The 55,083-nt window shown below is 42.0% G+C and overlaps 3 protein-coding genes across 9 annotated transcripts in view; 2 read left to right on the top strand and 1 right to left on the bottom strand.

The window, feature by feature from the left end:
- ARMCX2 (armadillo repeat containing X-linked 2) overlaps positions 1-2,241 on the top strand; it is a 4,433-nt gene extending 2,192 nt beyond the window's left edge. Inside the window, exon 3 of the mRNA XM_055563686.1 lies at positions 1-2,241. This exon is cut by the window's left edge and continues 105 nt beyond it. Coding sequence (XP_055419661.1) covers positions 13-1,842 — 1,830 coding nt within the window. The 5' untranslated portion in view covers positions 1-12 and the 3' untranslated portion in view covers positions 1,843-2,241.
- Positions 2,242-18,249: 16,008 nt separating this feature from the next.
- ARMCX3 (armadillo repeat containing X-linked 3) lies at positions 18,250-26,711 on the bottom strand. 3 transcript variants are annotated; one of them, XM_055564315.1, is made up of 5 exons: positions 26,572-26,711; positions 25,962-26,041; positions 25,608-25,668; positions 25,263-25,333; positions 18,250-25,003 (listed from the first exon to the last, which is right to left on the bottom strand). In XM_055564315.1, exon 5 carries the CDS (start codon positions 24,850-24,852, stop codon positions 23,713-23,715), a length of 1,140 nt encoding a protein of 379 aa, XP_055420290.1. In that variant the 5' UTR covers positions 24,853-25,003; positions 25,263-25,333; positions 25,608-25,668; positions 25,962-26,041; positions 26,572-26,711; the 3' UTR covers positions 18,250-23,712. The 3 variants fall into 3 exon arrangements, with proteins under 3 accessions (XP_055420290.1, XP_055420289.1, XP_055420291.1); XM_055564314.1 differs by lacking the exon at positions 25,263-25,333; XM_055564316.1 differs by lacking the exons at positions 25,263-25,333; positions 26,572-26,711 and adding an exon at positions 26,417-26,562.
- Positions 26,712-31,620: 4,909 nt separating this feature from the next.
- ARMCX6 (armadillo repeat containing X-linked 6) lies at positions 31,621-34,587 on the top strand. 5 transcript variants are annotated; one of them, XM_055563756.1, is made up of 4 exons: positions 31,621-31,797; positions 32,120-32,210; positions 32,559-32,643; positions 32,923-34,587. In XM_055563756.1, exon 4 carries the CDS (start codon positions 33,085-33,087, stop codon positions 33,988-33,990), a length of 906 nt encoding a protein of 301 aa, XP_055419731.1. In that variant the 5' UTR covers positions 31,621-31,797; positions 32,120-32,210; positions 32,559-32,643; positions 32,923-33,084; the 3' UTR covers positions 33,991-34,587. The 5 variants fall into 5 exon arrangements, with proteins under 5 accessions (XP_055419731.1, XP_055419734.1, XP_055419730.1 ...); XM_055563759.1 differs by having other exon boundaries at positions 32,559-32,635; XM_055563755.1 differs by having other exon boundaries at positions 32,120-32,198.
- Positions 34,588-55,083: the final 20,496 nt, after the last annotated feature.

A 55,083-nucleotide genomic window follows, 5' to 3' on the forward strand; every position in this document is an offset into this window, starting at 1 on the left:
TCCAGCTGCATCATGAGCCGTGTTCGGGATGCTGGCTGCGTAGCTGCTGGGATAGTCATCGGGGCCAGTGCCTGGTACTGTGTCTACAAATATGCCAGGGGAAGAAACCATATGATGAAGAAGAGACTGGCTAAACCCAAGACCAGGGCTGTGGCTGAGACTGGAGCCAGGGCTAGAGCTGGACTAAGGGCTGGATTCACAATTGACCTTGGGCCAGGATTCAGTCCTCCAGCCCCAGTCCGCACTGGGGCAGAGAAAAGGGCTCAGGATGAATCCTCTGCTCTGGACACTGCTGGAGTTGAAGCAGTGGTCCCAGCTGCATCCAGTGCCGAGACCCAGAGTGGGGCAGGAAATAAGGGCCAGGAGACAGAAGGGGCTTGGGTGGGGCTTAAAGCTGAATCAGTCGCCACAGTGGCTTTTGCAGTGGCACCACCTCTCTGGGAGGCAAAGGCTCCCTCAGCTGCGAAGGCTCCCGCAATGGTTGGGGCTCCTAAATTAGCAGAAGCCCCTGGCGCAGCAGAGGCTCCCAGGGCACCAGTGGTGCCTCATGTGGTGCCAGTTCCTACTGAGGCATCACAACCTACAGAGCCAGTGGAGGCTTCCATACCAGCAATGCCTACTGGGGCAGCAGCGACTTTAGGGGTAGCAGCACCTTCTGGGACTGCAGAGGCTCCTGGGCCTTCAGGGTCCTCTAGAACAGCAGCAGCCACTAAGAAAGCAACCCCCGGGGCTCATACTGGGGCTATACCTAAGGCCGGGTCAGCTACTGGAGCTGTACCCAAAGGTGGAGCTAAGGGTGTAACCAGGTCCCGGACTGGAGGCAAGGGCAAAGGCAAAAAAAATAAGGTTGAAGTAGATGAACTGGGGCTGGGCTTCCGGCCCGGAGATGGGGCTGCAGCAGCCGCGGCAGCGTCTGCTAATGGGGGCCAGGCTTTCCTGGCAGAGGTTCCTGATTCTGAGGAAGGAGAGTCTGGATGGACAGACACAGAATCGGAATCAGACTCTGAGCCTGAGACCCAGCAGAAAGGGAAAGGGAGGAGACCTGTTCCCATGCAGAAGCGCCCCTTTCCTTATGAAATTGATGAGATTCTGGGTGTCCGAGATCTCAGGAAAGTCCTTGCTTTGCTTCAGAAGTCGGATGATCCTTTCATCCAACAGGTAGCTTTGCTCACTCTGAGCAATAATGCCAATTATTCATGCAACCAAGACACAATTCGCAAGTTGGGAGGCCTCCCAATTATTGCCAACATGATCAACAAAACTGACCCTCACATTAAGGAAAAAGCCTTAATGGCCATGAATAACCTGAGTGAGAATTATGAAAATCAGGGCCGGCTTCAGGTATACATGAATAAAGTGATGGATGACATCATGGCCTCTAACCTGAACTCAGCAGTACAGGTAGTTGGATTAAAATTTTTAACAAACATGACTATTACTAATGACTACCAGCACCTGCTTGTCAATTCTATTGCAAACTTTTTCCGTTTGTTATCTCAGGGAGGTGGAAAAATCAAGGTTGAGATTTTGAAAATACTTTCGAATTTTGCTGAAAATCCAGATATGTTAAAAAAACTACTCAGTACCCAAGTGCCATCATCATTTAGTTCCCTCTACAATTCTTATGTGGAATCAGAAATTCTTATTAATGCCCTGACTCTATTTGAGATCATCTATGACAATCTCAGGGCAGAAGTATTCAACTACAGAGAATTCAATAAAGGCTCCCTTTTTTACTTATGTACTGCATCTGGAGTGTGCGTTAAGAAAATTCGAGCCTTAGCAGATCACCATGACCTCTTGGTGAAAGTGAAAGTTATAAAACTAGTGGACAAATTCTGATTGTCTATGTGCTCTTGAAAACTTGAAGAAATGTCTGGTTTTGCAGTCTGGGAGCAATGAAAATTGAAAGTTACTGCTTTTTCACCCTCTCATATAGTAAAGGGATCCTTTCAGCTGCCAGTTTTGAATAATGTATCAATCAGAGTGATGTTATCTGCAACTATCTCCAGTTTTAAGCTGAACCATTTTATGAATACCAAATAAATAGTCCTCTTGTCCTGAAAACACATTTGTGACTTTAATCGTGCTGCTTGAATAGAAATATTTTTACTGATTCCTCTCTCTGAATTGATAGTGAAACTGTCCATCATGAATAGCCTATACTTCTATCATCTGTTTCGACTTGAATTTATTCACCAAAGACTTCATTTGTGTATCATTAATAAAATTGTATGTTTCAATCGATTAAAAGAATGGTTTTCTTGCTTGAATATAAAATCTAGCTGGAATTTTTCATAATTTCTTTCGGATGTTTAAAACATCTCTTAAATTAGCATTAGGGGTATCAAATTTTTTTTAAGTTATGATGCCAAACACTACATAGATGAACTAAATGCATTTTTTATCCAAACTTACATATAAAACAAACATTTTTCTTTAATGGAATCAATTATAAAAAATAAAATCTAGCTGGAGAGGTGAGGTACACAAATACAAAAAGATTACTAACAGTACTTGGGCATATGCTTATTGTCAAATATATGCTATCTGTTTAAACAAAGCAGAGGTTGCTAGGAAGCTTCAAGAAGGAAGGGCACACTTAAGGTGGGCCCCGAAGGGCAGCATGAGAAAACATAGAAGGGCATTCCAGGAGGGGAAAGGACTTGAAGACATGCAATTTGTTCCAGTGACAGGAAATTAACCAGTTTGCCTGGAATGGAAACTGGGAAGAGAAGTGATGAGAGACTAAGGTGGAAATATAGGGTGTGAAAAGTTTGGGGAAGATCCTGAACTGCAAGCTGGAATATTGAAATATTATCCTGTCATTTTCTGGGAATTACTGGACATTTTTGGCAAAAGAAAAGGTAATGGGGCAATGTGCAAAATGGGCTGGAGCGGGGATGGCATTAGGTGTGGAGACATTTGTTAAGAAGTTATGATAAACCAGGGGGCTTCCCAGGTGGTGCTAATGGTAAAGAACCTGCCTGCCAATGCAGGAGACATAAGAGATACAGGTTTGATCCCTGGGTTGGGAAGATCTCCTGGAAGAAGGCATGGCAACCCGCTCCAGTATTCTTGCCAGGAGCATCCAATGGACAGAGGAACCTGGCAGGCTATGGTCCATAGGGTTGCACAGAGTTGGATGCTACTGAAGTGACTCAGCATGCATGCATGATGACAAACCATCATCTTCATAAGATGATGAAGAGTGAAATAGGGTGGTGACTATTGGAAATGTTAGGAAACGATAAAGAGGTGCTTTTCAAAAAATTACCAAAATCTTCTGTCTTGTCTCTAGGTTGACAGAAAGGATTGTATGATCTCGTGCGGGCTCTGACAAAGAAAGCCCTCTTCCTTGGGCAATTCTGGCAACCAAGTAATGTCAGAATGAGTTACCATTTCTTTCTTTCTTTGGTTTGTTTGTTTGAGTTAACCATTTATAATGATGTGAAAGAGAAGTGTGACAAAAAGAATGACTCTTTGTGCAAAGAGTGATTTCCCCACTCCTCTCAAGTTAGAGGTTTAGGTCCATCTTCTTTTAGAAGAGAGGAAGTGGTTGAGGCCTTTATGGGAACTCCACCCCCACCCCTGAGTTCACTTAAGAGCAGGAGGATCTTCCTTCCTCTACTCCCTGGCCCAATGAAGCTATGAAAGAAGAAAATGGGAGAAGTCTCACAGATTTTTCCAAACCCAGCCTGCTTTCCTGACACCTCTCATGAAATCTTCATTTTGGAGCAAGTGTATGGTAGGCTGTGGCAGAAATAGAGATAGGGACTCCTGGGAGGGGGAGCACATAGAAAATGGACAGGTTGGCATATATATTGGTACAACTTACCTAGAGGCAATTTGGTAGTCTATATAAGAAGCTCTAAAGATGTACCTGCCTTTCAGTGGAGCACTGTACTTGTAGGATTTTTTTTCCCTAGAGAAATAAATAATTGTATGCAGAGGAATATCAATTATATGCAGTTGACCAATGTTTCTAAGAAAAAATAGAACCAACTTAAATGGCTAACACCATGGGATTGACTAAACAATAGGTATGTCCACATATAAAATATTATGCAAGAGTATGTCCACACAGTAAAATATGATACAACTATTATTAAAAACTGCAATGTACTTTTATATTATTGGCATGAAAAGATATTCACGATATGTAAGTCTGTGGCATCAGTCGAAAAAGTCAGTGAAGATTCTTTTAGTTCAGTTCAGTTCAGTCGCTCAGCTATATCTGACTCTTTGCAACCCTGTGGACTGCAGCATGCCAGGCCTCCCTGTCCATCACCAATTCCCCAAGCTTGCTCAAACTCATGTCCATTGAGTCGGTGATGCCATCCAACCATCTCATCCTCTGTTGTCCCCCTCTCCTCCTGCCTTCAATCTTTCCCAGCATCAGGGTCTTTTCCAAGAAGTCAGTTCTTTGCATCAGGTGGCCAAAGTATAGGAGTTTCAGCTTCAGCATCAGTCCTACCAATGAATATTCAGGATTTATTTCCTTTAGGATGGACTGGTTGGATCTCCTTGCAGTCCAAGGGACTCTCAAGAGTCTCCTCCAACACCACAGTTCAAAAGCATCAATTCTTTGGCACTCAGCTTTCTTTATAGTCCAACCCACATCCATATATGACTACTGGAAAAACCATAGACTTAACTAGACGGACCTTTGTTGGCATAGTGTCTCTGCTTTTTAATATGCTGTCTAGGTTGTCATAACTTTTCTTTCAAGGAGCAAGGGTCTTATAATTTCATGGCTGCAGTCACCATCTGCAGTGATTTTGGAGCCCAAGAAAGTAAAGTCTGTCACTGTTCCCATTATTTCCCCATCTATTTGCCATGAAATGATGGGACCAGATGCCATGATCTTAGTTTTCTGAATGTTGATGTTTATTATGTCATCACAATGTATTTTTACACAGAATTGGAATCATTGTACATCAGCGGTTCTTAATGTGTAGTTCACAGACCACTACAGGTCCCTGAAACTGTAAGATCAAAATTATTTTCAAAACAAAGCAATGGTGGGTTAAATTTCTGGTGCCTCAGCATAGATCAAGGCAGTGTCCCAAAACTGTACTAGTAGTGATCAATTTCTCTGTAGCCACACACTCAACAAATTCTTGTAATCTAGTTTCATTTTAATGGAGCCCTATAATAAAATTATATTTTTAATTAAATCTTGATGCTTGAGTGCATATCTTTTAAAAATTCTGTGTAATCGAAGGATGCAAAAAGCTCTTCTGCTGCATAGCTTAATACAATGGTTGTCTCAAAGGAAAATGTTTACATAATCATTTGAATTGTGCCTGAATTAGCTGCTTTTGATGTGGAACACCATTTTCACTTGAAAGGATGACTGGCAGAAAGACTGTGCTTTTTCAGACTTGGATACTGGGTAGACATTTTCTTGAAAATGAATGAAGTGAAACTTCAAGGAAAACAGTTGATAGTGTTTGCCACCAACAATAAAATTTGAACTTTCAAGCAAAATTAGAATTTTGGAAAGCTTGTATCCACAGCCATAGGCTTGACAGCTCATAATACTTAAGGACTTTTTGAAGAGATCAGTAGTGATAACAATGAATATGGAAGCCTTTTTTCTTTTTCTCCTTTTAGGAGAGAAATGATGGAGGACACTTGGTCTAATGTGTGTCTTACTCATTTTTACTGTGACCATTGTAACCCATATGACATCAAACCTGTGGTCGTGTAATAAAGAATATCATTGCTCTGGTAATGACATGATCTTGGGTGAGGCTAGATTCCAGATTGTTAGAACCCTTAATAAGGAGAATCTGAAAAGTTGTCAGTCCTGGAATAGTAATGTTTTCTTCTGGATGAAGTAGAGATGGTATCTGAGCTTATATACTGAAGATGGATGTATTAATGTCTCTTGGCTTGATCCCAGCTATGAGGGTAATCCAAGCAGCTTCCTTTGCTCTGATTAACAGTGGAAATTTCCACTGCCTTCAGATGGAACCTATTCCCATGCAGAGACATGTAGACTGGACTTATGAATGAGCTAAGAATCACACAATAGGCAAATATTTCATTTCCTAAAGTCTGAGTTTTTGTGTCTTAGGTCAGATGAGAATGATCAACAGCACAGTCCAGGTGGTGCTGAGACTTAAAAAGGTAGTTCTTTGGAAAGATTTAACCTGGTAAAATTATGACAGTAGGCACCAGGAACTGAGCAGCAGCTACATAGTGTTCTATTACTGCTGCTGCTGCTGCTAAGTCACTTCAGTCGTGTCCAACCCTGTGCGACCCCATAGACGGCAGCCCACGAGGCTCCCCTGTCCCTGGGATTCTCCAGGCAAGAACACTGGAGTGGGTTGCCATTTCCTTCTCCAATGCAGTACAATTGTTGAAACACTGTTAGACATTCTGTCATACTATAGTTTTTACCTTTTACAGTGTGTGTCCAGGGCATCGTTGAAGTGGAGGCAATTCTCACAACCAAATTTGCATTGAAAAGTCTTACCTTCCTTGCTTTAACTTACTGGTCTGGGAAATCAATTGGATCAATAAGTTTTCATGGTCTTTTTTATTATTTTTAAAGAATATGAACTTGACAAATGTAAGAATTGAGAATACAGGGCTGTCATTTTAGTGGTAGAGCACAAGGATGAAGTGATACAAACTCCTGCTCTTGGAATCCCTGAGGTGCACTTGTTTTCATCATTTATCAGGCCAGGTATTCAATTTTTCCATTACTTGTAAGATATATCACAGCATCTTTCCTTAAATTCATTTCTTGTGCTTAACAAAAGTCTACAGACAAAGAGTAAGAACAGAAGTGGGTTAGTAAGCAATAGAGCCTCAAGAAAACATGAGTTATATGGGCTGAGGTGGGCAAAAGGCAAATAAGGATTTGTTCCACAACCTGGCATTGAAAACTAATAGCCTACAATTAACTGAGAGTCCTTTCCCTCTGACAATACATTCTAGGTGACAATAACCATGGAGAAGAGGATTTGAGTGGGATCAGATGTTTGTTTCTAAAATCAATGAGCAAATTCCAGTGAAAACAATGAGTAGACTAAATTGTGGAATACCTAATTAAATGCAAAAGATAAAATAGAGCAATTACAAAACCCTACTGCATGAATTTTTCTTCACTTAAAGCTGTCAGACAGACAACTTGAAGAATGAGTTAGAAATTGGCCTTTTTCTTTACTTAATTTTATATCAGTTGAATGTACCATTTATCATATTTCTTTAGTAAAATGGGGGAAACTGGTAGTTTGAGTAGGTTATCTGGGAAATTCTGAGCCTTTCTGGGCCTTTTAAAAATAGTTAGCTCTGTGCCCTACTTATAAGGAAAATAAATAGCAATTTGTCTCATGCCTTCACTGAGACTCATACTTTCAAATATGAAAACACCCTAGGTCTGAGGATGAAACTGCATTATCAGAACAAAAAAGAAAAGAATTGTAGATTTTATAGATTTTGAGTATGTCCAAGAAGTTTATGTCAGTCCAAATTAATCACAGTTGGGACTCTCACCTATTCTTAATATAATTTAATAACTCTAGACTGAAGTTAGATATGAATGATAAAATTGGAAGAGTGACCACTAAAATAATAGATAGTGTAAAATGTCTAATGCATCAAAGGGAAAAATGCACTAAAGCTGATTTAATCCAAAGAAGATGAAAAATGAGAAAAGTGAAGCCTCAAAAGAGCAAAAAAAAGAGAGATAGAGAAAGCACGTAGTTCACATGTATTAATAAAAATAATAGGTAAAAATGGGCTAAACTTACTAGCTTAAAGATTTTGTCTGATTTTTAGAAACCCAATATACATGATAAAGAATAAGCATGCAGAAACTTTGAAAGTAAAAGTTAGAAAAATATACCATGTAAACACTAACCAAAAGGAAATTAATAGCCAAATTAATTTATAATACAAAATAGGTTTTAAGACAGAGGCATTATTAAAGATAAAAAAATACATGAATGGTTAAACAAGCCATGATACATCCGTACCATGGAATACTACTTGGCTATAAAAGGAATGAACTATTATTAATACACACAACAACTTGAGTGGATCTCAAGAGCATTATACTGAGTGGAAGGCGGGGAGCCAATCTTAAAAAAAACCTCACATACTGTGTGATTCAATTTATATAACATTCTTGAAATAAAAAAAAACAATAGAAATGGAGAATAGGGAGTAAGGGATGGTGAGGGGGAGTGCGTGTGTGACTAGAAAGAAAATACAAAGGAGATCTTTGTGGTGACAGAATAGTTTCAAATCTTGGTTGCAATAGTGAGAGAAAATGGCATAGAACGATACGTAAACATTGTACTAGTGTCAGTTTTCTAATTTTGATATCACATTGGGGAAAACTATGAAGAAAACAGAAGAATTCTCTGTATTATCCTTAAAACTTCCTGTAAATCTATAATTGTTTCAAAATATAAGGTTAAAATTACAAAGTTAATACGGGATAAGAGAATATCTCTGTGACAGAGAATTGGATCAGTTCAGTCGCTCAGTCGTGTCCAACTCTTTGCGACCCCATGGACTGCAGCACACCAGGCCTCCCTGTCCATCACCAACTCCCGGAGCTTGCTCAAACTCAGGTCCATCAAGTCAGTGATGCCATCCAACCATCTCATCCTCTGTTGTTCCCTTCTTCTCCCACCTTCAATCTTTCCCAGCATTGGGGTCTTTTCCAAGGAGTCAGTTCTTCGCATCAGGTGGCCAAAGTATTGGAGTTTCACCTTCAGCTGAAATAGATAATAATTTCTTAAACAAAACCTCAGAAATACATACCAGAAGGCAAAAAATTTTTAATGTTTAATTTTAAATATTTAAATATTACATAAATATTACAAATATACATATTTATGTAATATTTAAATATTTATGTAATATTTTATTACATAAAAATAAGAATTTCTATTTGATAAAGGGCACCATGAACAAAGTTAAAAGATGACAGAAAATAAGATATTTGCAATATCTTAAACTAACAAAGGATTAATATCTAGCGTATGCAAAGTACTCTGGTACCAAAAGAAAAAGACAGGAACACACCATTGTAAATTGGCAAAATACATGAAAAGTATACCTAGAGAGGGCTTCCCCGGTGGCTCAGGAGTAAAAAACGCACCTGCCAATGAAGGAGACATAAGAGACACAGGTTCTATCCCTGGGTTGGGAAGATCCCCTGGAGTAGGGCATGGCAACCCAGTGCATTATTCTTGCCTGGAGAATCCCATGGACAGAGGATCCTGGCAGGCTACTGTCCATAGGGTTGCAAAGAGTAGTACATGACTAAAGTGACTTAGCACACACATATACATACCTAGAGAAGAGGAAAACCAAAATGCTTAAAAATACATGAAGAGATGTTCAAACTCATCATTAATCAGATAATTGTTCATTAAAATACAATTATAAATACAGGTTTTCCCCCAGTCTTCCAAAGTAGGGTGTTTTGTAAACAGAAATGGTCTAAAGTATAGAAATAATCACCTTAGGACACATCTTGCTAACGGATGCACAAAATAAGTGCGATAAAACACAGATGCTCACAGATACATTTCAAAGTTTCGGGAGATGCTGAGTGTAGTTTCGGGAGAAAGAGTTTGATGTTCTGGGTGCACGCTGTCTCTACAATGGTTTGCTGCAAACCAAACCCTGAATTGCTGTTTTCACTTTTCTCCATTTTTTCATAAAAGCAAAATCCTCTTCATATTTCTTCCTGTTAGCACAAAGAGGTACTAACATAAATCTTTTGTAAAAGTGAACTTTCAAAAAGCAGAGGATGCATGTACATTTACACCTATTTGGCTAGCAATTCAAAAGCTAGGACATGCCAATTGTTAGTGAGGGTGCAAGGGTAATAGGAACTCTTACACATACAGGCAGCTAATTAGATTTTAGACTGTATCTGCTATTCCAAAAAGTAATCTGACAGTATTTAATCAAATTAACTACACACATGCCCTGTGTGTGTGTGTGTGTGTGTGTGTGTGTGTGTGTGTGTTAGTCATTCAGTCGTCTCTGACTCTTGTGACCCCATGGACTGTCACCTGACAGGCTCCTCTGTCCATGGAATTCTCCAGGCAAAATACTGGAGTGGGTAGTCTTTCCCTTCTCCAGGGGATCTTCCTGACTCAAAGACTGAACCTGGATCTCCTGCATTGCAGGCAGATTCTTTACCATCAGAGCCACCAGGGAAGCCCACACATACTCCCTATGGCCTAACAATTCCATTTTTATATTCCAGAACACTTCTTACACAGGTCCATAAGGGGACATACAAGAGGACAATCATGTCAGTGTTTGAGGTAGTAAGGAGTTGGAAGCAGTCTAGAATCTATTTCTAGGAAAATGAAGTAAATTAGAGTGGATGAACACTTTAGTACATTAAGCAAAAGCTGGAAACTACAGAATAAATGTACCCAGAATAACTTGTAACATTTTAAAAAATACTGCTGAGTGGGGGAAAAAAAAACAGAATAAGAACCACAGCACTGTGTCTTTATTAAATTAAAAATCATTCATACAAAATAATGTAATTTCTAAAAGAACTCAAATAAATAAGAATGTACACATCAAACAGGACAGTTGCCTGTTGGGAGGAAGATGGAAGTGAGGAATAGAGATGAAAGAAACAAAGTAGTAAATGAATGAAGAAGAAAAGAGGAAAATATTTTTATTAGACCAATGCAAATGGTGTGATATGAAGGAAGGAATTTGATTAGTATAATCTTCATTATCTGAAGTCAGAAAAGGAAGGGAAGAAATCCATCAATGTCATAGTAGCATAAAAGGTTAAAACTGTTATAACAGAAGACTCAAAAACATAGACAGTATGATTTTAAAAGCAAGAATAAGTATTTCTCTCTCACAAAAGAGTCTCAAGTTAATGTTTCAGGTCAGCAGGGAGGTTTTACGGCACATTTATTAGCTGTTGGATGAGAAAGGAGAGAACAAAGATGAAGCATGGAGACATCTTGTATGAAAAAATCTGGAAGTGACTTACATCACTTCTGCCACAATTCATTGGCCCAGAATCAGACTTACGGCTGCATTCAATCAAAATGGATGCTTATCAGGACTTCCCTGGTGGTCTAGTAGTTAAGAATCCACCTTCTAATACAGGGGACATGGGTTTGATCCTTGGTGGGGAAAGTAAGATCTCACGTGTCCAAAGGACAAATAAGCCCGCACTCTACAGCTAAAGAAGCCCACACACCATAACGAAGACCCAGCATGGCCCAAAAAGATATTTCCAACTTAAGAGGGAGGCCTCACTTCATGCAAGTGCCTTAGTCCAATGAAGTTTTATAATTGTATTATTTTTCCATGTAAGAAGAGTTATAAATGTGCTTAAACTATTTGATAAGTTTTCAGACTGAATCCTTCTAAAAAGTGAAATTCAACTCTGGGCAAAGGGAAGAGCTGTGAGGCCCAGGCACCCGAGAGTGTAAGAGTTGCAAAGATGGTCTGATTTTCCCTGTCCCATCAGGATGGGCATAAGGTGCTGTCTCTCAACCCCTTCCCAAATTCCACAGCCTCTCATTCTTTGCACCTGACTCTGTTGCTCACCTCAAAAATAACCATGAACAGGTGACCAAAGTGGTAACCTGAGTAAATGCCTTTGGCCCCTTCCATCCCGCTCCCAAATTTCCACAGAGATAACTCAGCCTCAATATAGATGGCAGCACTCTTCCCACCAATGGAAACAGAATGGGATCCCTCTCTCTTAGACCCCTACAACTCAGGGTTTCCATGTAGCCTAGAGAACTGACACAAACCCACTTTTTCTTTCCCTGAGTAGAAGCTCCCCCTTGGCCATTCTACTACCTCCCATGTAGCCTGAGGAGTGCAGTCTGGGAGGCCTCTCATTCCCAAACTCCTGGGAACCCAGGAGGAGTCTACCTTGCAACAAGGTTACTGCTTGTCATTCCACCTCCTCCCTGGTCACCCTTCAGCCAGGTTTAGGCCAATGTTCAAGGAACTCTCACCCACTGACCACACACTGATATACCTAGACCAGATGTTCTCTTAGCCAAATCTAGAAATACCTAAAGTATATGTAAAGTTCTTTTTAGGAATGAAAGGAGGGTGTATGTGGATTTTTCAGGAGAAATTGGCTATAATTACCAACACATTTTTAATAAGAAGTGTGACCCTCAAATAATTACTGGCCCAGAAGATCTATGTTTATATTTTTTCTAAATGGGATAATCTTTATTTTCTTTTAATAATGAAATTAATACAACCATTGTAAAAATATTCAAACAATGCAGAAATGTATTCATTTATCCATTTATTAAGTCTTCATTGAGTGCATATGCAAGGTACTAAGAATACAATGGTGAAAAAAACAAACTAAATCTTTGCATTCATGAAGCTCATGGACTAGTGGAAGATACACATTAATCAAGTAATCACACAAGTACATGTATAATTTTAATTCTGTGTAAGTGCAAAGAAAGAATGGGACACTGGTATATAAGAATATGTAGCAGAAGATCAAACCCCTCTGACGGAGTAGAAAGGGGACAGAAAAAATTCCCCCAGGAAGTAAAATTTGAGCTAAAATAAGGAAAAGTGTAGTTAACTAGGCAAAGAAGACAATATAAACGTCTTGCAATCTTATTGCTACAGAATGCCATTCTAATACACTGTGGTGTATCCTTCCAGCTTGTTTACTATCCATATACAAATATGCATGCACATGTATATATATATGTGTGTGTGTGTATTTATGTGTAACCATAATAAATCTCAGTCCACAACTTCAAGTGTGTAAGACAATCAACTTTTATTTTTCATAGCAACACTCAGTTTTTGTTCTGTCTTCTCATTCCATGGGGGTGACTGAAACAGTATCAGTTTTCTCCATGGTGTGTCTAAATTTAAAGATGCTTATAAGAGTGCCTTAGAGTCCTTGGAAGGAAGGAGCCCACGTGATTCTAGTATTGTTCTACATAATTCACCAATTTCATTCCCTCCTTGTGGCCTCTTCCGACATGATGGCTCTCCATTTGCTTCTGTTTTCCTTGAATAATCAAGACTTTTTCTTCTGCTTCCCTATCATTGCCATTCCAGGATACAGAAAGCTTGTTAAGACTCTATACTATGTGACTGGAAGAAATATAAAATACGTTCCCCCAAGATGTCTCTTAAGAGGCACCACATAAATCATCTACACAATTCAATCCAACAAAACTATCTGAGGAACTTCCAGTTAACAGCAGACTGAACTGACTCAGCACTGATCCCTTCCATTGACAACTCACAGAAATGATAGAACACGTACTCCCCTCTAAAAGTAGTAATATAGTCAACCTGGTAATCATGAAATAATCAACCTCATGATCATGAAATGGAAATCCCCAAGAAACAAAGAAGGGACTAAAAACAGTGAGCAAGAGATAAAGACAAACAGAGATAAAGACAAAAGATGGATATTGGCTTTAAGCGCTGGGGAACAGGGTTTTAATCCCACACAGTAACAGGAGGCAACACCTCTAGACACTGGAAGATGGGAAGCTGGTACCAAGCTCCTATCGAAATCCAGATCCCATAGAAGTACAACTGGAAGTTGTACTAAGAAGTACCTAATATGATGACTAGAAAACCTTTTCTCACAACAAAGATATATAACAAGAAAACATGTCTTTTATGTGAGGTTATGGGTGGATAAAGAGACCCATGGGAGTTATCAGACTCCAGGACAGCTCCACCCAAATATGTAGGGTTGAAATCACAGTTCCTATATGTTAGCAATCCCAAAGGACAAAAACATAAAAATTAATCTGGAACTGGTTAAATGTATGTGGCCTGAGCAGAGGCAAACTCAAAAGCAAGAAGATAACTACAACGTTCAAAGATAGATCTCAAAAAAATCACCCAGAATGCAGCATAAAAACATAAAGTGGTGCAAAATATGAATGAGAAGCTAGAAGACATGGCAGAAAGAATGAAAAGTATCAAAATATACTTGGAAGAAGTTCCATAAAGACTAGAGTGAATAAGCAAAAGGCGATATTTGAAGAGATTGTGGCACAGGAGTTTCAACAACTGAAGCAAGACATGAATCCTCATACTGAACACACTGACTCTGCAGCAGGATGAATGTAAATAAAACCATATTTATTACACAGCTTACTGTAGAGCATCAACTATACCTAGCACGATACTTTCATGTGTTTGGGCTTTGGGAAATAACAAAGCCCTTACATAAACCTTTCCCGAAGGCATCACTGAAAGAAAGTGAAAGTATTAGTCGTTCAGTTGTGTCCAACTCTTTGGGACCCCATGGACTATAGCCTGCCAGGCTTCTCTGTCCATGGAATTCTCCAGGCAAGAATACTGGAGTAGCCCACCATGCCCTTCTCCAGGGGTTCTTTCTGACTCAGGAATCAAACCCAGGTCTCCTGCATTGCAGGCAGATTCTTTTCCATTTGAGCAACTTGGGAAGAGGGTAATCTACCACTTAGGTAGGTATCACTAGGTATGTCTAAGAAAAAATGTTTGAAGAAAATGCACATATAGTGAAGAATAAACACAGAATCATAAAATTTATTTCATTCAAATCCCAGTCCTGCCTCCAAGGGATATCTCCAAAAGACCTTCCTTGGAGTTTCTAGTCTCCAAATTTCTCCAGTCACTTGTATTACTTCCATAAATGACTATTCATGTTCATTGTCTGTGCACTTTAAAACTTACACTATCTCCCACTGAAATAGAACTACTTAAGGAGTCAGATATAATCTTTAGCAAAATAATAACAGTACTGAAAAAAATACAACTAAAGCAGAAAAAATAATTTCTGGGATTGAAAAACATGATTTTCAAATTTAAAAACTCAGATTAAATGAAACAGGAAATACATTCTAAAAAAGGAATGAATTTATAGGTACATTGTCTTAACAGCATAAAATTATAAGTAAATAAAAGATTACCATTAAATATAACTGCCTGATCATGTAGCACTGTTCTCCAAAATAACCCCTGGGTCAAAGAGGAAATTAAAAGTAAAACTACAAGCTAAAAGCAAGACAAAAAGAAAAAGAATACATCATATCAAGGCTTATGGGGCATGACTAAAGCTGTACTCAGAGAAAAATAATCTTAATTACCACTATTATTCAAGAAGCCCATAAATAAAAGAAATAAGTCCTCTTCTTGAAGAATTGGAAAAGTACAAGAAAACAAATCTAAAGATAGAAGAAATTTGCTAAAAGTTAAAAATAATGATCAGAAAAAAACATTGTAGAAATGATAAATAAAATCCTGGTTCTTTCAAAGACCAATAAAATAAACTCTTCATAAGTAAAACTAAGTAATAATAGAAGAAAAACAAAAGTATACAAATTATGAATAATGAAGGCTTTCACTACATAAATAGATGTGATTAAAAGAGCTGTAATTTTATATATAATCTTTGATATCAAATTTAAAAATCTAAAGATAATGGATGATTTCCCAGTAGAAGTTATCAATATTAATCCAAGAACCAGAAAATTTGAGAAGACACTAGAGATAAGATTAGAAATGTGATTGTAGACCTACCACTAAAAAAGGAACCAGGATCAAATGGTTTTGCAATTCAGTTCTGTATTACCTTTAAAGAAGAGATAAGACTAATATTGGGCTTCCCTGATAGCTCAGATGGTAAAGAATCTGCCTGCAAGGGGGAGACCTGGGTTTGATCCCTCGGTTGGAAAGATCCACTGGAGAAGGGAATGGCTACCCACTCCAGTATCCTTGCTTGGAGAATTCCACGGACAGAGGCTACAGTCTATGGGGTCTCAAAGAGCTGGACATGACTGAGCAACTAACACTACAAAGATCAATATCATTTAAACTCTCTATCAGAAAAGAGGAAAAAAATGGAAAGTTAACTAATGAATTTTATAAAGTTAGCAAACTTAAGATCAAAATCTGCTAAAGATAGTACATAAAAGGCAACTATAAAAATATTAACAATAATATAAAAAATAAAATATTAACAAAGTATAAAATTTATAAACAAACAGAACCCAAAAAGTTTGGCACGAAAAAGCTCTACTATGACCTAGTAGGATAGAAAAAAATCAGCAGCTACTCCTAATGGATACCAACAAGAATAGAAGGGAATGACTTAAATATTCAAAGTGCTTTTTACCAACAGTTAACAGCAATCCTCATTTTAACCATTAAATGCCAAAGTTATTTCCACTAAAACCAAGAACAAGTCAAGATCATCCACAATCTCTATTTTCATTCAATAATATTTCTGGTGATTCAATTTATTGCAATAAGATAAGAAAATAAATAATTAGTGTAAAACTGGGAAAAGTTAAAACCAATTTCTATTTACAATTGATATGACTGTATTTGTCTAGAACACAAGTACTATTTAAAGATCATGAAGTCAATAAGCAAAATAGAAGAGGTGGTGAGGCAAAGATAAACACAAAAAAATCAATAGCTTTCTTCTATTCTAGCAAGTTTTTAGGAAGTATTGCACTATTGAGACCATATGCCAACATTTTCTTATTTCTTTTGCTTAAAAGTATTTATATTACTAGTGAAAAGAGTATCTAATATCAAACTCATTCATCGAATGTTTTAATAAATTGCTACTTCAATCAATTGCCTCCAGTGTCAGCGTGTCATTGATACACTTTTTAAATTATATTATTTGTGCACAAGTGTCTTTTACAAATTTAAATCTGTACGTCTTCCAGTTTTCTGATAAGAATATTACTTTATCTTGTAAGTGTCCTCCAAAATGTCTTAATTCATAGCGCTCAAGCCCTCTAGATCTAACAGTTCATTCCATGTTTCAAAAAGATCAGTTTCTTATCTTTGGTTCCAAGGCATATGTGACAATATGTAATAACTCTTCTGCTTGGAAGACTGAGTTAGTTGGCAGATTTTCAAAATCTCAAATACACCAATTAGCTCATTCCTTGTCATGCTTTGAGTGAAGTGTTGTCACGCTCATGTAAGTCACCTGCTAGACTACCATTTACAAATTGTAGCATTTTCATAGCCCATAGTGCACTGTACTTATCCTTTGGTGTTTTAAATTTCTTCAATTTTTTCTCTATTTCATAATAGACCCATAAAGAATTAATTACTAGTATGACAACCCAATATAATTCACTCCATCTTTAATAAACAGGTTCTGTAATATAGGACTTCACCAAAAGTCTCCAGTGCATCGTACCAGGAGGATAGCAGAAAGAGGAATAATGTTTCCATTTATAGAGAAGAATAACATTAGGTAGATAACCTATAACTAATGATGTCTAAAAAGGTCTGCCAAAAAGTGGATGGCATAGTCAATGTCTAGGGCTGGGAAAAAGAAGTAAAATTATGTCTCTACTTCATACCACATATAAAACTATATACAAGAAGAACTAAACACACACATAAACAGTTATTTTTAAAAGCGCAGATAAAATATTAAAAATTATTGTAAACTCTTCGGGGAGTAAAAGCTTGCCTCAGCATGCCCAGAAACTTAGAAGCCATAAAGGGAAAGGCTGAATGATATGACTACCATGAACAAAGCTGAATGAGGTAGGATAGGCATGGAAATATACACATGATTTTAGGTGAAATAAAAGTTGCAGAACAGAACCATATATGGACAGTGACCTCATTTTCTGATAAAAATATGAATATGTGTTATCATTTATGTTTAAGGTGCTAGTGGTAAAGAACCCACCTGCCAATGCAAGAGATCTGAGATGGGGGTTCATACACCGGGTCAGGAAGATCCCCTGGAGAGGGGCTTGGCAATCCACTCCAATATTTTTGCCTGGAGAATCCCATGGACAGAGAAGCCTGGGGGGCTACAGTCCATAGGGTCACAAAGAGTCGGACACGACTGAAGCGACTTAGCACAGCATAGTACAGCACATGCATAGAACACATTAATAGCAGGTAACTGTAAAAATGGGTGAGAAGAGGGCAGTTTTATGTTTTAATTTATATTTTATCTGTTTGAGTTGTTAATAAGCATAAAGAACTTCTATGGTTTAAGAAAATATAATAAAGAAGACTAAAATAGAGTTCACTATGAAAAATAATCTCTCAGAGTGCTAACTCCGAAATCTGTTTCAGAGAGGTAGTCAAATGCCCAGGTGGATGCATAATCCTGTCCATCAATGCAGAGGCTATAATATGGTCTTCTTTCCCAGATACTAATTTTTCCACTGTCTAAGTTAAAATAAATATATCTGGGACTTCTATTCATAATTTGAAAATAAATGAAAAGCAATTCCAGAGTGTTACTAATATCTTATTATTTCCCCAAGTAGTCATTTCCACCTAAACACATATGTGTGACTTGTATTTATAGACATTCACAAATTATGACATTCATAACATAAAGGTTTAACTTTTATATTAGAAGAAAATCAATCAGAATTGAAGTAATTTTTATAAGCAACATGGTGTGATTTAATACTTTCAATTTTTGGCTACAGATTACACAGATCAGCATAACAAGAGGAGAAGACTGATGATCTTAAATACTAAGTAATTACAAAGAATTATTCTCCAAGTCAGTTTAAATGGATTTAAGATTTAGAAAATAGTTGTCTGTTTTATTTGGTCTTGCCTAGATTCCATCTTTTCTAATATCAACAAGATAATCCATTTAATTCGTTTTAAATGATGGAAGACAGTAAAAATTAAAATTAAATTCTTTTATTGATCCATTTCATTATGTCAGAATTTTCATTACAGCTTATTGAAATATAGCCACAAAATTTAGCAAGATTATAGTTACACCACATTTTAGCAAACAGAAAACTGAAGTAGAAATGGGAAAAAAACTAAAGAGGTAACAATTTATTTTACCTTGGTTTCCAAAAAATCAGTAACACATTATCATTACTCATAAGAAAGGTTCAGAAAAGGGAGATACTAATCAATATGTAGGAGGGAATGCATTACAAATACTACAGTTTTCTCCTGTTGTAAAATATACATTTCTCAAATCCTGTATGGAAACTAATTGATAATATATCTTAACAGTCACAAAACTACCATCAACTGATAATCCACCTCTGGCTAAGGGTCATCTGGGCAGACAAAATTTCTAATTGTGTACAGAGAGAAACATGCTCTAGCTCTTGAATACAAGTATTTGATTTCAGACACAAGTCAACCCCCATAATTGACATGGGTGCATCAGGTTCTTCTTCTTTGACAGCACCAACATCTAGCTAAGTCAGCTCGCCCCAATTCCCTAAGCACTAAATAAACAACCTTCTGATGATAATGTGGTTCCTGATGTACATCCATCTTAAGGACAGAATGTTCTGAGCAGCCAACACTAAAAATCTGTTCTACTTGGTAATTACATTTCTTAGAGTAACAGACTCTCATTCTGTCTTTTTTTTTTTATTTTATTTTCAAAAGAGAAAATCCACTCAATTTAATAACATGTTATGTCCATGCACAAACTTAGAAATGTTCTAATACCCAAAGATGCTTGTACTACACTTACTCTTTCACTTTTTAAAATGTAAATGGTCAACAAGGGTCAAAGAGTTACACTTAGCCCACCGTCAGTGCTGGATCAAATTCCTTTGACATGAACCTGTTAGAATGAAGCTACCCCCAGTAAGGCTTCTTCCCCACTCCCTCCCTCCCCTCAGGCTTGTCCCCAAACCCAACAATGCCCAAGCCCTTAACACAAGGCCTGAGAAAGACACAGTGGAGAGGGAAAAGCATGGAGATACACATCTCTGAAAGTAAATATGTGTTATCCTGCTTGATACCACACCTCAGGGGTCAATATCCTAGTCTTCTGCATCCAGAGATGGCAGCATGATAGTTCTGGTTTAAAAGCAAGAAGAGCCACAGTTTGAACAGAGAAATCAGGAAAAAAAATTTTCAGTCTGGGATATGATGAAGAATGAATGTAAAATGTTAGCATTGAAAATAGTCATAATCATTCTTCAAAAAACCACTCTCAAGGGAATAGAGAAATTAACCAAACAGAGGCATAAACACAAAATTTGCCTGAACTACATCAATTTGCTAAATCTACACTTAGAATCTCTTTTGAAATAAGGCAAGTAAAATATGAATTTAAAAATAGAAAACCAGTTTCCTGAGCTTTAAATATAATGCTTTGGGTGACAATTTGTAAGAGAACTATACTCCATCTTTGTAAAATCACCTTTGAACACATTTGCCTGGAATAGACCCACTTAAATTCCTAAAAATCAGTAGATAAAAACAAAATAGCAGAATATCCTTGAGTTTCTAACTTCCTGTTTCCAAGAAACTGCCATCCTTTCTAAAGAAAGGACACTGGCTCCTCCCTGCCCCCATGAGCTGCCACAATCACGGCTACTATTCTAGAAGGGTGCCCTTCCCAAAATGTTTGAGTGGCACCTCTGATGTGAAAGCATCAGGACATCAGAGTGTGGCTGGGCCGGCCCTGTGTCTTCCCTGGACCAGGCAGTCACACATCTGTCTCACACAGCACTTCCCAAAGTCCGGGTGACTCAGTTTCAAATAATACCAGGTATGGGACATCAAAATTCATGCAATGCACACAGGGCTGATCTGCACTAAGACTGGTGCTTTCTCAGTTTCTGTTCAACAACGGTCTGAAAAGTCTTGGCATCCAGCCATACATACCCAGGGTCATCTTGTTACCACAGCAACGACAATTATCATTCTGTATCAAATGCCCACTGGTGCATGACCTGGTGTCATGGAGATGAAACGATCACCCCCAAAAGACACAGAAGCACAAAGAGACTACTGTCAATGGTCTCTCAGAGGAGGAAATAAGAGAAAAGTGTGAAGGAGGGAAAGGGAAGGAGAATGGGAAGGGAGGAGAGGATGAGAAAAGAGACCTGCGGAGCAGATGGACACTAGTCAGGCCTGTGCCCCTGCTTCAGGGTGGCTTTTTATTACCCAAGTTCACCTCATTGCCACCCCAGGTCAAAAAGTCACTCAGCACCCCAGTCCAATGTGGCTTGATCAGAATATTTTTTAGATGTTCACGATACAGATCTGGGTGAGGGAACAAGTTTGTTCTTATTGTCTCTATTTTCTTAAGTATCTCCAATGAATACATTTTAGAAGAAAAGTAGACAAAATTTAAATCAGGTTCTGAAACTTCACCTACAGTATCATCCAATTTGATGTACAGACTATATAGGTATACTGATAGTTAGTATCTCGAAGGGTATCCACAGTTGGAATTTGATGCTTCTTTCCCCCAGCTGCCACAATCCCTTATCCAGTTCTTTGTGCTGCTTTCCACTCTTACACTCTGAACCTTCTCTCTGGGGATCACATCCACTCCCATGTCCTTATTTATCATTTCTTCTCTGGTGGCCCCCAAATCTGTATCGGCAGCCTGGTCTTTTCTGAGCACCAGATCAATACACTAAAACGACATTAGGGTATATCCATCTAGATGTCACACAGGTATCTCAAAGTTAATTTATTTTAAATGGCTAAGGCTTTCCCTCCCAAATCTTTGTTTCCTGCCTAATAATAGAGCAATAAAAAAATTTAATTCCTTTACCCTCATTCCACCCTTAAAACTGATGTCAAAGGAGCCCCAGCATGATTCAATAGAGTCACCATACCCAACAACTTCAAGCTGATCAGTCCATGGTCCTTTTGTCTATTGTAGGCAACATTTGACTAAGTATATGGAAGCCTGGGGCTAAAACCAGATCATAACTGAACAGAGATTTTACCCTTTCCTGGCCTCATGTATAAAGTAGGATAACATCCCCAAACTGACCAACAATACATTGTAAGGGCAGGTGAGATCATGTCTGATAAAACACCTTGAGTACGTAGTAAAAAGAAAAGCCTATTTCTTTGAGAAACTATTGTTAACAGTTGCCTTGCAGGAATGACATCACTCTACACAGTAGTCACTTAATAAATGCTAACTTTTATTGTTGTTACTATTTATTAAATGATGCTGACACATGGCAGAATGCCCCCAGCAACACAAAGGTCAACCAGAACAACTATCGACCCTGAATTCTAAGGGACTAAGTGTGCTCAATTTTCTTAATTGCTATGTGCCAGAAAATTCTAAGTATTTCACATATATTACTTCATTTAATTCTTACAGTGAGCCCCATCTTTAGCACTCTTCTATTATTTCAGAGAGAAAACTTCAACCCATCTTATGTTTAATGTAAATACTCAGTTCATGCTCCAATCAATCACCTGCTCCATTCCCAACACTTTCCTTTTGCAAAAACTTTTGAAAAATCAGTATTTGTTTTAGGTTAATAAGAACACATAGATGAATAAAAAGTAAAAAGGTAAAAATTACACTATCCTTCCACCCAAAGACAATCACTGTTATTATATGGATGTCTGTAATTCCAGAGTTTTTAGTGTCTACTTAAATATCTTATATTCTCAGAAAAATTGAATCATACTAAGAAGACTCCTATCTAACCTACCTTTCTCACTTAACAGTGCATGATGAATATCATTCCCTGACAATATGGATTGCAATTGACATATTTATCTTACACCATGTGGCGTGCTGCAATTCATGGGGTCGCAAAGAGTTGGACACGACTGAGCAACTGAACTGACTGACTGATGTGAATATTCCTTAATTTATGTAACCAGTCCAGTGTGCTAAATTGTTAAAGTTGTTTTCAATTTTTACTATTTCACACAGTGCTGGGATAAACAGCCTTGTACATACAATCTTTGGCCAATGATTCAATTATTTCCTTAGGACAAAGGGATTACATATTTTAAGGCTAATGATATGTATTACCAAATGGCCCTCTGCAAACCTTGTGCCAGTGTAAGCGAATTCCTATCACCAGGGTTTTAAAGGCTCCATTTTTGCCATACTCTCAAAGACACTGCACAGTAGGTGAGAAAGGGACTTCTATATGAATTCCAATTTCTCTTTCTAGTCAAAATTATTCACTGGCTCTCAGCGTTCGGTGAGGTAATATTCAAACAGTTCTCCACAAACTGGCTTCAGCCAACTTTCCAAATTTATTTACTTCCAGTCACACTTTCCACTCTGAACAGACTAGTCTCCTCACTGTCACAGCAAGAGTTCCTACCTCCATGCCATTCTCACACCAGTTCCCCTTCTCTCCCATCACATGGAACTCCCTACCTACCTACCCCACTGAGGATTCATTTTAAATGAACACTTCCTCCATAAATCTGTAGCTGACTACTGTATCCTGCAGAAACCTTTGCTTTCTCTGTGCTCTGAGTGCGAATATTAACAAAGAGTATATGCTTGAGATATTGTTTTCTTTTTGTTTGTATGTTTCTTATCTCTCCAACTAGATTATAAACCGAAAGATAAGTATGGTTTCTCTCTTTCTTTTTTCTTTCAGCATTAGCACACAACTTCATTGATGATACACAAATGCAGTCAATGCAAATGACAGGAGGGAGCTTATTTATGAGGAATTGGTTCACTGTCACTTATGCAGAAGAAATAGTAAAAATATTTCAATCTAGGCAGTGAGATAAAAAGCAACAAACATTTTCAGAACAGGTAGTGATATTCATTCATCCAGCTTAGGCCTGCAGACCAACTCAGATAAATATCAGCATTGATGATACAATATGATATTCATAACTCAAAACTGGCAGCTGAAAGGATTCCTTTACCATATAGACAAGGTGGAGAAAAGGAAGAGTTTACAACATGTGTTGCTTCTAAACTACAAAATCAAGAACTTATTCCTGGCTCTTTGGGAACATATTCTCAGCCAGTTTGGCCACAAATTTTCCAACTTTCACTTTTACCAAAAAATCATGATGACTTTCTAGCCCCAGAATCTTATCAGCACACACCTGAAATTCTTTTAAAAAGAAAAAAAGTGAACCTTCACTGAATTGATTCTGAGTAGATTCATTTTCCTCCCATTTAAAATTGTCATTTATGTTCTCGAATATGACCAGAAGCTTAAGAATCACCTCTTTGTTCTCCTTCTTATTAAAGAGGGAACCCAGCGAGGATGGCACTTGGGCCCTGAGCAGTTCTCTAGTCATGGCTGGATTTTCAGCCAAATTCAAAAGGAGTTTCAAAACCTGAAATTTGGTTTCTTCATTTCCTGCTGAAAATAAACGGAAAAAGTCTGAAATGGAATTAGCAAGCATGTGCTGATACTCATTAGTAACAGTCATGTTCGTAAGCAATCTTAGACCTGCCAGTTGCACAGATGAGTTCAATCGAGAAGTGATTGTGTCATCACAGACTTGATTCATGTATATCTTAAGCCTGCGCTGATTTTCAGCATTCACACTCAAGTTATTTAGGACAATTAAAGCCTTTTCCTTAACTATGGGATCCCGAGTATTGAGAATCTTTGCAACAATTGGGAGACCACCCAGATCACGAATAATATCTCTGTTAAATGCATAAGCAGCATTGTTACCCAGAGCAATTAAAGCTGCTTCAAGAATATAAGGCTTTTCAGACATCTCAACCAAGCAAAGAACTTTCTGCAGCTCTTGAGGGGACAAAATAGTATCATCTGAATTGGGGGAAGCCCTTTTCTGGACAGCTCGACGAGCCCGGGTGGCCCTGGCCCTTGCCCTGGCCCTAGCTCTGGTTCCAGCCTCAGTCCCAATCCGGGCCCAAGGTGGGTACCATACTATACCTTTGTTCTCACTGTTGTCATCATCATCATCAGACCAGTCATTGTACCTGGCCCCAGGACAATCCCCAACATCATCCACATCCCCAGACCCGCCCTCAGCCATTTCCTCCTTGTTCTGTTTTCTTCCTCTGGTCAGTCTATAAATGCAATAGCAGGCGCCAGCCCCAATCACCAGTCCCGCAGTCACCCAGCCTACTTTCCTGGCGTAGCCCATGCAATCGTCCCTGATGGTATCAGGGACAAAGGAACAGAGTAGTCACTCAGGCTGGGGGAGGAGGGCTATGGGCCTGGCCTGGGTGCAGGCCGGTGGAGGATGATCGTCTTCAGCCACTTCAAGGCCGCGACAACTGATTCTGGAGGTGGACCTAGGGGTGGAGAAAGAAAACAGGGTTTGAGTTTCTCTTCTCCTTAAGTTGTCCTCTGCAGAGAGTTGTACAGAGGGACAAGCAAATGAATTCTTGGTAGAGAATGTAGATTGTTAACAAACTCTTTCCCCTTCATTTCACTCTCCCCAGCCCACCTCCTCCCCAAGCCTAGATAAAGGCAGTGGAGCCCATCCTCTCTGCTGGGGCCTCAGCTACCCCAAACTCGGATGTTCCCAGGGAGTGGCACCATTGCACTAACCTCCTCCAGACAGGCAGTTTGCCCCTTCTCCCCTCCCCTGGAGGTGTGCCACGCCCAACAACCCTTGCAATCTGCAGAGAGACCAGAGCCAGTGAGAACTGAAGCCTTGATGGATTGACTGTTCCTCCATTTGTTGCTTTCCTGATTCACCTATCTAGGTTGTCAGATTTAAAAAAAAACAAAAACACAACCTCTCTCTGCCATCCAAAACATGCACATGCCTGCCGCTTCCCTAGCCTGAAATGGAGAGATGTTGGAGAAATAGTAACATTGGGTGAGCCTGTCCAACCGCGGGCAATTTCCAACCCCTCCCCCATTCCAGGCAGCCCCCATGCCCAAACCGACCTCTACGGATCCGAGGAAACTTCCTCCCTCGTTTAAACTGGTGCCACCTGCTACAGCAGACCTGCAGGATGACAGATCGAAAACATGGGGACTAAGTGCTGTTGAGAGAAGAGGATTACGAACAAACTATCTGATAGGTTTCCCTTCTGTCATTCTCCCCCACCCCACCCCCCACGACACACGCGCGCGCACGCACACACACACACACACACACACACTGCACGCCATTTCGCCACAGTCCCAAGAGTGTGAGAAACACACTCAGACTCAGACCTAACCTAGATTATCGCTACCTCTGGTTTCTCCCCACCCCATCCTCCCACCGCCCCCGTTAGGGTCTCTAGATGGTCTTACCCTCAAATCGACCTTCACGGATCGGGGTTAATTTCCTTCCTCTTCTCTAGCCTGGTGTGGTGCCGCAACCTACGGAAAGACTGGCAACCCGGGAGAGGCTCGGATCCACAAGACACAGAGCCATGGTCAGGAAGACACAGTCACAGTAAGAAAGACGGGAAACTGCCGCGACCTAGTGCTTGGTGGACGGACCGGTCTCCAGAACAGAAAACTCTGTCCTTAATTCGGAGGCCTGGCTGTCAAAGGTTTCCCACCCCTTCGACCCCTCTCGGGGTTCTGCTGACACATCACGTTGCACCTCCCTTCCCCATGTCCAGCCTTTCCCCTCTGGCACCGTCCTGGAAGACTGGGGGCCAACACCCAGGGCACAGCTCCCTTTCCAGATTACGGCCTCGGTTCCCACCAGATTCCCACGTCCCGATCTCTGAGCTCCTCCCAAACACCCCCCTGCTCACCATTTCGCAGCATCAGAATGGGCTGCGGGCGGGACAGACGTCTTGGAAAGCCGGCGGCGAGTGGAAGAGACGACGGAGGCGCCCCCAGGATCCGCGACGGTTTCCGCCCTGCACCCTTGGCCACCCCCACCTTCTGGAATCTCCCAGGCACTGACCTGCACGGATCCGGGACAATCTCCTTCTCCTCCTCCTTCTTTCCTCTGCTGCAGGCCCACTGGCCCTCGGGGCAATGGGGAGCTGATACTCAGACGGGAACAACGACCAGAACAAGAAGGACTTCTGCACACGTCAGCTCTTGGTCACGTGAGACCTACGTCATCCACCAACTCGGGTCCCCAATTTCCCCTCCCACCAGCAGTGCGGCAGAAGAGGGCCCGCCCCCCTTCTTTCCCTCCCCCATAGCAGGCCCTGTTACTCTTTTTTTCTTTCCTAATCCCATCTCCCTGTAGTGGTGTTTGCCTTCCTCTGATTACCAGAAAGGGACAGCATCTTCCCCTGGGGTTACTGGCCACTTGTACTTTTTGAAAAATTGCCTCTTCCTTCCCTGGACTCCTGGGACAGTAACCTCTCCTTCCACCTCCCTGCCTCCCAGCTATAAATGTCTACCATTTCCTCTGAAATCTAGTCCCAGATCTGAAAAGAAAAAGCCACCAGAAAAGGAGACCTGGAGTGAATGCAGTTTTTTTCCTTAACTTACTGTTTTATTTTTTGTTGTTGTTCTTTCAGTTCTGCCCTTTCCCACCCCCAGACTGCATTCTTTTTAGGAGGAAAAAAATGGCTGTAAAGCTATTTTCATTTGGTTAAAAAAAAAAAAAAAAGAGTGGGAGAGTGATGTTGGGTGATGGCCTCCAAAAGTCCCACATTTTCTCACTTGTAGGGAGTGTTACACACTTCACTCAAAGCAATCTTAGTGTCTTCTGGGGCCTAGCACATAACACAATCCTGAATAAGCTCATCAGTGTGTCTGAGAATACATAAATCTTCTAACTAGGCCAGTCTTCTAAACAAGAGAGCTATAGACTTTTCACTTTCATCAGTTAGCAAGCCACAGGAGCCCTCAGAAGCCAGCTACACAGAAAGGTTGAGTGGTAATCACAAGTATGTCATGGATGTCTGTCAGATAGGAGGCATGCACACTGACAAAGCGAGTGACATACAAAGAACATTACAAAATATACAAATGGACAACAGCATCTTTAAATGAAGTAGGTGTTAGAGGTGTTAGACCAAGTCAAAATTGGCTGAACTCAGCATCTAGCAATTAGTTTGAAACCTTTTCATTGACTGTATTGATGAATTCAACAAGTCACCTGTCAGCAATGAGCGAACTTTTAAGAGTGGGAAAAATAATAAAATAATGTCATAACACAGGATCTACAGTGTGATGTGCCCTGATTGTTAAGATATAAGGTTGTTCTCTGAGTATAAAAATTTTAAGATCCACAGACAATATGGGAGTAAATCAAGAGACTGGGAAATTTGGGAACAGGCAAAATTCCAGAGAAATTCATATCAATGTAACTTCTGAAAAATAGTACTAGGATATGACTAAAATGTATTTTTTCTTCCATTTTTATTGAGATACAATTGATAGACAACACTGTGTAAGGTTAAGATGAACAGGATATGACTGAAATTTAGTAAGCAGAAAGCAAATCAACTGTATGATTCTGTGTTTAGAGAAAGATCATGTGCAGTGAGGGGGCTTATTCAAACAGGAGTATATGAAAAGAAGAGTCAGAGGAAAGTGTTGATAGTTCCCACCCAAGCACTGTCTGGAGGAGAGGAAGTCTTGGCTAAGATGCGTGGAAAAATTAGCTTTCTTTGGCAGAGCCATCCCCATGATATGTAAGTGTACTTCAAGTTTCTTAGCTGAAAGCCACTTCTTAAAGTGCACCAATGCCCTTGCTCTCTGATTGCAGGCTTACCACGCAACCTTCTGAAGTTGTGGCTTCCCAAGTAGTAGCTTGCCAACGGGGATTGAAGGGGCTGGTAAAACTAACAGAAACCTCTAGTACCCCTGATGGTTGTACTTCTCAGGATAAATTTTTCAGTTGTCATTTCCTCGTGAGACTTAGGCTTCCCTGTGGCCTTCTTACAGGGAGGGAATGCAGAGATCCGCGGGTTTGGGCATTCAGATATAGATTTATATATGTCTCTCTGAATAAGAGTCTTGACTTGATACAGGCATCTGCTCTCACTATACAGACAAATTCAGGTATTGATCATGAAGTGATGACCATAAGACTTTGTACTGTCGATGCGACTGTGTGGAATCCTGTCAAGGAAGTCAAGTAGCTTTGGTCTAGAAGACAGCCTTGTGCACCACCATTTCAGAACTGCACCTCTCTAATGTTCAGTGACAACTAACGCATGCTGTGGCAGATAGACCCCCAGCACCTCAGTCACAGCTGGACAAAAGATGCATATCCAAAGTAGTTAAAGTGCTCCTGCAAATCCACAATAACCTCTGAAACAGTTTACAGTTCTCTCTGGGAAAAGAAAGGAAATGCATTTCACATTTTAAATGCCCTGTCATTTTCCACAGCAAAAGGGTGGTCATTGTGCCCAAAACAAACTGACTCAATACTTACTCTCTTACTGAAATTTAAACCTGAGCAAAGATAGAAAACCAAACATCAGTGGAAGTTTATGGCGTCCTGAAGAGACCATCTATCGGTTCCTCCTACCTTGACACCTCAGAGCTGATGCTGGTCTTCAAAATTCCCTCACTGTTTAAGTTAAACAGATGTGGTTTCTGTTGCTTGCAATCAAACAAAATTAACTAATACACAACACAAAAACAACACGATACAAAAAGTAATACAGCTTTTAAAGATAGCAATCTTCTATCATTTATTTTTCTTACCCTCCAAAATTCCATCAGTGTTACCATCTGCTGATCCTTTTCTGTTTTTGAATACTTTATAAATCATGCATCATATATTACCATATACTGATGTAAGCCAAAAGGTGCCTTTTGACAGTGGACTCACATAGTCTTTTGAAGACTTGTCTGAGGGATTGCTTAAGGATTTTCCCGTTTTGCTTTTTAAATGTTATGTCAGGCAAATAGCATGCCCTTAAATAAATATTTGTTGGTGGGTGTATAATGGAGGGAAAATAGATTTTAAATGTCAGTCCCCAGGTTCGGTTGTAGGAATTGTGGATCAAAATGACAAAGAGAATTGAAAGGGTTATCATTCCCATGGGGTTAGGAAGTTTAAGAGAGGGAGTGGATCCAAACAGGAAAGATCTGACAGCCTGGGAGAATGGTGGTCAGGGGTTATACATTGTAAAAATTGAAAAATATACCAAAGGGGAGAGATGTTTTTAACTAATGAGGAGAGGTAAGAGTGGAGCTTTTGTCCCTGAAGCATGGCTAAGTAAGAGTTGTGAAATGAGTCCTTATTGTAGAGCCATGTCAATGACACCTGTCTTTCTTAAGTTTTACATGCTCTGCAGTTCTTTCTAATGTATATATTCAAAATAAATAAAAGCCACTTTTTAAGTTCTTAGCAGCAAAAGTTGAATGATAGTTAAATCTGCAAGTTCTGTTAGTAAGGCTTCATAAATATAAATCATTTTCTTTGGAGAAGTAAAATAAAGGATGATAAGAAGAACAGTGTAAGGAGAGGATGGCAAAACAAATGAGTTAGGGGTTTAGAAAGATGAGTTGTAATGTTGGTGTATTTGAACTATAAATGTTTAAGGAAGACCAGAAAGTTGTGACATGTTCTTGACTTGTGCATTTTTCACCAGCAAGGCACTCTGGGCTTCCTGGTTCACCTCCTGAAAGGGCCTCCCCCACACAGGGGCCCCTCACCCAGGGAGCTTCCTGCTGGGGTGTCAGATTTCAATGTTCTAAGAAAGAGGCTGCCTGAAGGGTTTATATTTAGAGCATGACTCCCCAGCGGGGACAGCTGGATGTCTGGGAACTAAGTTCTGCAGACTTTGTTACTACCTTCTGGGATTATTCTGAGGGACTTGTATAGATAGTACAGTGAAATTGTAACATAAGGGAGAGGGTGAAAAGACCTCTTTTTCCTGGCAACACTGCTTCGGGTCCTGTGAACTGTGCCTTTTGTGAGGGAAAAAGGCCGTGGATCTCAAGGGCTGTCGGGTTGTTGCAGTGATTTACAGTCACCCACAGACCCTCACCATTATTTCCACTGGAAAAGGCTGAACACCAGGCACTGCTAAGAGGACATACAGTGCACAAATGACAAATACCGGAGGTCTTTCACCAGTGTCGTGATCAAATGAAAATTCCACCTATCATTTTCATCAATGGGATAGCAGGGAATCCTCTAATTTCTGGATGATTTATGGGTTACACCATGAAACTTGAGAATAGATTTTAAATAAAGAGCTTTGAATGAAGAGCAAGCTAATCTGTGAAGTTACTAATTTGTAAGGTTCATCTGAAGACATAAGATTCATTGAAATTTGGGGTCTGCAGAGAGTCTGTCCTTCAAAACCAGAATGGAAGCCATCCAGCAGTCTTCTCTAACACGTAACACTATGAGTTCCGCCAAGAAGAAAGGGATAGTGGTTCACTTCTCTAAACTGGTCACAATTAAAACACTGACCAATTTACTATAGATTCATTTTATCCATCAATTTATAGATCATATTGAAAGCACACTGGCTTTGTTTGTAAGGGTATGTTTTTAAAGTTTCATATGCTATTTGAAAGCTGCTATCTCCTCTGCAGTCAGAAGAAAATATTTTCAATGTACAAATTAGCTTAAATCAATGAGGCCTTTGTATTAACTAGGAAATCTTGTTTTATACACACACACACATATTTGTATTTTCTGACTACAAAATAGTAACTTGAGTCAATTAAGAAAGAATGGAAGAAATAGAATATAAATATATTAAAAATAGTAACAAAAATCTCCCTGTTACTTGGGCTTTTTTCCCCTGCCCCTCTGCTTAATTTTGGTGCGGAGACTGCATGTGGGAAGGGGTAGAAATGAAGAAAGAGGGGACAGGAGTTTCAGAGCCAAAGAAAGGGTAAGACATTCCCCTCAAAAGAAGTGTAAGTAAATGACAGACCCAGGCAAAGTGTTGCCCTTTTCTGTAATTAGAGAAGGCAAATGCAAACACCAGAGAGCCATGCACTTCTGGCATTGTTACAGAGGAAAAGAGTAACAAGGCCCCTTGTGATGGGGGGAGGTACGGGGCAGGCTGGCGCCTGCCGCACTGCTTGTGGGAGTGGAAATTGGGGGCCAGAGCTCACTGGTGACGCGGTCGTCACATGACCAGAGCTGCCTGGAGCAGAAGTACTGCTAGTCGCCTCCGTCTGGGTACCAGCCCCCTATATCACTCTGCAGGCGCGTGAAGGAGAAGGAGAGTGGCCACGGGCGTTGCAGGTCGGTATGAGCGTGGGCTCTGCTTGGAGGGAGATGGGGTTGGGAGAAGGCCAAGAGCGCCACGGATCCAGGTTCCGGCAGACAGGGGTCTGTGTCCCCTTCTCGCCTACTTTCTAAATACTGCCGTCCCCCTCCTCATGCCCATTTTCATGGAAAGAATTGGCGGACTTCGGGCGGCGGGTGAGGGAAGTGAGTGGCTGGCACAGAGTCTCCGAGGAAAGAAAGGTTTCAGGATCAGGGCACTCCTGTCCAGAGTGCTGCTCCGTCCACCAAGCACTCCGTCCCCTCTGTCTCCCCCCTACCCCCCACCGTCTGTCTGCAGGTTTGTAGATCTGTTGGCCAGTAGGTTGCCAGGGAAAGTCGCGGCGAGGGAAGGACCAAAGTGCCTTGGGACCGTGCAGGTCGGTGTGAAGGTGGGATGAGCCTTGGCCCCTGGGTGGGGATGGCGGTGGGGATGAGGGAGCGGGGCTGGGATTGCTGCGGGCCGGGTCTGAGCCGCCCTCTCCAGGCCCTTTCCTCCATACCCCCTCCCATTTCAGCGCAGGGAAAGGGGTGTGGCGGCCTTTGCTGGGGAAATGGCGGATGACAAGGGGGGAGGGGTGGGGAAATCAGTGTTAGGAAAGTCAGAAGGGTGTGAGAAATATTTTAAGCTCAAAGGCTGGAAATTCAGAAAAGGGACCTATGTTCTCATTGCTGATCCATCCACTACACTTTAGTTTTCCAAAGCCGGCTATCTGTCGTTCTCTCTGTCCTTCTGCCAGACTGTCCATCAATCACTGTGGAAGGACCATTGACCACAGAAGACAAGAAGAAGGAAATTTACCTGGCTTTGGTAGAGGTTGGTAGGTGAGACTGCCTCTAAGTCTTTGGGGCTGGGGGTGTGGTGGAGGAGGAGACTACCTGTCACCCCCTGGTGGTTATAGCCCAGCCCCAACTCCTGCCCTTCTCTGTAGGCCCTGGGAGACAAATGGTGGGTCCTGAGGGGAGACAGAGGATGACAGAAAAGAACAAAGAACTTATTGCCAAATAATCCGCTTCTCTCAGCTGGAACTCAAACTCCACTCTGTCTGGTGAGGCAAAAATCCAGGTATTGCCAAAAGCCCTAATATCATTTTTCACCCATAGATTCATCACAGGAGAGCCTCAGGAGCCTGGAATAGGCTGAAGCTGTCTCCCCTCCACCATCACTCACCCTGGCCTTAAGAACCCCCTTCTTTCAGGTGAAACAAGACCCTCTCCTGTTCTGTCCTACCCCACCCCCCCACCCCCAGCTGAACAGATCTGAACATGGGCCGGGCTCGGGAAGTGGGTTGGATGGCCGCAGGACTGATGATTGGGGCTGGTGCCTGCTACTGCGTTTACAAACTAACCATAGGAAGAGATGACAGTGAGAAGTCGGAGGAGGAGGAAGAGGAATGGGATGATGAGCGGGAACTGGATGACGAGGAGCGCGAGATTTGGTTTGATTTGACAACTATGGCACGGCCCTGGAGTGAGGATGGGGACTGGACTGAACCTGGAGCACCCGGTGGTGCTGAGGACAGACCTTCAGGTGGGGGCAAAGCCAGTCGAACATACCTGGTAAAACAGCGCCCGTTCCCTTATGAACACAAAAATACTTGGAGTGCTCAGACGTTTAAAAATTTCTGTTGTGCTCTTGGCCTCTCCAAAGGCCCTTTCATTCAGGGAAAAATGTTGTTAGCTGAGCCCAAGGATGCCGGTTTTTCATTTAGCTATGATATCAACAGTCATTTGGCCAGCCTCTCCATTGCTGGAAACACAATCCCGACTCCCGACCCTGCTGTTGAGGAGGGAAAGGCTTTGTGTGTCCCAGATAACTTGAATGCCAGTGTTGAAAATCAGGGCCAGATGAAGATGTGCATCAGCCAAGTGTGTCGGGAGACTGTGTCACTTTGCTGCAACTCATTTCTGCAGCAGGCTGGATTAAATTTGTTAATAAGCATGACAGTTATTAATAACATGCTTGCCCAGTCCGTTCCAGGCTTGATGCTTCCTTTGATACCAGAGGGAAGTGAATGTGCTGAGGGGCAGGTTGTGAAACCCCTGACGGGTTTGTCTGAAAAGCCAGCCTTGTCGGGGGAGTTGCTGAGAGCCCAAGTGCTATGGCCCTTCCTGCCCCTCTTTATCAGGAACACAAACAGACAGCTTCTCTCAGAAACCCTGGCCTCTTAAGTGGCCCCTCCAGCAGGGTGGGACTGATCCACTCCAAAACAAAGCCCAGTCAGTGGGTGAACACACACTTGTGTTCTCAAAGACTCTGCAGTGGGTGCTATTGAAGACCCAGCCTTAGCTGGCTCAGCACATCTCTGGGTGAAAGTTGCATTTGCTAAATCCAGGACCACACTCTTACTGGTCAGGCAGGGGTTCCCACAGAGCTTTGAGTAACCTCTTGGTTTTTCAGTCTGCAGGCAATGTGCATTGTAAATTGCTCCCTTGCAGCCTTCTTCCTGTGGTAAAGGGGTCCCTTCAGCTGCCAGCTGTGGTTAAAGAACAACATGTTCCAGCCTCACTGGGGATGCCTGGCCTGTGGTGGTCTCTGTGTCTAAGCTGGACCATGTTGGGGAGACCAGACCCATATGGGGGCTTGTGCCAAAAACGTATCAGTTGCTGCTTAGACGGGATTCTTTCCATTTACTCTCTTTTCTTCGCGAGCCTATGAACGATACCTATTGAGCAAAAAAGTACACCCCTCTTCTATGTGCTGTACTGACTTAACCTTGTCCACCAAGTCTGCATTTTTATGTATCATCAATAAAGCTGTGTGCTTTAACTGGCAAAAATGAGACACGGTACTTGGTTCTGAATCTAGTCTGCGTGAGGGGACAGACCAAAATACAAGATCCATGCTAAGTGACTGGGGCCATTTGCTCCTGGCAGATGCCCACTTAGCAGGGCCCACAGGAGGCTGGGGAAGAGATGAGCTGCAGGGTTCAGGAGGAGCCTCCAGAAGGGGCTGGGGGAGGGGCTGGGGCAGGGAAGGGGGTGGGGGGTGGGATTAAGAAGGACTCTTGGGTGGACTAGAAGAGGCAGCACCTTGAAGCAGGCAGCACAGTGCCTGATGCAGAGAAATCCTTCCCTCGATGAAGGTGTCTTTCCTCGCCTGCCGGCCTAGAGAGGAAGGTCAGTACCGTTGGGTTGGTCTGTGCATCCCTGTCGTCCCACTGGGCAACCCATCCCTGACACTTAATGCACAATTATAGCAGTAACAGTTGCTACTCGCTGAGGGCCTGCTTGGTGTTGTTCCCTCTCCTGAGAAGGAGCTGTGCAACCTACTTGCAGGCCTCCTCCCTTCCTTGGGAGGCCAAGCCCAAATTCCCGGCCGAGTGGGAAGGCTTGGCCCTTGCTTCCTCTGGGAAACCTCTTTTCTGCCCTCTCCTGGGTACTTCTGTGGGATCCAGGAAGGAGACGATGGAGACGTCCATGGATCCCCGAGGGGGTGGGAGGGCAGATGCTGAGGGGTGTGGCATGGCCATGGCTGTCCACCCAGAAGGACACATATTCATGCGGTCCATGCAAGCTTCTGGCACCCCTGGAAGGAAAGGAAGAATGTGGCTCTGCACACTGAAAGCTCCATGAATCTGTGCAGCTCATTCCACCGCCCCTGCCCACATTTCCAGACCCCTCCCAGCAAGACTCAGCCCCAGGTCAGCAAAGCCAGGTTCCCTGGGTGTTTTGATGTGTCATGAAGCGGTCCTCCTCCTCAAAGGCCAGGCTCATGTAGGGGACGAGAAGCTTCCTTTGAGCGGTGCTGCCCGTGAGCCCAGTGCCCTCTCTTGGTCCCCCTGGGGTGTGGCTCTGGGACACTGCGCCCTGGTCATCAGCGATGTCCCAGTGTACTGCTTCTGACTGCCCTCCTCCGTGCAGAGCACAGTTTTATTTCAATGTTTCCCTCCCTTCTCCTGGAGACTGGGGCAGGGGGGCGCAGGTGGGGTGCCACTCTCCTGCTTGTACTCATTGCCCCCCACAGTTTGGGCCGCCTAGTGACCATGGGGGCCTGCCAGAACGCTGCCCCTTCCCGGGCCCTGGCGCCTTGCTGGACAGCATGTGACTGTGGTTGCCGTGACACCACACCCCCAGCGAGGTTCACCAGGCTGGGGCTCCGTTTGCTGGCGCTGGGCCCCTGTTTTCTAAGAGCTACTTACCTGATCCTCCCTTTGTGCCTAGCCAGCCTCAGGTGGGCGGGGCAGTCTGTTTCCCAGGCAGGACTGCCCTCAGGCAGCCCCTCATCCACTTGTCCAGTGGAGCCTGCTGGCCAGGGGCATCTTCAGCAACACTTTATTGCTCAGCCTCAGCGATCTCTGCCCTAACCACAGCATTTCTGCTTGCTCCTGGCTTGGGGTCCCAAATGGCCATGTGCTTCCTTCCTCCTCTGCACTCTGCCGAGTCCCCGCTTGAGTCCCGCCACAGGCAGCGCTCCACCATCTCTGAGGCAGGCGCTAGGCTCTCTCAGGCCACAACTGACTCCGATCTCAGGCGGGGCCTGGGAGCCCCGTGCCCACCTCCTGTGCACCTGTCACAGGACAGCCTGCCAGCCCTGAAGTGTGTCCACAGTGGGGTCTTGGCCCAAGACACGACCCCTCTCCACGAGCTGGCACTGCCTTCCCTGAAACACTATCGGTGTGGGGAAGCTCCCGGCCCTGGCCAGCCTCAGTTGCCCTTGGCAGGCTGCTGTGCCAGGGCAGGAGCCCAGTTCCCCGTGGGTTCTGCCTTCAGATGTGGAGGGACCTGGAGCAAGAGGCATGCCTGCAGTCAGGGCCTGAGGAACACAGTCAGAGGCTTTCAGCACTGGAAAGACTAAGGTGCCTGCCACCCCTGCCATGCTTAATTCAAAAATGAGACAGCAGGGGACCACCCAGCACAAACTTAGACCCACCCGTCTGCTACAATCCACCGAGTTTCTTGCCGGGTTTCCCTGTGGCAAGCATTAGCCAGGGTTCTCAAAGCTTGAGCTGGTCGCACTCTGTGGGGGGTGCCTGCCTTGATGGGACTGCCCCAGCCAAAGCTGTGCCTTGGGTAAGTCTGGAAGTGCCTCCACACGCTGTCTTCCGGCCGGCTCCAGAGAGAGCCCTGCTTTCCTTTCTTCATCATTATCTTGTCTACATTTGTGCCTGTAGGTACGAACTGTTACACCAACTTCCAGTACCCTCCCAGCCTGCTTCCTGTCCTGGGAACTTTGTTATATGTGCCCCCCCCCACCCCGCCCCTCCCTGACATAAGCCCAGGTGGTGTGGCTGGCAGGCATGCAGCTTCCTGCCTGGTACACCGCCTGCATCTCCCAGACTGCATCCCCACGGGGCCCTTCGTGCCGCGCTTGGGGCAGTTCCAGCCACAGTGCCCTCACTTTGAAGTGTCACCGGGGACAGGCACAGCCCTCATCAAGTCAGTGCCTCTGCTGGGCCACCACAGCACTTTCGGTTAAGAGTCTGACAGCGGTGTGGAGCACTGGCCCCCACCTCTCTCCTGGGGCAGTACTTGGTCTAAGATGGGATGGGCACTGCAGCACAGCTCTGCCGGGCATCGGCCAGTCCCTTGTCTGATCCTCATGCCACATGCACCACCTCACTCTGTCTCTCACACTCACCCCCTTCACTTTGCTCAGGACCTCCTCTTCCCCAGAAGGCTCATTCTCCCTTATTGCTTCTTGCTTTTGTGTGTGGCTTGGGATGGCCTTCCCCATTTCCCCTTGACAAAAGGAGCCTCCTCTGTGGGTTCCTAATTCTTTCTTACCTTTCCACTTCAAGGCTTGTCTCGAGGATATACCTGGAATTTCCTTTTGTGCAAGGTGGGAGCTGTCATCCAAACTGACTCCTTTTCCAAACAGATAACCTGTCAACACAGCACCACTTATCACTCCAATCTCATGATATATAGTTGGTGCCTCTGGGACCTCATGCCCCCAGCTGAGCAGCCCCTCTGTGGCTTCCTGGTGTGGAATTCCTCTTGGGGCACACCCCTTTCTCCCAGGAACCCCTCACTGGCTCAGGGACCCTCTGGGTTACTGGGTCGTCCGTGGCAAGTGAGGTGTGTGCGTTGTCAGGGAGGGTGTGCTGGGGCTTGTGAGCAGGTATCAGGTATCCTCTGATACCATCTCAGGATGCATTCTGGCCCACAGGAAACTTAGGAACCCCCTGCCCTGCCTGCTTTAGCGCCAAGCAAAATGGGACTGGCTTATTCCCTCACCAAAACTGCCTTCTTTTGCAAGAGAAAGCTAGTTTATTTTCTATATATAGACTTGCTCTACAATTTACACTGTAGTCATTGTCCACATTTGAAATAAGGCTATTGTTACATGTTGAAATCACCATGGTTTCTTTCAACACTTCCCTTGATTTTCCTTTTGTGTGATGTATTTGGTCATTCAGGAATTTATGATTTCTGTGCCTTTCAGTGTTTTTCTGTTGAACTCTATAATTTTCTTTTACTTAGGACAGTCTTGACAGCCCAAGGTTATTAGAAGACATTGACTGTATTTCCTTCTAATACAAATAGTTTGCTTTCAAAGTAAGCTGCTTTGTTAACCTATTAGTGGTTTGTGTTTGTGTGCATGTGTGTGTACATTTGGTTTGAGCTAGCCCTCGTACCTTAATTTTCTCTGAAGGTGTAATTAATTACACTAATGTTATTATTGCAGAATCTGTTTTTAATGTTTTAATTGAAATGGGCTAAGTTGATGGATTAACTGACAACTTCACAATTTTCCCATCTAGGCACATTCATTTAGATCCTTTCTGTCAGAATGTTTTCTTTGTAATGATCTTTCACATTTTGGGGTGGGGGTCTATTTTTGTTGCTTTGTGAAGTGTCATGGTCTTTACCTCTCCTACAATGCTATACTATTTCGACTCTGCTCTCCTTATCCCATGAGCCAGCACACTGGACATATCTGTAGTTTCTGCTGCTTTGGAACAGCAGTGAAGTGGGGTGATAGTCAAGTGTCTCACCATCATTACTCCTAAAGAGGAGGGAAGGGGGAAAAGACAAGGCATTAAGCCCTATTATTCCACCAATGCTCTTTTCTTAGAACTCTCCGTATAGACCTTTCTTTTCTTTCATTTTACTTTTAGATTGTCTTCCTCCCTCTCCTCTGGCAGTGGAGTAGTTCAAACAGGTTCTTCTGGTTTACTCAGTCACGTTTCTTTAACCCTGGCAAGGTCTCCATTAAGTCTCGCCATGAGTATTCTACTGTTCTTTGTAATTGGTATCTGGAAATAGGATGATTTTGAAGGAAGGAAGGGTAGTTTGATGATGCAAGTTATTACCCCAAATAAGCACTCCAAATAACTATGTCACACAATCCCCCTCTGAATAAACTCCCCCTCTTTGCAACTCACAAAGAGTAATGTCAGTGTGTAACTATATATCCAGAATCCTGTATTTTTCATTATTCAGGCTGTTAAGTAGTAAATGGATTTCGTGACTTTCATAACTAGGGAAGGCATATGGAGGTAAGCAGAGTGATGGGAAATGTTCCCACCAGCCTCCTCTCTCAGCCTTTTCTGCTGTCACTCTGTCCCTTGGTCAGACCCCACACTTTTCAAAGCTTGTGCCTGGGGAAACAAGAAACTAATCCTAGTGCTCCAATATTTTCTGATAAGTCCTCTGGTCCTGCTAATGCCCACCCCCACCCAATAGGGTTTCAATCTAGGGACTAATTTGAGCCAGGAGACATGTGGCTGTTTTCCCTTCTTTTTCCTGCTCTTGCTCCACAGAGTTCCTCTCTGATGGACACTTCGTTTAGGTTCCAAGTTCTCACTATCTATAGCTTGCGGCAGAGATCTATGGTCAGAGTCTTCCAAGCCTGCTTTTTGATATGTAATTAGAGCTTTGGGGATTCAGGAAAACTCTAAATTGATCATTATGAGTTTGAGAATCCTAAGTTTCTTGACTCAGGTACAAGCAGTAGGTCGTTTCTCTTTGTGTGAGGTTATAATCCTAATCATTTAATCTTAATGATGAATGGGCCATATGGGAACATTATTTACAGGGGGAAATTAGATATAATTTGGTTAAATATTTTTTACAATATCATTCTTGTTACATGCAAATGAAACTGCACCAGAGCAGGATCAAGAATGGGCAGGGGCACAGGGGGCTAGGTGGGCAAACAGGAAACACTGCCCTATATGTTTGCCTTAGTCCTCAGGGGGCTAGTACAGAGAGAGATGAATATGGAATCAGGAAACTCTACAAAGTATCTATCAGTCATCTCCCATAACATAATATCCACAAGGCTGGACAAAGACAGCTCAACTAATTTTTTATATTTCAACTTAAATGTAGATTTAATTTGTTAAAAAAATAAGTATGAGCCTCAATTCAGTTCAATAGCTCAGTCATGTCCAACTCTTTGCAACCCCATGGACTGCAGCATGCCAGGCTTCCCCATCCATAACCAACTCCTGGAGCTTGCTCAAACACATGTCCATCGAGTTGGTGATGCCATCCAACCATCTCATCCTCTGTCATCCTAGTGGTTCAAAATTCTAGTGGTTCATCCTCTGTTGTCCTAGTGGTTCAAAAGATAACAGAGAGTATATATTGTAAATCTTTCTCTTACCTTTCTGTCCCCACTACCCAGTTTTCCTCCATCAATATCAATTTATTGTGTATCTATATATAGGGGGATATGTAGCGAAATATGTAATATACATTTGTATATATATATTCACAAACATAATCTTGTCAATCATTTGATATCACTACATAAAAATTACATTTTAGTTTATAGTTGAATAGTATTTTATTGTATAAATATGCCATAATTATTTAGTCAGTAAAAATCCCATGGATGGAGGAGCCTGGTAGGCTGCAGTCCATGGAGTCACTAAGAGTCGGACATGTTGAGCGACTTCACTTTCACTTTTCTCTTTCATGCATTGGAGAAGGAAATGGCAACCCAATCCAGTGTTCTTGCCTGGAGAATCCCAGGGACGGGGGAGCCTGATGGGCTGCCGTCTATGGGGTCGCACAGAATCGGACACGACTGAAGCGACTTAGCAGCAGCAGCACTATGTGTGGATATTTAGGTTTTGTCATCATTTTTCATGGACGTAGAAATTATGATTCAATGGTTATACTTATTTATATATTATACATTTCTTTTTCTTCCCTTCTCTTTCCTATTTTCATATACCCAATTTTAGTTGATTAAATTATATTTCTTCAGTTCAGTTCAGTCGCTCAGTAATGTCCAACTCTTTGTGACCCCATGAATCGCAGCACACCAGGCCTCCCTGTCCATCACCAACTCCCGGAGTTCACTCAGACTCACGTCCATCGAGTCAGTGATGCCATCCAGCCATCTCATCTTCTGTCATCCCCTTCTCCTCTTGCCTCCCTCCCAGCATCAGAGTCTTTTCCAATGAGTCAACTCTTCACATGAGGTGGCCAAAGTACTGGAGTTTCAGCTTTAGCATCATTCCTTCCAAAGAAATCCCAGGGCTGATCTCCTTCAGAATGGACTGCTTGGATCTCCTTGCAGTCCAAGGGACTCTCAAGAGTCTTCTCCAACACCACAGTTCAAAAGCATCAATTCTTCGGTGCTCAGCTTTCTTCACAGTCCAACTCTCACATCCATACATGACTACTGGAAAAACCATAGCCTTGACTAGACAGACCTTTGTTGGCAAAGTAATGTCTCTGCTTTTGAATATGCTATCTAGGTTGGTCATAACTTTCCTTCCAAGGAGTAAGCCTCTTTTAATTTCATGGCTGCAGTCACCATCTGCAGTGATTTTGGAGCCCAGGAAAAATAAAGTCTGACACTGTTTCCACTGTTTCCCCATCTATTTCCCATGAAGTGGTGGGACCAGATGCCATGACCTTCGTTTTCTGAATGTTGAGCTTTAAGCCAACTTTTTCACTCTCCTCTTTCACTTTCATCAAGAGGCTTTTTAGTTCCTCTTCACTTTCTGCCATAAGGGTAGTGTCATCTGCATATCTGAGCTTATTGATATATCTCCTGGCAATCTTGATTCCAGCTTGTGCTTCATCCAGCCCAGGGTTTCTCATGAGGTACTCTGCATATAAGTTAAATAACCAGGGTGACAACATACAGCCTTGACGTACTCCTTTTCGTATTTGGAACCAGTCCATTGTTCCTTGTTCGGTTCTAACTGTTGCTTCCTGACCTGCATACAGGTTTCTCAAGAGGCAGGTCAGGAGGTCTGGTATTCCCATCTCTTTCAGAATTTTCCACAGTTTATTGTGATCCACACAGTCAAAGGTTTTGGCATAGTCAATAAAGCAGAAATAGATGTTTTTCTGGAACTCCCTTGCTTTTTCGATGATCCAGCGGATGTTGGCAATTTGGTCTCTGGTTCCTTTGCCTTTTCTAAAACCAGCTTGAACATCAGGAAGTTCATGGTTCACATATTGCTGAAGCCTGGCTTGGAGAATTTTTACTTTACTAGCATGTGAGATGAGTGCAATTGTGCTTTAGTTTGAGCATTCTTTGGCATTGCCTTTCTTTGGGATTGGAATGACAACTGACCTTTTCCAGTCCTGTGGCCACTGCTGAGTTTTCCAAATTTGCTGGCATATTGAGTGCAGCGCTTTCACAGCATCATCTTTCAGGATTTGAAAGAGCTCAACTGGAATTCCATCACCTCCACTAGCTTTGTTCATAGTGATGCTTTCTAAGGCCCACTTGACCTCACATTCCAGGATGTCTGGCTCTAGGTAAGTGATCACACCATCGTGATTATCTTGGTCGTGAAGATCTTTGTATTTCTTAGTGTTTGTCTTTTGACTACTCAATACACTTAGACCCCTATTGCCAGATTTGTCTGCTTTAGATATTATTTTTGTTGACACCCCACCCCCTACCCTGGCCCTAGGGATAAGAAAATCAACATATTTACATTACCTCTCACTTACTTTTTCTTTCTTTCTCTCCCAATTGTTGCAAATTAAATCATTTCTACTCCATCTGGGTTTATCACCATTATATTGTTCTGTAACTATAATCACCACATTTGTTTTGGTCTTTGTCCTAAATTTGCATAGATTTGACACTAATTGCTAGACTTTTGCTAAGGTTTCTTTCTTCCCTGTCACTTTTGCCTTCATCTCTGTGATTGTTAAATTTCTTCTACATTTTCCCTGAGGCCTGACAGCTCACATTTCAGCTCATTCTTGTCTTGCCATCCTTTTCTTGAAAATTCATGGTGAAATATTTATTGACAATTTTCCCTACTTTCTTCATATGAGTTTTCTTCATCTACTATGCATTTTTCAGGTCCCTTTTATCCTTTCCCCCCTGCATTACCTCTGTTTACCTTTTGTGCCAGTTCTATTTTGAATCCCCATCTTTGAGGGATATTGGGTTTTATTGAACCAGTTATTTACAGATTGATAGTCTGGAACAATGATCTGTAGTAATGAATGAATGAATGATCTGGAACAATGAATATGTCTTCAATGCAGGAGACCTGGGTTCGATTCCTAGATCAGGAAGATCCCCAGGAGAAGGAAATGACAACCCACTCCAGTACTCTTACCTGGAGAATCTCATGGACAGAGAAGCCTGGTGGGCTACACAGTCCATGGGGTTGCAAGAGTCGGACATGACTTACCACCAGCACCACATCTGGAACAAAGGCCAGGATTGTCTTCACTGATACCAAGAATTTTTTTAGTCCCAAGTCATTCAAAAGAGGTAGCTGGGGCAGTGTTAAAAGTATAGTCTCTCCTCTCTCCTGCTGCTTGAGGCTGGACTCATCTCTAATGCTCACTGGGGACAGATTATTTCCTACAAATATAACTTGTCTCTGTGACTCCTTATTTGGTCCAGTCTCACTATGCTTCTTATTATGGATCTTCTGCTCCATGGTGGCTCTAGCTGTCAACTTGTACAGACTTTTTAACTTCAAGAAATATGCAAACTTTTGAGAGGGTAGATCACATGTTAAGTGTTCTTACCATGATAAGAAAGAAAGAGAGAAAGATAGAGTCTCTTCCTTTTCTGGATTTCGGTGTTGTCCAGAGGCTGACTTAAAGTAAGTGAGTGCTTACTAAATAGCAGTGAGTGCTTCTGGAAAATTCACTGAACAGACTGTCAAGCACAAAACTAATTTACAATTCATGGGGATGTTCTCTGTGAAAGAGTTAGAACCCAGCATACTGCAAGGCTTGGTTTAACAGAGCCTCTAGTCAGGCCCAGAAAGACAAATAACTCCATGTTCTATGCCAACCTTCCTGAGCTTTCTTATGACACGACACACAGGGCAAAGTAACACACAACACAGTTTCTTCATGTTCTGGCAACTTAGCTTGTGACAATTGAGAGAAAATTGAACTGAGTGACACAAAGGACGCTTAAATCACATCCTATTGCACTTTTAGTTGAAGTGGCTTTTCACGATTAATTTTCTTAGCATTCATCACACTCCATTGTATTTTCCTTTTTCTTTGCCGGTATTCCCCACTAGATGATAAGCTCTATGAACACAAGAATGGTGCCTGTTTTGTTTGCTATTGAATCTCCATCTGCCTTGCACATAATTAGTGCTCATTGTCTACTCAATTTGATTTTCTAGCTTTCAAGCTGTAAGATTGGCCCTGGACAGGAGTTTGTGCTTATCTAGTTATCTGTGAGAAATATCTTCAATAAATGTGCACTATGAATTTTCAAAGAGAAAATTGTTTTGAAAGTGTGCTAAACAATGTTTATAATATGGTCTTAATTAATTTTATTTTTTTTTAAATTTTATTTTATTTTTAAACTTTACATAACTGTATTAGATTTGCCAAATATCAAAATGAATCCGCCACAGGTTTACATGTGTTCCCCATCCTGAACCCTCCTCCCTCCTCCCTCCCCATTCCATCCCTCTGGGTCGTCCCAGTGCACCAGCCCCAAGCATCCAGTATCGTGCATCGAACCTGGACTGGCAACTCATTTCATACATGATATTTTACATGTTTCAATGCAGTGCATGAAAAACACAAGAATGTTACACACTCTGAATCTTGAGGTCCTATTCTCAAGTCACTTCTCTTTCCGGAATCTCATCCATTGCCATGGCTTCAGTTATCACTTGTATGTTCAGTTCAGTTCAGTTCAGTCGCTCAGTCGTGTCCATCTCTTTGCGACTCCATGGACTGCAGCACGCCAGGCCTTCCTGTCCATCACCAACTCCAGGAGTTTACTCAAACTTGTGTCCAGTGGTTTGGTGATGCCATTTAACCATCTCATCCTCTGTCGTCCCCTTCTCCTCCCACCTTCAATCTTTCCCAGCATCAGGGTCTTTTCCAATGAGTCCATTCTTTGCATCAGGTGGCCAAAGTATTGGAGTTTCCACTTCAGCATCAGTCCTTCCAATGAATATTCAGGACTGATTTCCTTTGGGATGGACTGGTTGGATCTCCTTGCAGTCCAAGGGACTCTCAAGAGTCTTCTCCAACACCACAGTTCAAAAGCATCAATTCTTCGGTGCTCAGCTTTCTTTATAGTCCAACTCTCACATCCATACCAACCATAGCTTTGACTAGATGGACCTTTGTTGGCAAAGTAATGTCTCTACTTTTTAATATGCTGTCTAGGTTGGTCATAAGTTTCCTTCCAAGGAGTAAGCGTCTTTTAATTTCATGGCTGCAGTCACCATCTGCAGTGATTTTGTAGCCCAACAAAATAAAGTTTCTGTTTCCCCATCTATTTGCCATGAAATTATGGGACCAGATGCCATGATCTTAGTTTTCTGAATGTTGAGCTTCAAGCCAACTTTTTTACTCTCCTCTTTCACTTTCATCAAGAGGCTTTTTAATTCTTCTTCACTTTCTACCTTAAGGGTGGTGTTATCTGCATATCTGAGGTTATTGATATTTCTCCCGGCAATCTTGATTCCAGTTTGTGCTTTATCCAGCCAGCATTTCTCATGATGTACTCTGCATATAAGTTAAATAAGCAGGGTGACAATATACAGCCTTGACGAACTCCTTTTCGTATTTTGAACCAGTCTGTTGTTCCGTGTCCAGTTCTAACTGTTGCTTCCTGACCTGCATACAGATTTCTCAAGAGGCAGGTCAGATGGTCTGGTATTCCTATCTCTTTCAGAATTTTCCACAGTTTATTGTGATCCACACAGTCAAAGGCTTTGGCATAGTCAATAAAGCAGAAATAGATTTTTTTCTACAACTCTCTTGCTTTTCTGATGATCCAGCAGATGTTGGCAATTTGATCTCTGGTTCCTTTGCCTTTTCTAAAACCAGCTTGAACATCTGGAAGTTCACAGTTCACGTACTGTTGAAGCCTTGGAAATTTTTGAGCATTACTTTACTAGCATGTGAGATGAGTGCAATTGTGTGGTAGTTTGAGCATTCTTTGGCATTGCCTTTCTTTGGGATTGGAATGCAAAATGACCTTTTCCAATCCTGTGGCCACTGCTGAGTTTTCCAAATTTGCTGGTATATTGAGTACAGCACTTTCACAGCATCATCTTTCAGGATTTGAAATAGCTCAACTGGAATTCCATCACCTCCACTAGCTTTGTTTGTAGTGATGCTTTGGCCCACTTGACTTCACATTGCAGGATGTCTGGCTCTAAGTGAGTGATCACACCATCGTGATTATCTGGGTCGTGAAGATCTTTTTTGTATAGTTCTTCTGTGTATTCTTGCCACCTCTTCTTAATATCTTCTGCTTCTGTTAGGTCCATACCATTTCTGACTCACAAGTCTAAATATTCAGAGTTCAAAATTAATTTATCTGATACCTACAAATTTCATATCCCAGAGATATTTCAAGTTAAGCAATTGAAATTGGAGTTGTCACCCTAGTCCTACACTCAAACTGTTTTCCTTCCTGTCTTCCCTGGCATGGTGAATACAACCACAATCTACCCAGTTGCACCCAGCAACCTAGTCATTACAGACTCCTTCCTTCTCCCTCATCACATATTGCTAGCTTATCTCCAAATCCCATTGATTATACTTCTTTATTATTTTTTTACAAATGTTAATATTTATCAGAACAATACATACATGATAGCTAAGCAATTAGTACAAAGTTTATGATGAAAACAAGTCAGTTCCCCTTCTGCTCTTTTCTGGGCTCAGGACCACTCTCTAGACTACAGAAGCAACTTTCCTTCCCTTATCTGATGTTAGCTTCTTCTGATGCAGTGTTTCTCAACCGGAGGTGATTGTGCTTCCAGGGTACACTTGTCAGTGTCTGGAGACGTTTTTGGTTGTCAAAGCTGAGGACAGGGGTACTACTTGTGGGTGGAGGCCAGGGATCCTCCAGTGTAGAAGGCACTCCCCAGTCCAAAGTGTTGATAGTGCTAAGACCGAGAACTGTTCTTGTGGTTATCTTCACAAACTCCAAAAATATACTTGTACCCTAATGACCTTCTGATATGAAAATAGCTCATTAATCTTAATGAGCTTAGTCTTAGCTCATTAGTCTTACAGCCCTTCCTTCCTTTCTCTTATTCCTGATGTTTGTAGCGTTATTATAATTTTAGTTTAATCATACAGTCAATTAGTTATTGAACACCATTGTGTGTCAGGTACTATTCAAAGCATTTTGAATTCAGTTACAAGTAAGACAGAGATAGGCTTTATTAAGTCTGCTTTCTTATGGAGGAAATAGGCCATAAAATCAATTTAACTAAATAAAGTAGCTAAATTTAAACTTTAAATTATATATATAAACCTTTATTTTGCTTCATAAACTTCCACCAGGACTTGTTCACGTCTCACTTTATAAAATGAGGCTCTTAGCTCTGCTGCCTTTTCTTCTGTCTTTTATCATCTTCTTCTACATCCCACATTCTGTCAGCTATATTCTATTGTCTCATGCCTACTTAAAATTTCATTCCCACAGATGATATCTGAATCATTTTCCAAAATATATAAAATAGTTTCACATGTTAGGACTCTACTTCAGCTCAGCAATGAATAGCATTTATAAAGTCATAATCATCTAAATACTGTTCATGCATGCATGCTAAGTCTCTTCATTCGTGTCCAACTCTTTGCAACCCTATGCCCTCCTCCAGGGAATCTTCCTGACTGGGATCAAACCCGTGTCTCTCACATCTCCTGCATTGCAAGTGAGTTCTTTACCACTAGCACCACCTGGGATATACTGTTCACAAAACATTAATGAAAGAAATTGAAGATGATACAAAGAAACAGAAAGATATTCTGTGTTCTCAGATTGTAAGAATACTGGTAAAATGGCCAGACTACCCAAAGCAATCTATATATTTAATGCAATCCCTATCAAAATACCCAGGGCATTTTTCTCAGAACTAGAACTAGAACAAATAACCCTAAAATTCATATGGAACCACAAAAGACTCTGAATTGCCAAAGGAATCTTGCGGGGGGAGAACAAAATTGGAGGTATCACCCTTCCAGACTTAAGGCAATTCTACAAAGCTACAGGATCAAAACAGCATGATACTGGCACAAAACAGATACATAAATTAATGAAACAGAATAAAGAGCCCAGAAAAAAACCCACACACCTATGGTCAATTAATCTATAACAAAAGGGGCAAGAATATACAATGGAGAAAAGACAGGCTCTTCAATCAGTGGTGCTGAGAAAATGGGACAGCTACATAAAAAACAATGAGATTAGAAAATCCCCTCATACCACATACGAAAACAAACTCAAAATGGATTAAATACCTAAATATAAGACCTGAAACCATAAAATTTTAAAAGAAAACATAGCCAGAATCTTCTTTGACACAAATCATAGCAATATATCTTTGGATCTGTTTTCTAAGGTAAAAGATATGAAACAAAAATAAACAAATGGAACCTCATTAAACTTAAAAGTTTTTGCACAGCAAAGAAAACCATTGACAAAATGAAAAGACAACCTCCAGAATGAAAGAAAATATTTACAAATGATATGACCAACAAGGTATTAATATCCAAAGTATAAAAACAGCTTATACAACTCAATATTAAAAACCAAACAACTCAATTAAAAAATGAGCAGAAGACCTGAAAAGACATTTTTCCAAAGAAGCTATACATATCGCTAACAAGCACATGAAAAGAGGCTTGATATGGCTAGTTATCACAGGAATGCAAGTCAAAATGAGGTACCACCTCACATCTGTCAGAATGGCTACCATCAAAAAGGCTACAAATAACAGATGTTGGAGAGGATGTGTAGAAAGGAAACCCTTGTACACTGTTGGTGGGAATGTAAATTGGTACAGTCACTATGGCAAATAGTATGGCGGTTCCTAAAAAATTAAAAGTAGAACTATCATATGATCCAGCAGTTCCTCTCTTGGATATATATCTGGAAAAAATGAAAACACTAATTTGAAAAGATACATGTACCCCAATGTTCATAGCACCACAACTTACAATAGCCAAGACTAAAAAGCAACCCAAGTATTCATCAACAGACAAATGGATAAAGAAGACGTGAGATTACTCACCCATTAAAAAAGAATGAAATTCTTCCATTTGCAGCAATGCAGATAGAGAATATTATGCTTAGTGAAATGTCAAAGAAAGATGAATACTGTATGATATCACTTGTATGTAGAATCTAAAAAAGTCCAATATAGCAGAACAGTAACAGACTCACAGATATATTAGATAACAAACTAGTGGTTACCAGAGGGGGGAGGGAAGAGGGGAGGGGAAAGTTAGGGGTGTGGGATTAAGAGATACAAACGACTATGTATAAAATAGATAAGCAACAAGGATATATTGTATAGCAGTATTATATATGGAATTATAGCCATTATCTTATAATAACTTTTAACCTGTAAAATACTGAGTCAGTATGCTGTGTACCTGAAACTAACATCATATTGTTAATCAACTATACTTCAATAAAAAAGTATATACTGTTTATGATTTTCAATGTATAGAAAGCCTTAATGGGAGACTTGGTTGTTATAAAACATAATGTAAAAGTAAATGGGAACTTATGACAGAGATAGAGAAAGAGAGAGAAATAGAGAAATAGAGATATGGCTATGTAAAGCAGAAAACCTAGGAACATTCTCTCCATTAGAAGGGTAAGTTTCTCTTGCTTTCAAGACCCCATGAAGACACCCTTTCAATGATGATACCACTTGACTTCCTCAGGTGCCTTCACCTGTTCAAAGGTCTTTCTTGGGATATAGAAGGGTTGCCTTTATATCTATTTGATCACTTCCGACTGTTCTGGGAGCCATGTAGCCATGGTTCACTCATGTACAGTCTTCTGGTGTGGTAGAACTAGGTGTACCTAACAAAGTACTCCAAAACTCAGTAGCTTAGAACAACCATCTTACTTGCTCATTATTTTGCGTATCAGGAATTTGCACTGGTTGGTTCTTCTGCTAGTCTTGCCTGAGGTCATTTATGTAACTGGAGTCAGATCAGCTGGCAGATCAGTTGGGGGCTGATTTTCCTGTATAATAACTAAGGTTGGCAGATATAGCAAATAAAAATACAAGATGCCAGTTAAATTTGAACTCTAGATAAAAAATAATTGTTTTAAGTATGCCCAATGCAATATTTGGGACATACTTATATTGAAAAAATGTTTTGTGTTCATGTGGAATTCAGATTTAACTGGGAGTCCTGTATTTTATCTGGCAGCTCTTCCTAGGGGTCCTCAGTTGGAGCAGTTTATGTCTGTTCTGCATGGACTCATCCTCTAGCAGACCAATCTACTTAGCACATGGTGGTTTCAGAGCAGAAAGAGTGTAATGCCCACTGAAAATGCACTGTTCAAGCCTCTTTGTAGGTCATGTTTTCTAATGTTCGAACTGGCCAAAGCAAATCACATGTTCAGGCCCAGATTCAATGCAGGAGGGGATTACACAATGATATGACTTCCCTGGTGGCTCAGACAGTTAAGAGCCTGGCTTCAGTGAGGGAGACCCAGGTTTGATCCCTAGGTTGGGAAGATCCCCTGGAGAAGGAAATGGTAACCCACTCCAGTATTCTTGCCTGAAAAATCTTATGGATGGAGGAGCCTGGCAGGCTACAGTCCATGGGGTCACCAAGAGTTGAACACAACTGAGAGACTTCACTTTCTTTTCTTCTGTGGTAACAAGGAGGCATGGTTCATTGTAGCTATTACTGTAATATTTTCCCAGAGGTCATTCTAATTGTTACTTTTTTCCCTTATTTGCCTATATAACACCCTCAATTGATTTTAACAAGTTCCTGTTTGTTCACCCACTACCCCAAATCCTCTGTCCGTTTATTCCACTTGGTCTGGTCAACCAGGGCCTGCTGTTTAGCTGTCATCTTAAAACTCACCTTTATTGCATTCCCAAGTTGTGATCATGATTTCCTTGATTCCATATTTACCTTGGACTTGATTACTACCTTTTTGCTTGGAGTGCAAGTTTAAGTAACTTCCTAAGAGAAGGTCCACAAGAGGCAAAATTTGAGTACTTTCAGTCCTGAAAACATGTTTATGGTCATCACATGCCTACATGATATTGTAGGTATGTCTGTTTAGAAACAGAATACTAGAGAAAATCTCATTTTCTAAGAATCCGAAGGCCTTTACACATTGATATATCACATCAAGTGTTATGAATAACATGTCTGATGCCAGCCTGCTTTGCAGATGACTTTATCCCCACCCTTGGGAAAGTTTGGGGTTTCCTTTTAATCTTTATTATTATAAAATTTCTTGGGGATATGTCTAGGTGAGGTTTTTAATTGTATTGAGCACAAAATACAGCTTTCTTTTCAATTAAAATTAATTGCAAATTGATTGTATTGAGCACAAAATGCAGTTTTCTTTTTAATTAAAAAGGAAAAATGTAGAGAAAAAATAATGAGGATCTATATATAAGTCATCCATAACTAACAACAAACATTAAGGCTCTGTTGTATTTGTTTATAAGTTCTTTGTTAATAGATAAAATTAAACTACAAAATTGTTAGGGTTACATTTTCCTCAGTCCCTTACCAAAGGCAAGTGGTATTGTAAAATTGATGTGTATCTTTCAGTACCCATTTTTAATTTTGCTATAAATATATGTATCTAAAATAATATATAGTATTGTTTTATAATATTAAAATTATATAAATGGCATTATATTGTATCTTTGTACAAATTGCTTATTTCACTCAACTTTAGGTGTCTGAGATATCTAGACTGAGCAGTAGAGATTTAGTTCACCCATTTTTACTGCTTTATGAATTCAATTATATAGATAGATGACTTATTATATTATTCAAAAACCTACAACAAACATCAACCTTAGGGCTGAAACATCAATCATTAAAATCAGAAACATGACAAGTATGCGGTTGGTCATCAGTGCTGTTGCTCTGGAGGTCCTTGACAGTGAAGAGATAAGAAAAGAAATGAGCTGGAAAATATTGAATAAGAAGAGATAAAAATATCATAATTTGTAAACTATGTTTGTCTAGTTGAAAAGTCAGAAATAAAAAAGAGGCAAAATAATAAATATAATACGAGAGTTCACCAAAGGAACCTGACTGTAGAAACATATTACATCAAGAGTTTTTATACAAACCAGGAAAAATTATTTCCTATTATGATTACCTTTGATGGAAATATATATGTATATATGTACAAAATTCAAAAGCTACAAAAGACATAAAAACAAGTCTCTTATTGAATTTTTCCCATGCAAACCCAACATACGCACAAAGAGGCAAAAAAGTGTTTTGCCTTAAATTGTGAATGACTACACATGCTGAAAGATAATTTTTACTATATAAGGAAACAAACTCATAAATGATAGAATATATAATAGATTTATAACAGTACAAAAAACACAGTGTGCTCCAACATGTTTTCTCTTGCAAAAGAAGGCAGTTTTGGTGAGGGAATAAGCCAGTCCCATTTTGCTTGGCGCTAAAGCAGGCAGGGCAGGGGGTTCCTAAGTTTCCTGTGGGCCAGAATGCATCCTGAGATGGTATCAGAGGATATCTGATACCTGCTCACAAGCCCCAGCACACCCTCCCTGACAACGCACACACCTCACTTGCCACGGACGACCCAGTAACCCAGAGGGTCCCTGAGCCAGTGAGGGGTTCCTGGGAGAAAGGGGTGTGCCCCAAGAGGAATTCCACACCAGGAAGCCACAGAGGGGCTGCTCAGCTGGGGGCATGAGGTCCCAGAGGCACCAACTATATATCATGAGATTGGAGTGATAAGTGGTGCTGTGTTGACAGGTTATCTGTTTGGAAAAGGAGTCAGTTTGGATGACAGCTCCCACCTTGCACAAAAGGAAATTCCAGGTATATCCTCGAGACAAGCCTTGAAGTGGAAAGGTAAGAAAGAATTAGGAAACCACAGAGGAGGCTCCTTTTGTCAAGGGGAAATGGGGAAGGCCATCCCAAGCCACACACAAAAGCAAGAAGCAATAAGGGAGAATGAGCCTTCTGGGGAAGAGGAGGTCCTGAGCAAAGTGAAGGGGGTGAGTGTGAGAGACAGAGTGAGGTGGTGCATGTGGCATGAGGATCAGACAAGGGACTGGCCGATGCCCGGCAGAGCTGTGCTGCAGTGCCCATCCCATCTTAGACCAAGTACTGCCCCAGGAGAGAGGTGGGGGCCAGTGCTCCACACCGCTGTCAGACTCTTAACCGAAAGTGCTGTGGTGGCCCAGCGGAGGGACTGACTTGATGAGGGCTGTGCCTGTCCCCGGTGACACTTCAAAGTGAGGGCACTGTGGCTGGAACTGCCCCAAGCGCGGCACGAAGGGCCCCGTGGGGATGCAGTCTGGGAGATGCAGGCGGTGTACCAGGCAGGAAGCTGCATGCCTGCCAGCCACACCACCTGGGCTTATGTCAGGGAGGGGCGGGGTGGGGGGGCACATATAACAAAGTTCCCAGGACAGGAAGCAGGCTGGGAGGGTACTGGAAGTTGGTGTAACAGTTCGTACCTACAGGCACAAATGTAGACAAGATAATGATGAAGAAAGGAAAGCAGGGCTCTCTCTGGAGCCGGCCGGAAGACAGTGTGTGGAGGCACTTCCAGACTTACCCAAGGCACAGCTTTGGCTGGGGCAGTCCCATCAAGGCAGGCACCCCCCACAGAGTGCGACCAGCTCAAGCTTTGAGAACCCTGGCTAATGCTTGCCACAGGGAAACCCGGCAAGAAACTCGGTGGATTGTAGCAGACGGGTGGGTCTAAGTTTGTGCTGGGTGGTCCCCTGCTGTCTCATTTTTGAATTAAGCATGGCAGGGGTGGCAGGCACCTTAGTCTTTCCAGTGCTGAAAGCCTCTGACTGTGTTCCTCAGGCCCTGACTGCAGGCATGCCTCTCGCTCCAGGTCCCTCCACATCTGAAGGCAGAACCCACGGGGAACTGGGCTCCTGCCCTGGCACAGCAGCCTGCCAAGGGCAACTGAGGCTGGCCAGGGCCGGGAGCTTCCCCACACCGATAGTGTTTCAGGGAAAGCAGTGCCAGCTCGTGGAGAGGGGTCGTGTCTTGGGCCAAGACCCCACTGTGGACACACTTCAGGGCTGGCAGGCTGTCCTGTGACAGGTGCACAGGAGGTGGGCACGGGGCTCCCAGGCCCTGCCTGAGATCGGAGTCAGTTGTGGCCTGAGAGAGCCTAGCGCCTGCCTCGGAGATGGTGGAGCGCTGCCTGTGGCGGGACTCAAGCGGGGACTCGGCAGAGTGCAGAGGAGGAAGGAAGCACATGGCCATTTGGGACCCCAAGCCAGGAGCAAGCAGAAATGCTGTGGTTAGGGCAGAGATCGCTGAGGCTGAGCAATAAAGTGTTGCTGAAGATGCCCCTGGCCAGCAGGCTCCACTGGACAAGTGGATGAGGGGCTGCCTGAGGGCAGTCCTGCCTGGGAAACAGACTGCCCCGCCCACCTGAGGCTGGCTAGGCACAAAGGGAGGATCAGGTAAGTAGCTCTTAGAAAACAGGGGCCCAGCGCCAGCAAACGGAGCCCCAGCCTGGTGAACCTCGCTGGGGGTGTGGTGTCACGGCAACCACAGTCACATGCTGTCCAGCAAGGCGCCAGGGCCCGGGAAGGGGCAGCGTTCTGGCAGGCCCCCATGGTCACTAGGCGGCCCAAACTGTGGGGGGCAATGAGTACAAGCAGGAGAGTGGCACCCCACCTGCGCCCCCCTGCCCCAGTCTCCAGGAGAAGGGAGGGAAACATTGAAATAAAACTGTGCTCTGCACGGAGGAGGGCAGTCAGAAGCAGTACACTGGGACATCGCTGATGACCAGGGCGCAGTGTCCCAGAGCCACACCCCAGGGGGACCAAGAGAGGGCACTGGGCTCACGGGCAGCACCGCTCAAAGGAAGCTTCTCGTCCCCTACATGAGCCTGGCCTT

The sequence above is a fragment of the Bubalus kerabau genome, chromosome X, assembly GCF_029407905.1.
Source record: "Bubalus kerabau isolate K-KA32 ecotype Philippines breed swamp buffalo chromosome X, PCC_UOA_SB_1v2, whole genome shotgun sequence".
Classification (NCBI taxonomy): Eukaryota; Metazoa; Chordata; class Mammalia; order Artiodactyla; family Bovidae; genus Bubalus; species Bubalus kerabau.

Excerpts from the sequence above, each read along its gene's own strand:
- ARMCX6 (XM_055563756.1), top strand. The coding sequence starts at position 33,085 with ATGGGCCGGGCTCGGGAAGTGGGTTGGATGGCCGCAGGACTGATGATT.
- ARMCX3 (XM_055564314.1), bottom strand. The coding sequence starts at position 24,852 with ATGGGCTACGCCAGGAAAGTAGGCTGGGTGACTGCGGGACTGGTGATT.